We start from the raw sequence: 72,089 nt of genomic DNA on the forward strand, positions 1-72,089 counted from the left end.
TGGAAAATCATGCAAATACAAAAGAAGATTAAATCACATGCTAATTTGCATGTTAGCAAAATCATAAGAATAAGTACAAAAACATTTCAAGATCTCATAATACTGGCAGCAGTGGGTTTAAAGCATATGCTAATTTTGCATGTTAGCATAATTATAAGAATAAGATAAAAAGGTTTAAAAGAACTCATACTAGTGGCATTTGAACCCACAAGTCTGTTAAAATTTAGGTAAGTCTCTAAACTAAAGTCTAAAACTGTCTTTTCCAAAACAGAAATGCGCACAGTCATGGAAATACAAAATCCTCAGAATTAGATCAAAGGGTTCTCAAAATCTCATAATACTGGCAGCAGTGGGATTTGAACCCACGCCTCCGAAGAGACTGGAGCCTTAATCCAGCGCCTTAGAGCGCTCGGCCATGCTACCTAATGCATCATTAAAAGAGCTTCCTGAGAGTAAGTTTAGTGTATCTGACTACATTTTAAACTTGTGCATTGTGGAAAATGGATAGGTCTCTAAACAAAAAGGAAAAAGCAATGATTCTATCTTTTGTCTTTTCCAAAAAAGCAAAGCACGCACTCATACAAAAATATGCTAATTTTTCTATTAGCAAAATCATAAATATAAGCTGAAAAGGTTTTCAAAACCTCAATATGTTGGCAGCAGTGGGATTTGAACCCACGCCTCCAAAGAGACTGGAGCCTAAATCCAGTGCCTTAGACCACTCGGCCATGCTACCTTAAACAGCATGGTTAATTAAGCTTCCTTAGAGAAAGTGAAGTACATTTGACAACATTTAAAATTAGTACATTTTGGAAAATGGGCATGTCTCTAAACATTAGGCAAAAACAAAGATTCTATCAACGGTCTTTATCTTAACTGAAAACTGCTAAATCATACAAATACAAAAGAAGATTATATCACATGCTAATTTGCATGCTAGCAAAATCATAAGAATAAGTACAAAAACATTTCAAGATCTCATAATACTGGCAGCAGTGAGATTAAAGCATATGCTAATTTTGCATGTTAGCATAATTATAAGAATGAGATAAAAAGGTTTAAAAGAACTCATACTAGTGGCAGCAGTGGGATTTGAACTCACAAGTCTGTTGGAATATGGGTAAGTCTCTTAACAATAGGAAAAATCAATGATTCTTTCAACTGTCTTTTCCTAAACAGAAATTAACACACTCATGAAAATACAAAATCATAAGAATTAGATCAAAGGGTTCTCAAAACCTCATAATAATGGCAGCAGTGGGATTTGAATGGGCATGTCTCTAAACATTAGAAAAAAGCAAGGATTCTTTCAACAGTCTTTATCTGAACTGAAAACTGGAAAATCATGCAAATACAAAAGAAGATTAAATCACATGCTAATTTGCATGTTAGCAAAATCATAAGAATAAGTACAAAAACATTTCAAGATCTCATAATACTGGCAGCAGTGGGTTTAAAGCATATGCTAATTTTGCATGTTAGCATAATTATAAGAATAAGATAAAAAGGTTTAAAAGAACTCATACTAGTGGCATTTGAACCCACAAGTCTGTAAAAAATTTAGGTAAGTCTCTAAACTAAAGTCTAAAACTGTCTTTTCCAAAACAGAAATGCACACACTCATGGAAATACAAAATCCTCAGAATTAGATCAAAGGGTTCTCAAAACCTCATAATACTGGCAGCAGTGGGATTTGAACCCACGCCTCCGAAGAGACTGGAGCCTTAATCCAGCGCCTTAGAGCGCTCGGCCATGCTACCTAATGCATCATTAAAAGAGCTTCCTTAGAGTAAGTTTAGTGTATCTGACTACATTTTAAACTTGTGCATTGTGGAAAATGGATAGTCTCTAAACAAAAAGGAAAAAGCAATGATTCTATCTTTTGTCTTTTCCAAAAAAGCAAAGCACGCACTCATACAAAAATATGCTAATTTTTCTGTTAGCAAAATCATAAATATAAGCTGAAAAGGTTTTCAAAACCTCAATATGTTGGCAGCAGTGGGATTTGAACCCACGCCTCCAAAGAGACTGGAGCCTAAATCCAGCGCCTTAGACCACTCAGCCATGCTACCTTAAACAGCATGGATAATTAAGCTTCCTTAGAGAAAGTGAAGTACATTTGACAACATTTAAAATTAGTACATTTTGGAAAATGGGCATGTCTCTAAACATTAGGCAAAAACAAAGATTCTATCAACGGTCTTTATCTTAACTGAAAATTGCTAAATCATACAAATACAAAAGAAGATTATATCACATGCTAATTTGCATGCTAGCAAAATCATAAGAATAAGTACAAAAACATTTCAAGATCTCATAATACTGGCAGCAGTGAGATTAAAGCATATGCTAATTTTGCATGTTAGCATAATTATAAGAATGAGATAAAAAGGTTTAAAAGAACTCATACTAGTGGCAGCAGTGGGATTTGAACTCACAAGTCTGTTGGAATATGGGTAAGTCTCTTAACAATAGGAAAAATCAATGATTCTTTCAACTGTCTTTTCCTAAACAGAAATTAACACATTCATGAAAATACAAAATCATAAGAATTAGATCAAAGGGTTCTCAAAACCTCATAATAATGGCAGCAGTGGGATTTGAATGGGCATGTCTCTAAACATTAGAAAAAAGCAAGGATTCTTTCAACAGTCTTTATCTGAACTGAAAACTGGAAAATCATGCAAATACAAAAGAAGATTAAATCACATGCTAATTTGCATGTTAGCAAAATCATAAGAATAAGTACAAAAACATTTCAAGATCTCATAATACTGGCAGCAGTGGGTTTAAAGCATATGCTAATTTTGCATGTTAGCATAATTATAAGAATAAGATAAAAAGGTTTAAAAGAACTCATACTAGTGGCATTTGAACCCACAAGTCTGTAAAAAATTTAGGTAAGTCTCTAAACTAAAGTCTAAAACTGTCTTTTCCAAAACAGAAATGCACACACTCATGGAAATACAAAATCCTCAGAATTAGATCAAAGGGTTCTCAAAACCTCATAATACTGGCAGCAGTGGGATTTGAACCCACGCCTCCGAAGAGACTGGAGCCTTAATCCAGCGCCTTAGAGCGCTCGGCCATGCTACCTAATGCATCATTAAAAGAGCTTCCTTAGAGTAAGTTTAGTGTATCTGACTACATTTTAAACTTGTGCATTGTGGAAAATGGATAGTCTCTAAACAAAAAGGAAAAAGCAATGATTCTATCTTTTGTCTTTTCCAAAAAAGCAAAGCACGCACTCATACAAAAATATGCTAATTTTTCTGTTAGCAAAATCATAAATATAAGCTGAAAAGGTTTTCAAAACCTCAATATGTTGGCAGCAGTGGGATTTGAACCCACGCCTCCAAAGAGACTGGAGCCTAAATCCAGCGCCTTAGACCACTCAGCCATGCTACCTTAAACAGCATGGATAATTAAGCTTCCTTAGAGAAAGTGAAGTACATTTGACAACATTTAAAATTAGTACATTTTGGAAAATGGGCATGTCTCTAAACATTAGGCAAAAACAAAGATTCTATCAACGGTCTTTATCTTAACTGAAAATTGCTAAATCATACAAATACAAAAGAAGATTATATCACATGCTAATTTGCATGCTAGCAAAATCATAAGAATAAGTACAAAAACATTTCAAGATCTCATAATACTGGCAGCAGTGAGATTAAAGCATATGCTAATTTTGCATGTTAGCATAATTATAAGAATGAGATAAAAAGGTTTAAAAGAACTCATACTAGTGGCAGCAGTGGGATTTGAACTCACAAGTCTGTTGGAATATGGGTAAGTCTCTTAACAATAGGAAAAATCAATGATTCTTTCAACTGTCTTTTCCTAAACAGAAATTAACACACTCATGAAAATACAAAATCATAAGAATTAGATCAAAGGGTTCTCAAAACCTCATAATAATGGCAGCAGTGGGATTTGAATGGGCATGTCTCTAAACATTAGAAAAAAGCAAGGATTCTTTCAACAGTCTTTATCTGAACTGAAAACTGGAAAATCATGCAAATACAAAAGAAGATTAAATCACATGCTAATTTGCATGTTAGCAAAATCATAAGAATAAGTACAAAAACATTTCAAGATCTCATAATACTGGCAGCAGTGGGTTTAAAGCATATGCTAATTTTGCATGTTAGCATAATTATAAGAATAAGATAAAAAGGTTTAAAAGAACTCATACTAGTGGCATTTGAACCCACAAGTCTGTAAAAAATTTAGGTAAGTCTCTAAACTAAAGTCTAAAACTGTCTTTTCCAAAACAGAAATGCACACACTCATGGAAATACAAAATCCTCAGAATTAGATCAAAGGGTTCTCAAAACCTCATAATACTGGCAGCAGTGGGATTTGAACCCACGCCTCCGAAGAGACTGGAGCCTTAATCCAGCGCCTTAGAGCGCTCGGCCATGCTACCTAATGCATCATTAAAAGAGCTTCCTTAGAGTAAGTTTAGTGTATCTGACTACATTTTAAACTTGTGCATTGTGGAAAATGGATAGTCTCTAAACAAAAAGGAAAAAGCAATGATTCTATCTTTTGTCTTTTCCAAAAAAGCAAAGCACGCACTCATACAAAAATATGCTAATTTTTCTGTTAGCAAAATCATAAATATAAGCTGAAAAGGTTTTCAAAACCTCAATATGTTGGCAGCAGTGGGATTTGAACCCACGCCTCCAAAGAGACTGGAGCCTAAATCCAGCGCCTTAGACCACTCAGCCATGCTACCTTAAACAGCATGGATAATTAAGCTTCCTTAGAGAAAGTGAAGTACATTTGACAACATTTAAAATTAGTACATTTTGGAAAATGGGCATGTCTCTAAACATTAGGCAAAAAAAAAGATTCTATCAACGGTCTTTATCTTAACTGAAAATTGCTAAATCATACAAATACAAAAGAAGATTATATCACATGCTAATTTGCATGCTAGCAAAATCATAAGAATAAGTACAAAAACATTTCAAGATCTCATAATACTGGCAGCAGTGAGATTAAAGCATATGCTAATTTTGCATGTTAGCATAATTATAAGAATGAGATAAAAAGGTTTAAAAGAACTCATACTAGTGGCATTTGAACTCACAAGTCTGTTGGAATATGGGTAAGTCTCTTAACAATAGGAAAAATCAATGATTCTTTCAACTGTCTTTTCCTAAACAGAAATTAACACACTCATGAAAATACAAAATCATAAGAATTAGATCAAAGGGTTCTCAAAACCTCATAATAATGGCAGCAGTGGGATTTGAATGGGCATGTCTCTAAACATTAGAAAAAAGCAAGGATTCTTTCAACAGTCTTTATCTGAACTGAAAACTGGAAAATCATGCAAATACAAAAGAAGATTAAATCACATGCTAATTTGCATGTTAGCAAAATCATAAGAATAAGTACAAAAACATTTCAAGATCTCATAATACTGGCAGCAGTGGGTTTAAAGCATATGCTAATTTTGCATGTTAGCATAATTATAAGAATAAGATAAAAAGGTTTAAAAGAACTCATACTAGTGGCATTTGAACCCACAAGTCTGTAAAAAATTTAGGTAAGTCTCTAAACTAAAGTCTAAAACTGTCTTTTCCAAAACAGAAATGCACACACTCATGGAAATACAAAATCCTCAGAATTAGATCAAAGGGTTCTCAAAACCTCATAATACTGGCAGCAGTGGGATTTGAACCCACGCCTCCGAAGAGACTGGAGCCTTAATCCAGCGCCTTAGAGCGCTCGGCCATGCTACCTAATGCATCATTAAAAGAGCTTCCTTAGAGTAAGTTTAGTGTATCTGACTACATTTTAAACTTGTGCATTGTGGAAAATGGATAGTCTCTAAACAAAAAGGAAAAAGCAATGATTCTATCTTTTGTCTTTTCCAAAAAAGCAAAGCACGCACTCATACAAAAATATGCTAATTTTTCTATTAGCAAAATCATAAATATAAGCTGAAAAGGTTTTCAAAACCTCAATATGTTGGCAGCAGTGGGATTTGAACCCACGCCTCCAAAGAGACTGGAGCCTAAATCCAGCACCTTAGACCACTCGGCCATGCTACCTTAAACAGCATGGTTAATTAAGCTCCCTTAGAGAAAGTGAAGTACATTTGACAACATTTAAAATTAGTACATTTTGGAAAATGGGCATGTCTCTAAACATTAGGCAAAAACAAAGATTCTATCAACGGTCTTTATCTTAACTGAAAACTGCTAAATCATACAAATACAAAAGAAGATTATATCACATGCTAATTTGCATGCTAGCAAAATCATAAGAATAAGTACAAAAACATTTCAAGATCTCATAATACTGGCAGCAGTGAGATTAAAGCATATGCTAATTTTGCATGTTAGCATAATTATAAGAATGAGATAAAAAGGTTTAAAAGAACTCATACTAGTGGCAGCAGTGGGATTTGAACTCACAAGTCTGTTGGAATATGGGTAAGTCTCTTAACAATAGGAAAAATCAATGATTCTTTCAACTGTCTTTTCCTAAACAGAAATTAACACACTCATGAAAATACAAAATCATAAGAATTAGATCAAAGGGTTCTCAAAACCTCATAATAATGGCAGCAGTGGGATTTGAATGGGCATGTCTCTAAACATTAGAAAAAAGCAAGGATTCTTTCAACAGTCTTTATCTGAACTGAAAACTGGAAAATCATGCAAATACAAAAGAAGATTAAATCACATGCTAATTTGCATGTTAGCAAAATCATAAGAATAAGTACAAAAACATTTCAAGATCTCATAATACTGGCAGCAGTGGGTTTAAAGCATATGCTAATTTTGCATGTTAGCATAATTATAAGAATAAGATAAAAAGGTTTAAAAGAACTCATACTAGTGGCATTTGAACCCACAAGTCTGTAAAAAATTTAGGTAAGTCTCTAAACTAAAGTCTAAAACTGTCTTTTCCAAAACAGAAATGCACACACTCATGGAAATACAAAATCCTCAGAATTAGATCAAAGGGTTCTCAAAACCTCATAATACTGGCAGCAGTTGGATTTGAACCCACGCCTCCGAAGAGACTGGAGCCTTAATCCAGCGCCTTAGACCGCTCGGCCATGCTACCTAATGCATCATTAAAAGAGCTTCCTTAGAGTAAGTTTAGTGTATCTGACTACATTTTAAACTTGTGCATTGTGGAAAATGGATAGTCTCTAAACAAAAAGGAAAAAGCAATGATTCTATCTTTTGTCTTTTCCAAAAAAGCAAAGCACGCACTCATACAAAAATATGCTAATTTTTCTGTTAGCAAAATCATAAATATAAGCTGAAAAGGTTTTCAAAACCTCAATATGTTGGCAGCAGTGGGATTTGAACCCACGCCTCCAAAGAGACTGGAGCCTAAATCCAGCGCCTTAGACCACTCAGCCATGCTACCTTAAACAGCATAGATAATTAAGCTTCCTTAGAGAAAGTGAAGTACATTTGACAACATTTAAAATTAGTACATTTTGGAAAATGGGCATGTCTCTAAACATTAGGCAAAAACAAAGATTCTATCAACGGTCTTTATCTTAACTGAAAATTGCTAAATCATACAAATACAAAAGAAGATTATATCACATGCTAATTTGCATGCTAGCAAAATCATAAGAATAAGTACAAAAACATTTCAAGATCTCATAATACTGGCAGCAGTGAGATTAAAGCATATGCTAATTTTGCATGTTAGCATAATTATAAGAATGAGATAAAAAGGTTTAAAAGAACTCATACTAGTGGCAGCAGTGGGATTTGAACTCACAAGTCTGTTGGAATATGGGTAAGTCTCTTAACAATAGGAAAAATCAATGATTCTTTCAACTGTCTTTTCCTAAACAGAAATTAACACACTCATGAAAATACAAAATCATAAGAATTAGATCAAAGGGTTCTCAAAACCTCATAATAATGGCAGCAGTGGGATTTGAATGGGCATGTCTCTAAACATTAGAAAAAAGCAAGGATTCTTTCAACAGTCTTTATCTGAACTGAAAACTGGAAAATCATGCAAATACAAAAGAAGGTTAAATCACATGCTAATTTGCACGTTAGCAAAATCATAAGAATAAGTACAAAAACATTTCAAGATCTCATAATACTGGCAGCAGTGGGTTTAAAGCATATGCTAATTTTGCATGTTAGCATAATTATAAGAATAAGATAAAAAGGTTTAAAAGAACTCATACTAGTGGCATTTGAACCCACAAGTCTGTAAAAAATTTAGGTAAGTCTCTAAACTAAAGTCTAAAACTGTATTTTCCAAAACAGAAATGCACACACTCATGGAAATACAAAATCCTCAGAATTAGATCAAAGGGTTCTCAAAACCTCATAATACTGGCAGCAGTGGGATTTGAACCCACGCCTCCGAAGAGACTGGAGCCTTAATCCAGCGCCTTAGACCGCTCGGCCATGCTACCTAATGCATCATTAAAAGAGCTTCCTTAGAGTAAGTTTAGTGTATCTGACTACATTTTAAACTTGTGCATTGTGGAAAATGGATAGTCTCTAAACAAAAAGGAAAAAGCAATGATTCTATCTTTTGTCTTTTCCAAAAAAGCAAAGCACGCACTCATACAAAAATATGCTAATTTTTCTGTTAGCAAAATCATAAATATAAGCTGAAAAGGTTTTCAAAACCTCAATATGTTGGCAGCAGTGGGATTTGAACCCACGCCTCCAAAGAGACTGGAGCCTAAATCCAGCACCTTAGACCACTCAGCCATGCTACCTTAAACAGCATGGATAATTAAGCTTCCTTAGAGAAAGTGAAGTACATTTGACAACATTTAAAATTAGTACATTTTGGAAAATGGGCATGTCTCTAAACATTAGGCAAAAACAAAGATTCTATCAACGGTCTTTATCTTAACTGAAAACTGCTAAATCATACAAATACAAAAGAAGATTATATCACATGCTAATTTGCATGCTAGCAAAATCATAAGAATAAGTACAAAAACATTTCAAGATCTCATAATACTGGCAGCAGTGAGATTAAAGCATATGCTAATTTTGCATGTTAGCATAATTATAAGAATGAGATAAAAAGGTTTAAAAGAACTCATACTAGTGGCAGCAGTGGGATTTGAACTCACAAGTCTGTTGGAATATGGGTAAGTCTCTTAACAATAGGAAAAATCAATGATTCTTTCAACTGTCTTTTCCTAAACAGAAATTAACACACTCATGAAAATACAAAATCATAAGAATTAGATCAAAGGGTTCTCAAAACCTCATAATAATGGCAGCAGTGGGATTTGAATGGGCATGTCTCTAAACATTAGAAAAAAGCAAGGATTCTTTCAACAGTCTTTATCTGAACTGAAAACTGGAAAATCATGCAAATACAAAAGAAGATTAAATCACATGCTAATTTGCATGTTAGCAAAATCATAAGAATAAGTACAAAAACATTTCAAGATCTCATAATACTGGCAGCAGTGGGTTTAAAGCATATGCTAATTTTGCATGTTAGCATAATTATAAGAATAAGATAAAAAGGTTTAAAAGAACTCATACTAGTGGCATTTGAACCCACAAGTCTGTAAAAAATTTAGGTAAGTCTCTAAACTAAAGTCTAAAACTGTCTTTTCCAAAACAGAAATGCACACACTCATGGAAATACAAAATCCTCAGAATTAGATCAAAGGGTTCTCAAAACCTCATAATACTGGCAGCAGTGGGATTTGAACCCACGCCTCCGAAGAGACTGGAGCCTTAATCCATCGCCTTAGACCGCTCGGCCATGCTACCTAATGCATCATTAAAAGAGCTTCCTTAGAGTAAGTTTAGTGTATCTGACTACATTTTAAACTTGTGCATTGTGGAAAATGGATAGTCTCTAAACAAAAAGGAAAAAGCAATGATTCTATCTTTTGTCTTTTCCAAAAAAGCAAAGCACGCACTCATACAAAAATATGCTAATTTTTCTGTTAGCAAAATCATAAATATAAGCTGAAAAGGTTTTCAAAACCTCAATATGTTGGCAGCAGTGGGATTTGAACCCACGCCTCCAAAGAGACTGGAGCCTAAATCCAGCACCTTAGACCACTCAGCCATGCTACCTTAAACAGCATGGATAATTAAGCTTCCTTAGAGAAAGTGAAGTACATTTGACAACATTTAAAATTAGTACATTTTGGAAAATGGGCATGTCTCTAAACATTAGGCAAAAACAAAGATTCTATCAACGGTCTTTATCTTAACTGAAAACTGCTAAATCATACAAATACAAAAGAAGATTATATCACATGCTAATTTGCATGCTAGCAAAATCATAAGAATAAGTACAAAAACATTTCAAGATCTCATAATACTGGCAGCAGTGAGATTAAAGCATATGCTAATTTTGCATGTTAGCATAATTATAAGAATGAGATAAAAAGGTTTAAAAGAACTCATACTAGTGGCAGCAGTGGGATTTGAACTCACAAGTCTGTTGGAATATGGGTAAGTCTCTTAACAATAGGAAAAATCAATGATTCTTTCAACTGTCTTTTCCTAAACAGAAATTAACACACTCATGAAAATACAAAATCATAAGAATTAGATCAAAGGGTTCTCAAAACCTCATAATAATGGCAGCAGTGGGATTTGAATGGGCATGTCTCTAAACATTAGAAAAAAGCAAGGATTCTTTCAACAGTCTTTATCTGAACTGAAAACTGGAAAATCATGCAAATACAAAAGAAGATTAAATCACATGCTAATTTGCATGTTAGCAAAATCATAAGAATAAGTACAAAAACATTTCAAGATCTCATAATACTGGCAGCAGTGGGTTTAAAGCATATGCTAATTTTGCATGTTAGCATAATTATAAGAATAAGATAAAAAGGTTTAAAAGAACTCATACTAGTGGCATTTGAACCCACAAGTCTGTAAAAAATTTAGGTAAGTCTCTAAACTAAAGTCTAAAACTGTCTTTTCCAAAACAGAAATGCACACACTCATGGAAATACAAAATCCTCAGAATTAGATCAAAGGGTTCTCAAAACCTCATAATACTGGCAGCAGTGGGATTTGAACCCACGCCTCCGAAGAGACTGGAGCCTTAATCCATCGCCTTAGACCGCTCGGCCATGCTACCTAATGCATCATTAAAAGAGCTTCCTTAGAGTAAGTTTAGTGTATCTGACTACATTTTAAACTTGTGCATTGTGGAAAATGGATAGTCTCTAAACAAAAAGGAAAAAGCAATGATTCTATCTTTTGTCTTTTCCAAAAAAGCAAAGCACGCACTCATACAAAAATATGCTAATTTTTCTGTTAGCAAAATCATAAATATAAGCTGAAAAGGTTTTCAAAACCTCAATATGTTGGCAGCAGTGGGATTTGAACCCACGCCTCCAAAGAGACTGGAGCCTAAATCCAGCACCTTAGACCACTCAGCCATGCTACCTTAAACAGCATGGATAATTAAGCTTCCTTAGAGAAAGTGAAGTACATTTGACAACATTTAAAATTAGTACATTTTGGAAAATGGGCATGTCTCTAAACATTAGGCAAAAACAAAGATTCTATCAACGGTCTTTATCTTAACTGAAAACTGCTAAATCATACAAATACAAAAGAAGATTATATCACATGCTAATTTGCATGCTAGCAAAATCATAAGAATAAGTACAAAAACATTTCAAGATCTCATAATACTGGCAGCAGTGAGATTAAAGCATATGCTAATTTTGCATGTTAGCATAATTATAAGAATGAGATAAAAAGGTTTAAAAGAACTCATACTAGTGGCAGCAGTGGGATTTGAACTCACAAGTCTGTTGGAATATGGGTAAGTCTCTTAACAATAGGAAAAATCAATGATTCTTTCAACTGTCTTTTCCTAAACAGAAATTAACACACTCATGAAAATACAAAATCATAAGAATTAGATCAAAGGGTTCTCAAAACCTCATAATAATGGCAGCAGTGGGATTTGAATGGGCATGTCTCTAAACATTAGAAAAAAGCAAGGATTCTTTCAACAGTCTTTATCTGAACTGAAAACTGGAAAATCATGCAAATACAAAAGAAGATTAAATCACATGCTAATTTGCATGTTAGCAAAATCATAAGAATAAGTACAAAAACATTTCAAGATCTCATAATACTGGCAGCAGTGGGTTTAAAGCATATGCTAATTTTGCATGTTAGCATAATTATAAGAATAAGATAAAAAGGTTTAAAAGAACTCATACTAGTGGCATTTGAACCCACAAGTCTGTAAAAAATTTAGGTAAGTCTCTAAACTAAAGTCTAAAACTGTCTTTTCCAAAACAGAAATGCACACACTCATGGAAATACAAAATCCTCAGAATTAGATCAAAGGGTTCTCAAAACCTCATAATACTGGCAGCAGTGGGATTTGAACCCACGCCTCCGAAGAGACTGGAGCCTTAATCCATCGCCTTAGACCGCTCGGCCATGCTACCTAATGCATCATTAAAAGAGCTTCCTTAGAGTAAGTTTAGTGTATCTGACTACATTTTAAACTTGTGCATTGTGGAAAATGGATAGTCTCTAAACAAAAAGGAAAAAGCAATGATTCTATCTTTTGTCTTTTCCAAAAAAGCAAAGCACGCACTCATACAAAAATATGCTAATTTTTCTGTTAGCAAAAATCATAAATATAAGCTGAAAAGGTTTTCAAAACCTCAATATGTTGGCAGCAGTGGGATTTGAACCCACGCCTCCAAAGAGACTGGAGCCTAAATCCAGCGCCTTAGACCACTCAGCCATGCTACCTTAAACAGCATGGATAATTAAGCTTCCTTAGAGAAAGTGAAGTACATTTGACAACATTTAAAATTAGTACATTTTGGAAAATGGGCATGTCTCTAAACATTAGGCAAAAACAAAGATTCTATCAACGGTCTTTATCTTAACTGAAAACTGCTAAATCATACAAATACAAAAGAAGATTATATCACATGCTAATTTGCATGCTAGCAAAATCATAAGAATAAGTACAAAAACATTTCAAGATCTCATTATACTGGCAGCAGTGAGATTAAAGCATATGCTAATTTTGCATGTTAGCATAATTATAAGAATGAGATAAAAAGGTTTAAAAGAACTCATACTAGTGGCAGCAGTGGGATTTGAACTCACAAGTCTGTTGGAATATGGGTAAGTCTCTTAACAATAGGAAAAATCAAAGATTCTTTCAACTGTCTCTTCCTAAACAGAAATTAACACACTCATGAAAATACAAAATCATAAGAATTAGATCAAAGGGTTCTCAAAACCTCATAATAATGGCAGCAGTGGGATTTGAATGGGCATGTCTCTAAACATTAGAAAAAAGCAAGGATTCTTTCAACAGTCTTTATCTGAACTGAAAACTGGAAAATCATGCAAATACAAAAGAAGATTAAATCACATGCTAATTTGCATGTTAGCAAAATCATAAGAATAAGTACAAAAACATTTCAAGATCTCATAATACTGGCAGCAGTGGGTTTAAAGCATATGCTAATTTTGCATGTTAGCATTATTATAAGAATAAGATAAAAAGGTTTAAAAGAACTCATACTAGTGGCATTTGAACCCACAAGTCTGTTAAAATTTAGGTAAGTCTCTAAACAATAGGAACAATCAATGATTCTTTCAACTGTCTTTTCCAAAACAGAAATGCACACACTCATGGAAATACAAAATCCTCAGAATTAGATCAAAGGGTTCTCAAAACCTGATAATACTGGCAGCAGTGGGATTTGAACCCACGCCTCCGAAGAGACTGGAGCCTTAATCCAGCGCCTTAGACCGCTCGGCCATGCTACCTAATGCATCATTAAAAGAGCTTCCTTAGAGTAAGTTTAGTGTATCTGACTACATTTTAAACTTGTGCATTGTGGAAAATGGATAGGTCTCTAAACAAAAAGGAAAAAGCAATGATTCTATCTTTTGTCTTTTCCAAAAAAGCAAAGCACACACTCATACAAAAATATGCTAATTTTTCTATTAGCAAAATCATAAATATAAGCTGAAAAGGTTTTCAAAACCTCAACATGTTTGCAGCAGTGGGATTTGAACCCACGCCTCCAAAGAGACTGGAGCCTAAATCCAGCGCCTTAGACCACTCGGCCATGCTACCTTAAACAGTATGGTTAATTAAGCTTCCTTAGAGAAAGTGAAGTACATTTGACAACATTTAAAATTAGTACATTTTGGAAAATGGGCATGTCTCTAAACATTAGGCAAAAACAAAGATTCTATCAACGGTCTTTATCTTAACTGAAAACTGCTAAATCATACAAATACAAAAGAAGATTATATCACATGCTAATTTGCATGCTAGCAAAATCATAAGAATAAGTACAAAAACATTTCAAGATCTCATTATACTGGCAGCAGTGAGATTAAAGCATATGCTAATTTTGCATGTTAGCATAATTATAAGAATGAGATAAAAAGGTTTAAAAGAACTCATACTAGTGGCAGCAGTGGGATTTGAACTCACAAGTCTGTTGGAATATGGGTAAGTCTCTTAACAATAGGAAAAATCAATGATTCTTTCAACTGTCTCTTCCTAAACAGAAATTAACACACTCATGAAAATACAAAATCATAAGAATTAGATCAAAGGGTTCTCAAAACCTCATAATAATGGCAGCAGTGGGATTTGAATGGGCATGTCTCTAAACATTAGAAAAAAGCAAGGATTCTTTCAACAGTCTTTATCTGAACTGAAAACTGGAAAATCATGCAAATACAAAAGAAGATTAAATCACATGCTAATTTGCATGTTAGCAAAATCATAAGAATAAGTACAAAAACATTTCAAGATCTCATAATACTGGCAGCAGTGGGTTTAAAGCATACGCTAATTTTGCATGTTAGCATAATTATAAGAATAAGATAAAAAGGTTTAAAAGAACTCATACTAGTGGCATTTGAACCCACAAGTCTGTTAAAATTTAGGTAAGTCTCTAAACAATAGGAACAATCAATGATTCTTTCAACTGTCTTTTCCAAAACAGAAATGCACACACTCATGGAAATACAAAATACTCAGAATTAGATCAAAGGGTTCTCAAAACCTCATAATACTGGCAGCAGTGGGATTTGAACCCACGCCTCCGAAGAGACTGGAGCCTTAATCCAGCGCCTTAGACCGCTCGGCCATGCTACCTAATGCGTCATTAAAAGAGCTTCCTTAGAGTAAGTTTAGTGTATCTGACTACATTTTAAACTTGTGCATTGTGGAAAATGGATAGGTCTCTAAACAAAAAGGAAAAAGCAATGATTCTATCTTTTGTCTTTTCCAAAAAAGCAAAGCACGCACTCATACAAAAATATGCTAATTTTTCTATTAGCAAAATCATAAATATAAGCTGAAAAGGTTTTCAAAACCTCAATATGTTGGCAGCAGTGGGATTTGAAACCACGCCTCCAAAGAGACTGGAGCCTAAATCCAGCGCCTTAGACCACTCGGCCATGCTACCTTAAACAGTATGGTTAATTAAGCTTCCTTAGACAAAGTGAAGTACATTTGACAACATTTAAAATTAACAACAAAACTAGAATGCCCCAAAACTAAATAGGACATAAACTCAATAAGGCATATGTTCAATAATGCAGTATGTGAATAATAAATATGTGTGTATACAAAAGCGTAAATACATTACAACATATACAGATAAACATTAGAACAAACAACATAGCAGTGCGTTGATAGCAGTAACTGGTTCTTGAACTCCATATGTAGGTCTCTTTCCACTAATTCATTAATCAATTGGGACGTAAATGTGCTTCACCATAATATACATCAGTTGGCCAGAACTCTAAAATTTAAAACAATAATTAAAACCACAAATATATACAATCGAAACCCAAACCCCCCTAAAAAACGTGAATGATGTTAATTATAAAAAGGATCCGAACCCGAAATTTTCATTAAGACCAACCGGGGTAACCGTGTTAAGTCGGTAAATCCACCGGCTTTCAACCTTTGCAAGGGCTTTAAATAGATCACCGCCACGAGGACCCAATGAAACTTGATCAATAGCCCTAATTTTGAGCTTGTTTGCATTGCATTCATGATGTGTATAGAAATGCCGAGCAAGAGTTTTAAGAGTTTTGGGATCAACATCCTTTGCAGTCTTGGCCCGTTCAATATCCCGAACATGTTCCCTTGTTCTCAGTTTTAATTCGCGCGTTGTCATTCCAATATACACTTTGTCACAAGGACATTGTGCATGATAAATCACGCCTTTAGAGGCGCAAGTGAGCTGATGGCGAATTTTAAAAACACGGCCTTCCTGGGGATTGGAAAATTCCTTGCTTTTAATATGGTTCTGACAGCCTTTGCAAAAGGTACATGGAAAGAACCCGTTAATGGGTTCACTCATGGCCTTCTTTTTATCCTTAGGGGAATAATGGCTGTGAACAAGCAAGTCCCGAAGGTTATTAGACCTTTTGGCTGTAATCATGGGTCTATCTGGGAGGACCTTTTTTAGAATCGGGTCAGACTTCAATACAGCCCAATGTTTCTTAATTATTTGAGTAAATTCTTGCCATTGGCTGTTGAACGGGGTAATTAATCTCACCTGAGAGTCATCACTTTTCTTAGATGTAGTCTGATACAAAAGCTCATCACGAGAAGTTGAGCAGGCTCTCTTGTAGCCAGTACGGATCTGTCTGTGACTATATATATATATTGTGGTATCCAGTAGTGTTTTTAGCTTTATTATTGTATTTCTTATGTGTGCATGTTTACTTGCCTTCAATAAAATATTTACACAAGGATTATACTCTATGTGTGGTCTCTGTACCGCTTGTTGAAAACATTTAAAATTAGTACATTTTGGAAAATGGGCATGTCTCTAAACATTAGGCAAAAACAAAGATTCTATCAACGGTCTTTATCTTAACTGAAAACTGCTAAATCATACAAATACAAAAGAAGATTATATCACATGCTAATTTGCATGCTAGCAAAATCATAAGAATAAGTACAAAAACATTTCAAGATCTCATTATACTGGCAGCAGTGAGATTAAAGCATATGCTAATTTTGCATGTTAGCATAATTATAAGAATGAGATAAAAAGGTTTAAAAGAACTCATACTAGTGGCAGCAGTGGGATTTGAACTCACAAGTCTGTTGGAATATGGGTAAGTCTCTTAACAATAGGAAAAATCAAAGATTCTTTCAACTGTCTCTTCCTAAACAGAAATTAACACACTCATGAAAATACAAAATCATAAGAATTAGATCAAAGGGTTCTCAAAACCTCATAATAATGGCAGCAGTGGGATTTGAATGGGCATGTCTCTAAACATTAGAAAAAAGCAAGGATTCTTTCAACAGTCTTTATCTGAACTGAAAACTGGAAAATCATGCAAATACAAAAGAAGATTAAATCACATGCTAATTTGCATGTTAGCAAAATCATAAGAATAAGTACAAAAACATTTCAAGATCTCATAATACTGGCAGCAGTGGGTTTAACGCATATGCTAATTTTGCATGTTAGCATAATTATAAGAATAAGATAAAAAGGTTTAAAAGAACTCATACTAGTGGCATTTGAACCCACAAGTCTGTTAAAATTTAGGTAAGTCTCTAAACTAAAGTCGAAAACTGTCTTTTCCAAAACAGAAATGCACACACTCATGGAAATACAAAATCCTCAGAATTAGATCAAAGGGTTCTCAAAACCTCATAATACTGGCAGCAGTGGGATTTGAATGGGCATGTCTCTAAACATTAGAAAAAAGCAAGGATTCTATCAACAGTCTTTATCTGAACTGAAAACTGCAAAATCATGCAAATACAAAAGAAGATTAAATCACATGCTAATTTGCATGTTAGCAAAATCATAAGAATAAGTACAAAAACATTTCAAGATCTCATAATACTGGCAGCAGTGGGTTTAAAGCATATGCTAATTTTGCATGTTAGCATTATTATAAGAATAAGATAAAAAGGTTTAAAAGAACTCATACTAGTGGCATTTGAACCCACAAGTCTGTTAAAATTTAGGTAAGTCTCTAAACAATAGGAACAATCAATGATTCTTTCAACTGTCTTTTCCAAAACAGAAATGCACACACTCATGGAAATACAAAATCCTCAGAATTAGATCAAAGGGTTCTCAAAACCTCATAATACTGGCAGCAGTGGGATTTGAACCCACGCCTCCAAAGAGACTGGAGCCTTAATCCAGCGCCTTAGACCGCTCGGCCATGCTACCTAATGCATCATTAAAAGAGCTTCCTTAGAGTAAGTTTAGTGTATCTGACTACATTTTAAACTTGTGCATTGTGGAAAATGGATAGGTCTCTAAACAAAAAGGAAAAAGCAATGATTCTATCTTTTGTCTTTTCCAAAAAAGCAAAGCACACACTCATACAAAAATATGCTAATTTTTCTATTAGCAAAATCATAAATATAAGCTGAAAAGGTTTTCAAAACCTCAACATGTTGGCAGCAGTGGGATTTGAACCCACGCCTCCAAAGAGACTGGAGCCTAAATCCAGTGCCTTAGACCACTCGGCCATGCTACCTTAAACAGTATGGTTAATTAAGCTTCCTTAGAGAAAGTGAAGTACATTTGACAACATTTAAAATTAGTACATTTTGGAAAATGGGCATGTCTCTAAACATTAGGCAAAAACAAAGATTCTATCAACGGTCTTTATCTTAACTGAAAACTGCTAAATCATACAAATACAAAAGAAGATTATATCACATGCTAATTTGCATGCTAGCAAAATCATAAGAATAAGTACAAAAACATTTCAAGATCTCATTATACTGGCAGCAGTGAGATTAAAGCATATGCTAATTTTGCATGTTAGCATAATTATAAGAATGAGATAAAAAGGTTTAAAAGAACTCATACTAGTGGCAGCAGTGGGATTTGAACTCACAAGTCTGTTGGAATATGGGTAAGTCTCTTAACAATAGGAAAAATCAAAGATTCTTTCAACTGTCTCTTCCTAAACAGAAATTAACACACTCATGAAAATACAAAATCATAAGAATTAGATCAAAGGGTTCTCAAAACCTCATAATAATGGCAGCAGTGGGATTTGAATGGGCATGTCTCTAAACATTAGAAAAAAGCAAGGATTCTTTCAACAGTCTTTATCTGAACTGAAAACTGGAAAATCATGCAAATACAAAAGAAGATTAAATCACATGCTAATTTGCATGTTAGCAAAATCATAAGAATAAGTACAAAAACATTTCAAGATCTCATAATACTGGCAGCAGTGGGTTTAAAGCATATGCTAATTTTGCATGTTAGCATTATTATAAGAATAAGATAAAAAGGTTTAAAAGAACTCATACTAGTGGCATTTGAACCCACAAGTCTGTTAAAATTTAGGTAAGTCTCTAAACAATAGGAACAATCAATGATTCTTTCAACTGTCTTTTCCAAAACAGATATGCACACACTCATGGAAATACAAAATCCTCAGAATTAGATCAAAGGGTTCTCAAAACCTCATAATACTGGCAGCAGTGGGATTTGAACCCACGCCTCCGAAGAGACTGGAGCCTTAATCCAGCGCCTTAGACCGCTCGGCCATGCTACCTAATGCATCATTAAAAGAGCTTCCTGAGAGTAAGTTTAGTGTATCTGACTACATTTTAAATTTGTGCATTGTGGAAAATGGATAGGTCTCTAAACAAAAAGGAAAAAGCAATGATTCTATCTTTTGTCTTTTCCAAAAAAGCAAAGCACGCACTCATACAAAAATATGCTAATTTTTCTATTAGCAAAATCATAAATATAAGCTGAAAAGGTTTTCAAAACCTCAATATGTTGGCAGCAGTGGGATTTGAACCCACGCCTCCAAAGAGACTGGAGCCTAAATCCAGCGCCTTAGACCACTCGGCCATGCTACCTTAAACAGTATGGTTAATTAAGCTTCCTTAGACAAAGTGAAGTACATTTGACAACATTTAAAATTAACAACAAAACTAGAATGCCCCAAAACTAAATAGGACATAAACTCAATAAGGCATATGTTCAATAATGCAGTATGTGAATAATAAATATGTGTGTATACAAAAGCGTAAATACATTACAACATATACAGATAAACATTAGAACAAACAACATAGCAGTGCGTTGATAGCAGTAACTGGTTCTTGAACTCCATATGTAGGTCTCTTTCCACTAATTCATTAATCAATTGGGACGTAAATGTGCTTCACCATAATATACATCAGTTGGCCAGAACTCTAAAATTTAAAACAATAATTAAAACCACAAATATATACAATCGAAACCCAAACCCCCCTAAAAAACGTGAATGATGTTAATTATAAAAAGGATCCGAACCCGAAATTTTCATTAAGACCAACCGGGGTAACCGTGTTAAGTCGGTAAATCCACCGGCTTTCAACCTTTGCAAGGGCTTTAAATAGATCACCGCCACGAGGACCCAATGAAACTTGATCAATAGCCCTAATTTTGAGCTTGTTTGCATTGCATTCATGATGTGTATAGAAATGCCGAGCAAGAGTTTTAAGAGTTTTGGGATCAACATCCTTTGCAGTCTTGGCCCGTTCAATATCCCGAACATGTTCCCTTGTTCTCAGTTTTAATTCGCGCGTTGTCATTCCAATATACACTTTGTCACAAGGACATTGTGCATGATAAATCACGCCTTTAGAGGCGCAAGTGAGCTGATGGCGAATTTTAAAAACACGGCCTTCCTGGGGATTGGAAAATTCCTTGCTTTTAATATGGTTCTGACAGCCTTTGCAAAAGGTACATGGAAAGAACCCGTTAATGGGTTCACTCATGGCCTTCTTTTTATCCTTAGGGGAATAATGGCTGTGAACAAGCAAGTCCCGAAGGTTATTAGACCTTTTGGCTGTAATCATGGGTCTATCTGGGAGGACCTTTTTTAGAATCGGGTCAGACTTCAATACAGCCCAATGTTTCTTAATTATTTGAGTAAATTCTTGCCATTGGCTGTTGAACGGGGTAATTAATCTCACCTGAGAGTCATCACTTTTCTTAGATGTAGTCTGATACAAAAGCTCATCACGAGAAGTTGAGCAGGCTCTCTTGTAGCCAGTACGGATCTGTCTGTGACTATATATATATATTGTGGTATCCAGTAGTGTTTTTAGCTTTATTATTGTATTTCTTATGTGTGCATGTTTACTTGCCTTCAATAAAATATTTACACAAGGATTATACTCTATGTGTGGTCTCTGTACCGCTTGTTGAAAACATTTAAAATTAGTACATTTTGGAAAATGGGCATGTCTCTAAACATTAGGCAAAAACAAAGATTCTATCAACGGTCTTTATCTTAACTGAAAACTGCTAAATCATACAAATACAAAAGAAGATTATATCACATGCTAATTTGCATGCTAGCAAAATCATAAGAATAAGTACAAAAACATTTCAAGATCTCATTATACTGGCAGCAGTGAGATTAAAGCATATGCTAATTTTGCATGTTAGCATAATTATAAGAATGAGATAAAAAGGTTTAAAAGAACTCATACTAGTGGCAGCAGTGGGATTTGAACTCACAAGTCTGTTGGAATATGGGTAAGTCTCTTAACAATAGGAAAAATCAAAGATTCTTTCAACTGTCTCTTCCTAAACAGAAATTAACACACTCATGAAAATACAAAATCATAAGAATTAGATCAAAGGGTTCTCAAAACCTCATAATAATGGCAGCAGTGGGATTTGAATGGGCATGTCTCTAAACATTAGAAAAAAGCAAGGATTCTTTCAACAGTCTTTATCTGAACTGAAAACTGGAAAATCATGCAAATACAAAAGAAGATTAAATCACATGCTAATTTGCATGTTAGCAAAATCATAAGAATAAGTACAAAAACATTTCAAGATCTCATAATACTGGCAGCAGTGGGTTTAACGCATATGCTAATTTTGCATGTTAGCATAATTATAAGAATAAGATAAAAAGGTTTAAAAGAACTCATACTAGTGGCATTTGAACCCACAAGTCTGTTAAAATTTAGGTAAGTCTCTAAACTAAAGTCGAAAACTGTCTTTTCCAAAACAGAAATGCACACACTCATGGAAATACAAAATCCTCAGAATTAGATCAAAGGGTTCTCAAAACCTCATAATACTGGCAGCAGTGGGATTTGAATGGGCATGTCTCTAAACATTAGAAAAAAGCAAGGATTCTATCAACAGTCTTTATCTGAACTGAAAACTGCAAAATCATGCAAATACAAAAGAAGATTAAATCACATGCTAATTTGCATGTTAGCAAAATCATAAGAATAAGTACAAAAACATTTCAAGATCTCATAATACTGGCAGCAGTGGGTTTAAAGCATATGCTAATTTTGCATGTTAGCATTATTATAAGAATAAGATAAAAAGGTTTAAAAGAACTCATACTAGTGGCATTTGAACCCACAAGTCTGTTAAAATTTAGGTAAGTCTCTAAACAATAGGAACAATCAATGATTCTTTCAACTGTCTTTTCCAAAACAGAAATGCACACACTCATGGAAATACAAAATACTCAGAATTAGATCAAAGGGTTCTCAAAACCTCATAATACTGGCAGCAGTGGGATTTGAACCCACGCCTCCGAAGAGACTGGAGCCTTAATCCAGCGCCTTAGACCGCTCGGCCATGCTACCTAATGCATCATTAAAAGAGCTTCCTTAGAGTAAGTTTAGTGTATCTGACTACATTTTAAACTTGTGCATTGTGGAAAATGGATAGGTCTCTAAACAAAAAGGAAAAAGCAATGATTCTATCTTTTGTCTTTTCCAAAAAAGCAAAGCACGCACTCATACAAAAATATGCTAATCTTTCTATTAGCAAAATCATAAATATAAGCTGAAAAGGTTTTCAAAACCTCAATATGTTGGCAGCAGTGGGATTTGAACCCACAACTCCAAAGAGACTGGAGCCTAAATCCAGTGCCTTAGACCACTCGGCCATGCTACCTTAAACAGCATGGTTAATTAAGCTTCCTTAGAGAAAGTGAAGTACATTTGACAACATTTAAAATTAGTACATTTTGGAAAATGGGCATGTCTCTAAACATAAGGCAAAAACAAAGATTCTATCAACGGTCTTTATCTTAACTGAAAACTGCTAAATCATACAAATACAAAAGAAGATTATATCACATGCTAATTTGCATGCTAGCAAAATCATAAGAATAAGTACAAAAACATTTCAAGATCTCATAATACTGGCAGCAGTGAGATTAAAGCATATGCTAATTTTGCATGTTAGCATAATTATAAGAATGAGATAAAAAGGTTTAAAAGAACTCATACTAGTGGCAGCAGTGGGATTTGAACTCACAAGTCTGTTGGAATATGGGTAAGTCTCTTAACAATAGGAAAAATCAATGATTCTTTCAACTGTCTTTTCCTAACCAGAAATTAACACACTCATGAAAATACAAAATCATAAGAATTAGATCAAAGGGTTCTCAAAACCTCATAATAATGGCAGCAGTGGGATTTGAATGGGCATGTCTCTAAACATTAGAAAAAAGCAAGGATTCTTTCAACAGTCTTTATCTGAACTGAAAACTGGAAAATCATGCAAATACAAAAGAAGATTAAATCACATGCTAATTTGCATGTTAGCAAAATCATAAGAATAAGTACAAAAACATTTCAAGATCTCATAATACTGGCAGCAGTGGGTTTGAAGCATATGCTAATTTTGCATGTTAGCATAATTATAAGAATAAGATAAAAAGGTTTAAAAGAACTCATACTAGTGGCATTTGAACCCACAAGTCTGTAAAAAATTTAGGTAAGTCTCTAAACTAAAGTCTAAAACTGTCTTTTCCAAAACAGAAATGCACACACTCATGGAAATACAAAATACTTAGAATTAGATCAAAGGGTTCTCAAAACCTCATAATACTGGCAGCAGTGGGATTTGAACCCACGCCTCCGAAGAGACTGGAGCCTTAATCCAGCGCCTTAGACCGCTTGGCCATGCTACCTAAGGCATCATTAAAAGAGCTTCCTTAGAGTAAGTTTAGTGTATCTGACTACATTTTAAACTTGTGCATTGTGGAAAATGGATAGGTCTCTAAACAAAAAGGAAAAAGCAATGATTCTATCTTTTGTCTTTTCCAAAAAAGCAAAGCACGCACTCATACAAAAATATGCTAATTTTTCTATTAGCAAAATCATAAATATAAGCTGAAAAGGTTTTCAAAACCTCAATATGTTGGCAGCAGTGGGATTTGAACCCACGCCTCCAAAGAGAGTGGAGCCTAAATCCAGCACCTTAGACCACTCGGCCATGCTACCTTAAAAAGCATGGTTAATTAAGCTCCCTTAGAGAAAGTGAAGTACATTTGACAACATTTAAAATTAGTACATTTTGGAAAATGGGCATGTCTCTAAACATTAGGCAAAAACAAAGATTCTATCAACGGTCTTTATCTTAACTGAAAACTGCTAAATCATACAAATACAAAAGAAGATTATATCACATGCTAATTTGCATGCTAGCAAAATCATAAGAATAAGTACAAAAACATTTCAAGATCTCATAATACTGGCAGCAGTGAGATTAAAGCATATGCTAATTTTGCATGTTAGCATAATTATAAGAATGAGATAAAAAGGTTTAAAAGAACTCATACTAGTGGCAGCAGTGGGATTTGAACTCACAAGTCTGTTGGAATATGGGTAAGTCTCTTAACAATAGGAAAAATCAATGATTCTTTCAACTGTCTTTTCCTAAACAGAAATTAACACACTCATGAAAATACAAAATCATAAGAATTAGATCAAAGGGTTCTCAAAACCTCATAATAATGGCAGCAGTGGGATTTGAATGGGCATGTCTCTAAACATTAGAAAAAAGCAAGGATTCTTTCAACAGTCTTTATCTGAACTGAAAACTGGAAAATCATGCAAATACAAAAGAAGATTAAATCACATGCTAATTTGCATGTTAGCAAAATCATAAGAATAAGTACAAAAACAATTCAAGATCTCATAATACTGGCAGCAGTGGGTTTAAAGCATATGCTAATTTTGCATGTTAGCATAATTATAAGAATAAGATAAAAAGGTTTAAAAGAACTCATACTAGTGGCATTTGAACCCACAAGTCTGTTAAAATTTAGGTAAGTCTCTAAACAATAGGAACAATCAATGATTCTTTCAACTGTCTTTTCCAAAACAGAAATGCACACACTCATGGAAATACAAAATACTCAGAATTAGATCAAAGGGTTCTCAAAACCTCATAATACTGACAGCAGTGGGATTTGAACCCACGCCTCCGAAGAGACTGGAGCCTTAATCCAGCGCCTTAGACCGCTCGGCCATGCTACCTAATGCATCATTAAAAGAGCTTCCTTAGAGTAAGTTTAGTGTATCTGACTACATTTTAAACTTGTGCATTGTGGAAAATGGATAGGTCTCTAAACAAAAAGGAAAAAGCAATGATTCTATCTTTTGTCTTTTCCAAAAAAGCAAAGCACGCACTCATACAAAAATATGCTAATCTTTCTATTAGCAAAATCATAAATATAAGCTGAAAAGGTTTTCAAAACCTCAACATGTTGGCAGCAGTGGGATTTGAACCCACGCCTCCAAAGAGACTGGAGCCTAAATCCAGCACCTTAGACCACTCAGCCATGCTACCTTAAACAGCATGGTTAATTAAGCTTCCTTAGAGAAAGTGAAGTACATTTGACAACATTTAAAATTAGTACATTTTGGAAAATGGGCATGTCTCTAAACATTAGGCAAAAACAAAGATTCTATCAACGGTCTTTATCTTAACTGAAAACTGCTAAATCATACAAATACAAAAGAAGATTATATCACATGCTAATTTGCATGCTAGCAAAATCATAAGAATAAGTACAAAAACATTTCAAGATCTCATAATACTGGCAGCAGTGAGATTAAAGCATATGCTAATTTTGCATGTTAGCATAATTATAAGAATGAGATAAAAAGGTTTAAAAGAACTCATACTAGTGGCAGCAGTGGGATTTGAACTCACAAGTCTGTTGGAATATGGGTAAGTCTCTTAACAATAGGAAAAATCAATGATTCTTTCAACTGTCTTTTCCTAAACAGAAATTAACACACTCATGAAAATACAAAATCATAAGAATTAGATCAAAGGGTTCTCAAAACCTCATAATAATGGCAGCAGTGGGATTTGAATGGGCATGTCTCTAAACATTAGAAAAAAGCAAGGATTCTTTCAACAGTCTTTATCTGAACTGAAAACTGGAAAATCATGCAAATACAAAAGAAGATTAAATCACATGCTAATTTGCATGTTAGCAAAATCATAAGAATAAGTACAAAAACATTTCAAGATCTCATAATACTGGCAGCAGTGGGTTTAAAGCATATGCTAATTTTGCATGTTAGCATAATTATAAGAATAAGATAAAAAGGTTTAAAAGAACTCATACTAGTGGCATTTGAACCCACAAGTCTGTAAAAAATTTAGGTAAGTCTCTAAACTAAAGTCTAAAACTGTCTTTTCCAAAACAGAAATGCACACACTCATGGAAATACAAAATACTTAGAATTAGATCAAAGGGTTCTCAAAACCTCATAATACAGCAGTGGGATTTGAACCCACGCCTCCGAAGAGACTGGAGCCGTAATCCAGCGCCTTAGACCGCTTGGCCATGATACCTAAGGCATCATTAAAAGAGCTTCCTTAGAGTAAGTTTAGTGTATCTGACTACATTTTAAACTTGTGCATTGTGGAAAATGGATAGGTCTCTAAACAAAAAGGAAAAAGCAATGATTCTATCTTTTGTCTTTTCCAAAAGAGCAAAGCACGCACTCATACAAAAATATGCTAATTTTTCTATTAGCAAAATCATAAATATAAGCTGAAAAGGTTTTCAAAACCTCAAAATGTTGGCAGCAGTGGGATTTGAACCCACGCCTCCAAAGAGACTGGAGCCTAAATCCAGCACCTTAGACCACTCGGCCATGCTACCTTAAAAAGCATGGTTAATTAAGCTCCCTTAGAGAAAGTGAAGTACATTTGACAACATTTAAAATTAGTACATTTTGGAAAATGGGCATGTCTCTAAACATTAGGCAAAAACAAAGATTCTATTAACGGTCTTTATCTTAACTGAAAACTGCTAAATCATACAAATACAAAAGAAGATTATATCACATGCTAATTTGCATGCTAGCAAAATCATAAGAATAAGTACAAAAACATTTCAAGATCTCATAATACTGGCAGCAGTGAGATTAAAGCATATGCTAATTTTGCATGTTAGCATAATTATAAGAATGAGATAAAAAGGTTTAAAAGAACTCATACTAGTGGCAGCAGTGGGATTTGAACTCACAAGTCTGTTGGAATATGGGTAAGTCTCTTAACAATAGGAAAAATCAATGATTCTTTCAACTGTCTTTTCCTAAACAGAAATTAACACACTCATGAAAATACAAAATCATAAGAATTAGATCAAAGGGTTCTCAAAACCTCATAATAATGGCAGCAGTGGGATTTGAATGGGCATGTCTCTAAACATTAGAAAAAAGCAAGGATTCTTTCAACAGTCTTTATCTGAACTGAAAACTGGAAAATCATGCAAATACAAAAGAAGATTAAATCACATGCTAATTTGCATGTTAGCAAAATCATAAGAATAAGTACAAAAACATTTCAAGATCTCATAATACTGGCAGCAGTGGGTTTAAAGCATATGCTAATTTTGCATGTTAGCATAATTATAAGAATAAGATAAAAAGGTTTAAAAGAACTCATACTAGTGGCATTTGAACCCACAAGTCTGTAAAAAATTTAGGTAAGTCTCTAAACTAAAGTCTAAAACTGTCTTTTCCAAAACAGAAATGCACACACTCATGGAAATACAAAATCCTCAGAATTAGATCAAAGGGTTCTCAAAACCTCATAATACTGGCAGCAGTGGGATTTGAACCCACGCCTCCGAAGAGACTGGAGCCTTAATCCAGCACCTTAGACCGCTCGGCCATGCTACCTAATGCATCATTAAAAGAGCTTCCTTAGAGTAAGTTTAGTGTATCTGACTACATTTTAAACTTGTGCATTGTGGAAAATGGATAGTCTCTAAACAAAAAGGAAAAAGCAATGATTCTATCTTTTGTCTTTTCCAAAAAAGCAAAGCACGCACTCATACAAAAATATGCTAATTTTTCTGTTAGCAAAATCATAAATATAAGCTGAAAAGGTTTTCAAAACCTCAATATGTTGGCAGCAGTGGGATTTGAACCCACGCCTCCAAAGAGACTGGAGCCTAAATCCAGCACCTTAGACCACTCAGCCATGCTACCTTAAACAGCATGGATAATTAAGCTTCCTTAGAGAAAGTGAAGTACATTTGACAACATTTAAAATTAGTACATTTTGGAAAATGGGCATGTCTCTAAACATTAGGCAAAAACAAAGATTCTATCAACGGTCTTTATCTTAACTGAAAACTGCTAAATCATACAAATACAAAAGAAGATTATATCACATGCTAATTTGCATGCTAGCAAAATCATAAGAATAAGTACAAAAACATTTCAAGATCTCATAATACTGGCAGCAGTGGGTTTAAAGCATATGCTAATTTTGCATGTTAGCATAATTATAAGAATAAGATAAAAAGGTTTAAAAGAACTCATACTAGTGGCATTTGAACCCACAAGTCTGTTAAAATTTAGGTAAGTCTCTAAACAATAGGAACAATCAATGATTCTTTCAACTGTCTTTTCCAAAACAGAAATGCACACACTCATGGAAATACAAAATACTTAGAATTAGATCAAAGGGTTCTCAAAACCTCATAATACTGGCAGCAGTGGGAGTTGAACCCACGCCTCCGAAGAGACTGGAGCCTTAATCCAGCGCCTTAGACCGCTTGGCCATGCTACCTAAGGAATCATTAAAAGAGCTTCCTTAGAGTAAGTTTAGTGTATCTGACTACATTTTAAACTTGTGCATTGTGGAAAATGGATAGGTCTCTAAACAAAAAGGAAAAAGCAATGATTCTATCTTTTGTCTTTTCCAAAAAAGCAAAGCACGCACTCATACAAAAATATGCTAATTTTTCTATTAGCAAAATCATAAATATAAGCTGAAAAGGTTTTCAAAACCTCAATATGTTGGCAGCAGTGGGATTTGAACCCACGCCTCCAAAGAGACTGGAGCCTAAATCCAGCACCTTAGACCACTCGGCCATGCTACCTTAAAAAGCATGGTTAATTAAGCTCCCTTAGAGAAAGTGAAGTACATTTGACAACATTTAAAATTAGTACATTTTGGAAAATGGGCATGTCTCTAAACATTAGGCAAAAACAAAGATTCTATCAACGGTCTTTATCTTAACTGAAAACTGCTAAATCATACAAATACAAAAGAAGATTATATCACATGCTAATTTGCATGCTAGCAAAATCATAAGAATAAGTACAAAAACATTTCAAGATCTCATAATACTGGCAGCAGTGAGATTACAGCATATGCTAATTTTGCATGTTAGCATAATTATAAGAATGAGATAAAAAGGTTTAAAAGAACTCATACTAGTGGCAGCAGTGGGATTTGAACTCACAAGTCTGTTGGAATATGGGTAAGTCTCTTAACAATAGGAAAAATCAATGATTCTTTCAACTGTCTTTTCCTAAACAGAAATTAACACACTCATGAAAATACAAAATCATAAGAATTAGATCAAAGGGTTCTCAAAACCTCATAGTAATGGCAGCAGTGGGATTTGAATGGGCATGTCTCTAAACATTAGAAAAAAGCAAGGATTCTTTCAACAGTCTTTATCTGAACTGAAAACTGGAAAATCATGCAAATACAAAAGAAGATTAAATCACATGCTAATTTGCATGTTAGCAAAATCATAAGAATAAGTACAAAAACATTTCAAGATCTCATAATACTGGCAGCAGTGGGTTTAAAGCATATGCTAATTTTGCATGTTAGCATAATTATAAGAATAAGATAAAAAGGTTTAAAAGAACTCATACTAGTGGCATTTGAACCCACAAGTCTGTTAAAATTTAGGTAAGTCTCTAAACTAAAGTCTAAAACTGTCTTTTCCAAAACAGAAATGCACACACTCATGGAAATACAAAATCCTCAGAATTAGATCAAAGGGTTCTCAAAACCTCATAATACTGGCAGCAGTGGGATTTGAACCCACGCCTCCCAAGAGACTGGAGCCTTAATCCAGCGCCTTAGACCGCTCGGCCATGCTACCTAATGCATCATTAAAAGAGCTTCCTTAGAGTAAGTTTAGTGTATCTGACTACATTTTAAACTTGTGCATTGTGGAAAATGGATAGTCTCTAAACAAAAAGGAAAAAGCAATGATTCTATCTTTTGTCTTTTCCAAAAAAGCAAAGCACGCACTCATACAAAAATATGCTAATTTTTCTGTTAGCAAAATCATAAATATAAGCTGAAAAGGTTTTCAAAACCTCAATATGTTGGCAGCAGTGGGATTTGAACCCACGCCTCCAAAGAGACTGGAGCCTAAATCCAGCGCCTTAGACCACTCAGCCATGCTACCTTAAACAGCATGGATAATTAAGCTTCCTTAGAGAAAGTGAAGTACATTTGACAACATTTAAAATTAGTACATTTTGGAAAATGGGCATGTCTCTAAACATTAGGCAAAAACAAAGATTCTATCAACGGTCTTTATCTTAACTGAAAACTGCTAAATCATACAAATACAAAAGAAGATTATATCACATGCTAATTTGCATGCTAGCAAAATCATAAGAATAAGTACAAAAACATTTCAAGATCTCATAATACTGGCAGCAGTGAGATTAAAGCATATGCTAATTTTGCATGTTAGCATAATTATAAGAATAAGATAAAAAGGTTTAAAAGAACTCATACTAGTGGCATTTGAACCCACAAGTCTGTTAAAATTTAGGTAAGTCTCTAAACAATACGAACAATCAATGATTCTTTCAACTGTCTTTTCCAAAACAGAAATGCACACACTCATGGAAATACAAAATCCTCAGAATTAGATCAAAGGGTTCTCAAAACCTCATAATACTGGCAGCAGTGGGATTTGAACCCACGCCTCCAAAGAGACTGGAGCCTTAATCCAGCGCCTTAGACCGCTTGGCCATGCTACCTAATGCGTCATTAAAAGAGCTTCCTTAGAGTAAGTTTAGTGTATCTGACTACATTTTAAACTTGTGCATTGTGGAAAATGGATAGGTCTCTAAACAAAAAGGAAAAAGCAATGATTCTATCTTTTGTCTTTTCCAAAAAAGCAAAGCACGCACTCATACAAAAATATGCTAATTTTTCTATTAGCAAAATCATAAATATAAGCTGAAAAGGTTTTCAAAACCTCAATATGTTGGCAGCAGTGGGATTTGAACCCACGCCTCCAAAGAGACTGGAGCCTAAATCCAGCACCTTAGACCACTCGGCCATGCTACCTTAAACAGCATGGTTAATTAAGCTCCCTTAGAGAAAGTGAAGTACATTTGACAACATTTAAAATTAGTACATTTTGGAAAATGGGCATGTCTCTAAACATTAGGCAAAAACAAAGATTCTATCAACGGTCTTTATCTTAACTGAAAACTGCTAAATCATACAAATACAAAAGAAGATTATATCACATGCTAATTTGCATGCTAGCAAAATCATAAGAATAAGTACAAAAACATTTCAAGATCTCATAATACTGGCAGCAGTGAGATTAAAGCATATGCTAATTTTGCATGTTAGCATAATTATAAGAATGAGATAAAAAGGTTTAAAAGAACTCATACTAGTGGCAGCAGTGGGATTTGAACTCACAAGTCTGTTGGAATATGGGTAAGTCTCTTAACAATAGGAAAAATCAATGATTCTTTCAACTGTCTTTTCCTAAACAGAAATTAACACACTCATGAAAATACAAAATCATAAGAATTAGATCAAAGGGCTCTCAAAACCTCATAATAATGGCAGCAGTGGGATTTGAATGGGCATGTCTCTAAACATTAGAAAAAAGCAAGGATTCTTTCAACAGTCTTTATCTGAACTGAAAACTGGAAAATCATGCAAATACAAAAGAAGATTAAATCACATGCTAATTTGCATGTTAGCAAAATCATAAGAATAAGTACAAAAACATTTCAAGATCTCATAATACTGGCAGCAGTGGGTTTAAAGCATATGCTAATTTTGCATGTTAGCATAATTATAAGAATAAGATAAAAAGGTTTAAAAGAACTCATACTAGTGGCATTTGAACCCACAAGTCTGTAAAAAATTTAGGTAAGTCTCTAAACTAAAGTCTAAAACTGTCTTTTCCAAAACAGAAATGCACACACTCATGGAAATACAAAATCCTCAGAATTAGATCAAAGGGTTCTCAAAACCTCATAATACTGGCAGCAGTGGGATTTGAACCCACGCCTCCATAGAGACTGGAGCCTTAATCCAGCACCTTAGACCGCTTTGCCATGCTACCTAATGCATCATTAAAAGAGCTTCCTTAGAGTAAGTTTAGTGTATCTGACTACATTTTAAACTTGTGCATTGTGGAAAATGGATAGGTCTCTAAACAAAAAGGAAAAAGCAATGATTCTATCTTTTGTCTTTTCCAAAAAAGCAAAGCACGCACTCATACAAAAATATGCTAATTTTTCTATTAGCAAAATCATAAATATAAGCTGAAAAGGTTTTCAAAACCTCAATATGTTGGCAGCAGTGGGATTTGAACCCACGCCTCCAAAGAGACTGGAGCCTAAATCCAGCACCTTAGACCACTCGGCCATGCTACCTTAAACAGCATGGTTAATTAAGCTCCCTTAGAGAAAGTGAAGTACATTTGACAACATTTAAAATTAGTACATTTTGGAAAATGGGCATGTCTCTAAACATTAGGCAAAAACAAAGATTCTATCAACGGTCTTTATCTTAACTGAAAACTGCTAAATCATACAAATACAAAAGAAGATTATATCACATGCTAATTTGCATGCTAGCAAAATCATAAGAATAAGTACAAAAACATTTCAAGATCTCATAATACTGGCAGCAGTGAGATTAAAGCATATGCTAATTTTGCATGTTAGCATAATTATAAGAATGAGATAAAAAGGTTTAAAAGAACTCATACTAGTGGCAGCAGTGGGATTTGAACTCACAAGTCTGTTGGAATATGGGTAAGTCTCTTAACAATAGGAAAAATCAATGATTCTTTCAACTGTCTTTTCCTAAACAGAAATTAACACACTCATGAAAATACAAAATCATAAGAATTAGATCAAAGGGCTCTCAAAACCTCATAATAATGGCAGCAGTGGGATTTGAATGGGCATGTCTCTAAACATTAGAAAAAAGCAAGGATTCTTTCAACAGTCTTTATCTGAACTGAAAACTGGAAAATCATGCAAATACAAAAGAAGATTAAATCACATGCTAATTTGCATGTTAGCAAAATCATAAGAATAAGTACAAAAACATTTCAAGATCTCATAATACTGGCAGCAGTGGGTTTAAAGCATATGCTAATTTTGCATGTTAGCATAATTATAAGAATAAGATAAAAAGGTTTAAAAGAACTCATACTAGTGGCATTTGAACCCACAAGTCTGTAAAAAATTTAGGTAAGTCTCTAAACTAAAGTCTAAAACTGTCTTTTCCAAAACAGAAATGCACACACTCATGGAAATACAAAATCCTCAGAATTAGATCAAAGGGTTCTCAAAACCTCATAATACTGGCAGCAGTGGGATTTGAACCCACGCCTCCAAAGAGACTGGAGCCTTAATCCAGCACCTTAGACCGCTTGGCCATGCTACCTAATGCATCATTAAAAGAGCTTCCTTAGAGTAAGTTTAGTGTATCTGACTACATTTTAAACTTGTGCATTGTGGAAAATGGATAGGTCTCTAAACAAAAAGGAAAAAGCAATGATTCTATCTTTTGTCTTTTCCAAAAAAGCAAAGCACGCACTCATACAAAAATATGCTAATTTTTCTATTAGCAAAATCATAAATATAAGCTGAAAAGGTTTTCAAAACCTCAATATGTTGGCAGCAGTGGAATTTGAACCCACGCCTCCAAAGAGACTGGAGCCTAAATCCAGCACCTTAGACCACTCGGCCATGCTACCTTAAACAGCATGGTTAATTAAGCTCCCTTAGAGAAAGTGAAGTACATTTGACAACATTTAAAATTAGTACATTTTGGAAAATGGGCATGTCTCTAAACATTAGGCAAAAACAAAGATTCTATCAACGGTCTTTATCTTAACTGAAAACTGCTAAATCATACAAATACAAAAGAAGATTATATCACATGCTAATTTGCATGCTAGCAAAATCATAAGAATAAGTACAAAAACATTTCAATATCTCATAATACTGGCAGCAGTGAGATTAAAGCATATGCTAATTTTGCATGTTAGCACAATTATAAGAATGAGATAAAAAGGTTTAAAAGAACTCATACTAGTGGCAGCAGTGGGATTTGAACTCACAAGTCTGTTGGAATATGGGTAAGTCTCTTAACAATAGGAAAAATCAATGATTCTTTCAACTGTCTTTTCCTAAACAGAAATTAACACACTCATGAAAATACAAAATCATAAGAATTAGATCAAAGGGCTCTCAAAACCTCATAATAATGGCAGCAGTGGGATTTGAATGGGCATGTCTCTAAACATTAGAAAAAAGCAAGGATTCTTTCAACAGTCTTTATCTGAACTGAAAACTGGAAAATCATGCAAATACAAAAGAAGATTAAATCACATGCTAATTTGCATGTTAGCAAAATCATAAGAATAAGTACAAAAACATTTCAAGATCTCATAATACTGGCAGCAGTGGGTTTAAAGCATATGCTAATTTTGCATGTTAGCATAATTATAAGAATAAGATAAAAAGGTTTAAAAGAACTCATACTAGTGGCATTTGAACCCACAAGTCTGTAAAAAATTTAGGTAAGTCTCTAAACTAAAGTCTAAAACTGTCTTTTCCAAAACAGAAATGCACACACTCATGGAAATACAAAATCCTCAGAATTAGATCAAAGGGTTCTCAAAACCTCATAATACTGGCAGCAGTGGGATTTGAACCCACGCCTCCAAAGAGACTGGAGCCTTAATCCAGCGCCTTAGACCGCTTTGCCATGCTACCTAATGCATCATTAAAAGAGCTTCCTTAGAGTAAGTTTAGTGTATCTGACTACATTTTAAACTTGTGCATTGTGGAAAATGGATAGGTCTCTAAACAAAAAGGAAAAAGCAATGATTCTATCTTTTGTCTTTTCCAAAAAAGCAAAGCACGCACTCATACAAAAATATGCTAATTTTTCTATTAGCAAAATCATAAATATAAGCTGAAAAGGTTTTCAAAACCTCAATATGTTGGCAGCAGTGGGATTTGAACCCACGCCTCCAAAGAGACTGGAGCCTAAATCCAGCACCTTAGACCACTCGGCCATGCTACCTTAAACAGCATGGTTAATTAAGCTCCCTTAGAGAAAGTGAAGTACATTTGACAACATTTAAAATTAGTACATTTTGGAAAATGGGCATGTCTCTAAACATTAGGCAAAAACAAAGATTCTATCAACGGTCTTTATCTTAACTGAAAACTGCTAAATCATACAAATACAAAAGAAGATTATATCACATGCTAATTTGCATGCTAGCAAAATCATAAGAATAAGTACAAAAACATTTCAAGATCTCATAATACTGGCAGCAGTGAGATTAAAGCATATGCTAATTTTGCATGTTAGCATAATTATAAGAATGAGATAAAAAGGTTTAAAAGAACTCATACTAGTGGCAGCAGTGGGATTTGAACTCACAAGTCTGTTGGAATATGGGTAAGTCTCTTAACAATAGGAAAAATCAATGATTCTTTCAACTGTCTTTTCCTAAACAGAAATTAACACACTGATGAAAATAAAAAATCATAAGAATTAGATCAAAGGGTTCTCAAAACCTCATAATAATGGCAGCAGTGGGATTTGAATGGGCATGTCTCTAAACATTAGAAAAAAGCAAGGATTCTTTCAACAGTCTTTATCTGAACTGAAAACTGGAAAATCATGCAAATACAAAAGAAGATTAAATCACATGCTAATTTGCATGTTAGCAAAATCATAAGAATAAGTACAAAAACATTTCAAGATCTCATAATACTGGCAGCAGTGGGTTTAAAGCATATGCTAATTTTGCATGTTAGCATAATTATAAGAATAAGATAAAAAGGTTTAAAAGAACTCATACTAGTGGCATTTGAACCCACAAGTCTGTAAAAAATTTAGGTAAGTCTCTAAACTAAAGTCTAAAACTGTCTTTTCCAAAACAGAAATGCACACACTCATGGAAATACAAAATCCTCAGAATTAGATCAAAGGGTTCTCAAAACCTCATAATACTGGCAGCAGTGGGATTTGAACCCACGCCTCCAAAGAGACTGGAGCTTTAATCCAGCGCCTTAGACCGCTTGGCCATGCTACCTAATGCATCATTAAAAGAGCTTCCTTAGAGTAAGTTTAGTGTATCTGACTACATTTTAAACTTGTGCATTGTGGAAAATGGATAGGTCTCTAAACAAAAAGGAAAAAGCAATGATTCTATCTTTTGTCTTTTCCAAAAAAGCAAAGCACGCACTCATACAAAAATATGCTAATTTTTCTATTAGCAAAATCATAAATATAAGCTGAAAAGGTTTTCAAAACCTCAATATGTTGGCAGCAGTGGGATTTGAACCCACGCCTCCAAAGAGACTGGAGCCTAAATCCAGCACCTTAGACCACTCGGCCATGCTACCTTAAACAGCATGGTTAATTAAGCTCCCTTAGAGAAAGTGAAGTACATTTGACAACATTTAAAATTAGTACATTTTGGAAAATGGGCATGTCTCTAAACATTAGGCAAAAACAAAGATTCTATCAACGGTCTTTATCTTAACTGAAAACTGCTAAATCATACAAATACAAAAGAAGATTATATCACATGCTAATTTGCATGCTAGCAAAATCATAAGAATAAGTACAAAAACATTTCAAGATCTCATAATACTGGCAGCAGTGAGATTAAAGCATATGCTAATTTTGCATGTTAGCATAATTATAAGAATGAGATAAAAAGGTTTAAAAGAACTCATACTAGTGGCAGCAGTGGGATTTGAACTCACAAGTCTGTTGGAATATGGGTAAGTCTCTTAACAATAGGAAAAATCAATGATTCTTTCAACTGTCTTTTCCTAAACAGAAATTAACACACTCATGAAAATACAAAATCATAAGAATTAGATCAAAGGGCTCTCAAAACCTCATAATAATGGCAGCAGTGGGATTTGAATGGGCATGTCTCTAAACATTAGAAAAAAGCAAGGATTCTTTCAACAGTCTTTATCTGAACTGAAAACTGGAAAATCATGCAAATACAAAAGAAGATTAAATCACATGCTAATTTGCATGTTAGCAAAATCATAAGAATAAGTACAAAAACATTTCAAGATCTCATAATACTGGCAGCAGTGGGTTTAAAGCATATGCTAATTTTGCATGTTAGCATAATTATAAGAATAAGATAAAAAGGTTTAAAAGAACTCATACTAGTGGCATTTGAACCCACAAGTCTGTAAAAAATTTAGGTAAGTCTCTAAACTAAAGTCTAAAACTGTCTTTTCCAAAACAGAAATGCACACACTCATGGAAATACAAAATCCTCAGAATTAGATCAAAGGGTTCTCAAAACCTCATAATACTGGCAGCAGTGGGATTTGAACCCACGCCTCCAAAGAGACTGGAGCCTTAATCCAGCACCTTAGACCGCTTGGCCATGCTACCTAATGCATCATTAAAAGAGCTTCCTTAGAGTAAGTTTAGTGTATCTGACTACATTTTAAACTTGTGCATTGTGGAAAATGGATAGGTCTCTAAACAAAAAGGAAAAAGCAATGATTCTATCTTTTGTCTTTTCCAAAAAAGCAAAGCACGCACTCATACAAAAATATGCTAATTTTTCTATTAGCAAAATCATAAATATAAGCTGAAAAGGTTTTCAAAACCTCAATATGTTGGCAGCAGTGGAATTTGAACCCACGCCTCCAAAGAGACTGGAGCCTAAATCCAGCACCTTAGACCACTCGGCCATGCTACCTTAAACAGCATGGTTAATTAAGCTCCCTTAGAGAAAGTGAAGTACATTTGACAACATTTAAAATTAGTACATTTTGGAAAATGGGCATGTCTCTAAACATTAGGCAAAAACAAAGATTCTATCAACGGTCTTTATCTTAACTGAAAACTGCTAAATCATACAAATACAAAAGAAGATTATATCACATGCTAATTTGCATGCTAGCAAAATCATAAGAATAAGTACAAAAACATTTCAATATCTCATAATACTGGCAGCAGTGAGATTAAAGCATATGCTAATTTTGCATGTTAGCACAATTATAAGAATGAGATAAAAAGGTTTAAAAGAACTCATACTAGTGGCAGCAGTGGGATTTGAACTCACAAGTCTGTTGGAATATGGGTAAGTCTCTTAACAATAGGAAAAATCAATGATTCTTTCAACTGTCTTTTCCTAAACAGAAATTAACACACTCATGAAAATACAAAATCATAAGAATTAGATCAAAGGGCTCTCAAAACCTCATAATAATGGCAGCAGTGGGATTTGAATGGGCATGTCTCTAAACATTAGAAAAAAGCAAGGATTCTTTCAACAGTCTTTATCTGAACTGAAAACTGGAAAATCATGCAAATACAAAAGAAGATTAAATCACATGCTAATTTGCATGTTAGCAAAATCATAAGAATAAGTACAAAAACATTTCAAGATCTCATAATACTGGCAGCAGTGGGTTTAAAGCATATGCTAATTTTGCATGTTAGCATAATTATAAGAATAAGATAAAAAGGTTTAAAAGAACTCATACTAGTGGCATTTGAACCCACAAGTCTGTAAAAAATTTAGGTAAGTCTCTAAACTAAAGTCTAAAACTGTCTTTTCCAAAACAGAAATGCACACACTCATGGAAATACAAAATCCTCAGAATTAGATCAAAGGGTTCTCAAAACCTCATAATACTGGCAGCAGTGGGATTTGAACCCACGCCTCCAAAGAGACTGGAGCCTTAATCCAGCGCCTTAGACCGCTTTGCCATGCTACCTAATGCATCATTAAAAGAGCTTCCTTAGAGTAAGTTTAGTGTATCTGACTACATTTTAAACTTGTGCATTGTGGAAAATGGATAGGTCTCTAAACAAAAAGGAAAAAGCAATGATTCTATCTTTTGTCTTTTCCAAAAAAGCAAAGCACGCACTCATACAAAAATATGCTAATTTTTCTATTAGCAAAATCATAAATATAAGCTGAAAAGGTTTTCAAAACCTCAATATGTTGGCAGCAGTGGGATTTGAACCCACGCCTCCAAAGAGACTGGAGCCTAAATCCAGCACCTTAGACCACTCGGCCATGCTACCTTAAACAGCATGGTTAATTAAGCTCCCTTAGAGAAAGTGAAGTACATTTGACAACATTTAAAATTAGTACATTTTGGAAAATGGGCATGTCTCTAAACATTAGGCAAAAACAAAGATTCTATCAACGGTCTTTATCTTAACTGAAAACTGCTAAATCATACAAATACAAAAGAAGATTATATCACATGCTAATTTGCATGCTAGCAAAATCATAAGAATAAGTACAAAAACATTTCAAGATCTCATAATACTGGCAGCAGTGAGATTAAAGCATATGCTAATTTTGCATGTTAGCATAATTATAAGAATGAGATAAAAAGGTTTAAAAGAACTCATACTAGTGGCAGCAGTGGGATTTGAACTCACAAGTCTGTTGGAATATGGGTAAGTCTCTTAACAATAGGAAAAATCAATGATTCTTTCAACTGTCTTTTCCTAAACAGAAATTAACACACTGATGAAAATAAAAAATCATAAGAATTAGATCAAAGGGTTCTCAAAACCTCATAATAATGGCAGCAGTGGGATTTGAATGGGCATGTCTCTAAACATTAGAAAAAAGCAAGGATTCTTTCAACAGTCTTTATCTGAACTGAAAACTGGAAAATCATGCAAATACAAAAGAAGATTAAATCACATGCTAATTTGCATGTTAGCAAAATCATAAGAATAAGTACAAAAACATTTCAAGATCTCATAATACTGGCAGCAGTGGGTTTAAAGCATATGCTAATTTTGCATGTTAGCATAATTATAAGAATAAGATAAAAAGGTTTAAAAGAACTCATACTAGTGGCATTTGAACCCACAAGTCTGTAAAAAATTTAGGTAAGTCTCTAAACTAAAGTCTAAAACTGTCTTTTCCAAAACAGAAATGCACACACTCATGGAAATACAAAATCCTCAGAATTAGATCAAAGGGTTCTCAAAACCTCATAATACTGGCAGCAGTGGGATTTGAACCCACGCCTCCAAAGAGACTGGAGCTTTAATCCAGCGCCTTAGACCGCTTGGCCATGCTACCTAATGCATCATTAAAAGAGCTTCCTTAGAGTAAGTTTAGTGTATCTGACTACATTTTAAACTTGTGCATTGTGGAAAATGGATAGGTCTCTAAACAAAAAGGAAAAAGCAATGATTCTATCTTTTGTCTTTTCCAAAAAAGCAAAGCACGCACTCATACAAAAATATGCTAATTTTTCTATTAGCAAAATCATAAATATAAGCTGAAAAGGTTTTCAAAACCTCAATATGTTGGCAGCAGTGGGATTTGAACCCACGCCTCCAAAGAGACTGGAGCCTAAATCCAGCACCTTAGACCACTCGGCCATGCTACCTTAAACAGCATGGTTAATTAAGCTCCCTTAGAGAAAGTGAAGTACATTTGACAACATTTAAAATTAGTACATTTTGGAAAATGGGCATGTCTCTAAACATTAGGCAAAAACAAAGATTCTATCAACGGTCTTTATCTTAACTGAAAACTGCTAAATCATACAAATACAAAAGAAGATTATATCACATGCTAATTTGCATGCTAGCAAAATCATAAGAATAAGTACAAAAACATTTCAAGATCTCATAATACTGGCAGCAGTGAGATTAAAGCATATGCTAATTTTGCATGTTAGCATAATTATAAGAATGAGATAAAAAGGTTTAAAAGAACTCATGCTAGTGGCAGCAGTGGGATTTGAACTCACAAGTCTGTTGGAATATGGGTAAGTCTCTTAACAATAGGAAAAATCAATGATTCTTTCAACTGTCTTTTCCTAAACAGAAATTAACACACTCATGAAAATACAAAATCATAAGAATTAGATCAAAGGGCTCTCAAAACCTCATAATAATGGCAGCAGTGGGATTTGAATGGGCATGTCTCTAAACATTAGAAAAAAGCAAGGATTCTTTCAACAGTCTTTATCTGAACTGAAAACTGGAAAATCATGCAAATACAAAAGAAGATTAAATCACATGCTAATTTGCATGTTAGCAAAATCATAAGAATAAGTACAAAAACATTTCAAGATCTCATAATACTGGCAGCAGTGGGTTTAAAGCATATGCTAATTTTGCATGTTAGCATAATTATAAGAATAAGATAAAAAGGTTTAAAAGAACTCATACTAGTGGCATTTGAACCCACAAGTCTATAAAAAATTTAGGTAAGTCTCTAAACTAAAGTCTAAAACTGTCTTTTCCAAAACAGAAATGCACACACTCATGGAAATACAAAATCCTCAGAATTAGATCAAAGGGTTCTCAAAACCTCATAATACTGGCAGCAGTGGGATTTGAACCCACGCCTCCAAAGAGACTGGAGCCTTAATCCAGCGCCTTAGACCGCTTGGCCATGCTACCTAATGCATCATTAAAAGAGCTTCCTTAGAGTAAGTTTAGTGTATCTGACTACATTTTAAACTTGTGCATTGTGGAAAATGGATAGGTCTCTAAACAAAAAGGAAAAAGCAATGATTCTATCTTTTGTCTTTTCCAAAAAAGCAAAGCACGCACTCATACAAAAATATGCTAATTTTTCTATTAGCAAAATCATAAATATAAGCTGAAAAGGTTTTCAAAACCTCAATATGTTGGCAGCAGTGGGATTTGAACCCACGACTCCAAAGAGACTGGAGCCTAAATCCAGCACCTTAGACCACTCGGCCATGCTACCTTAAACAGCATGGTTAATTAAGCTCCCTTAGAGAAAGTGAAGTACATTTGACAACATTTAAAATTAGTACATTTTGGAAAATGGGCATGTCTCTAAACATTAGGCAAAAACAAAGATTCTATCAACGGTCTTTATCTTAACTGAAAACTGCTAAATCATACAAATACAAAAGAAGATTATATCACATGCTAATTTGCATGCTAGCAAAATCATAAGAATAAGTACAAAAACATTTCAAGATCTCATAATACTGGCAGCAGTGAGATTAAAGCATATGCTAATTTTGCATGTTAGCATAATTATAAGAATGAGATAAAAAGGTTTAAAAGAACTCATACTAGTGGCAGCAGTGGGATTTGAACTCACAAGTCTGTTGGAATATGGGTAAGTCTCTTAACAATAGGAAAAATCAATGATTCTTTCAACTGTCTTTTCCTAAACAGAAATTAACACACTCATGAAAATAAAAAATCATAAGAATTAGATCAAAGGGTTCTCAAAACCTCATAATAATGGCAGCAGTGGGATTTGAATGGGCATGTCTCTAAACATTAGAAAAAAGCAAGGATTCTTTCAACAGTCTTTATCTGAACTGAAAACTGGAAAATCATGCAAATACAAAAGAAGATTAAATCACATGCTAATTTGCATGTTAGCAAAATCATAAGAATAAGTACAAAAACATTTCAAGATCTCATAATACTGGCAGCAGTGGGTTTAAAGCATATGCTAATTTTGCATGTTAGCATAATTAAAAGAATAAGATAAAAAGGTTTAAAAGAACTCATACTAGTGGCATTTGAACCCACAAGTCTGTAAAAAATTTAGGTAAGTCTCTAAACTAAAGTCTAAAACTGTCTTTTCCAAAACAGAAATGCACACACTCATGGAAATACAAAATCCTCAGAATTAGATCAAAGGGTTCTCAAAACCTCATAATACTGGCAGCAGTGGGATTTGAACCCACGCCTCCGAAGAGACTGGAGCCTTAATCCAGCGCCTTAGACCGCTCGGCCATGCTACCTAATGCATCATTAAAAGAGCTTCCTTAGAGTAAGTTTAGTGTATCTGACTACATTTTAAACTTGTGCATTGTGGAAAATGGATAGTCTCTAAACAAAAAGGAAAAAGCAATGATTCTATCTTTTGTCTTTTCCAAAAAAGCAAAGCACGCACTCATACAAAAATATGCAAATTTTTCTGTTAGCAAAATCATAAATATAAGCTGAAAAGGTTTTCAAAACCTCAATATGTTGGCAGCAGTGGGATTTGAACCCACGCCTCCAAAGAGACTGGAGCCTAAATCCAGCGCCTTAGACCACTCAGCCATGCTACCTTAAACAGCATGGATAATTAAGCTTCCTTAGAGAAAGTGAAGTACATTTGACAACATTTAAAATTAGTACATTTTGGAAAATGGGCATGTCTCTAAACATTAGGCAAAAACAAAGATTCTATCAACGGTCTTTATCTTAACTGAAAACTGCTAAATCATACAAATACAAAAGAAGATTATATCACATGCTAATTTGCATGCTAGCAAAATCATAAGAATAAGTACAAAAACATTTCAAGATCTCATAATACTGGCAGCAGTGAGATTAAAGCATATGCTAATTTTGCATGTTAGCATAATTATAAGAATGAGATAAAAAGGTTTAAAAGAACTCATACTAGTGGCAGCAGTGGGATTTGAACTCACAAGTCTGTTGGAATATGGGTAAGTCTCTTAACAATAGGAAAAATCAATGATTCTTTCAACTGTCTTTTCCTAAACAGAAATTAACACACTCATGAAAATACAAAATCATAAGAATTAGATCAAAGGGTTCTCAAAACCTCATAATAATGGCAGCAGTGGGATTTGAATGGGCATGTCTCTAAACATTAGAAAAAAGCAAGGATTCTTTCAATAGTCTTTATCTGAACTGAAAACTGGAAAATCATGTAAATACAAAAGAAGATTAAATCACATGCTAAATTGCATGTTAGCAAAATCATAAGAATAAGTACAAAAACATTTCAAGATCTCATAATACTGGCAGCAGTGGGTTTAAAGCATATGCTAATTTTGCATGTTAGCATAATTATAAGAATAAGATAAAAAGGTTTAAAAGAACTCATACTAGTGGCATTTGAACCCACAAGTCTGTAAAAAGTTTAGGTAAGTCTCTAAACTAAAGTCTAAAACTGTCTTTTCCAAAACAGAAATGCACACACTCATGGAAATACAAAATCCTCAGAATTAGATCAAAGGGTTCTCAAAACCTCATAATACTGGCAGCAGTGGGATTTGAACCCACGCCTCCGAAGAGACTGGAGCCTTAATCCAGTGCCTTAGACCGCTCGGCCATGCTACCTAATGCATCATTAAAAGAGCTTCCTTAGAGTAAGTTTAGTGTATCTGACTACATTTTAAACTTGTGCATTGTGGAAAATGGATAGTCTCTAAACAAAAAGGAAAAAGCAATGATTCTATCTTTTGTCTTTTCCAAAAAAGCAAAGCACGCACTCATACAAAAATATGCTAATTTTTCTGTTAGCAAAATCATAAATATAAGCTGAAAAGGTTTTCAAAACCTCAATATGTTGGCAGCAGTGGGATTTGAACCCACGCCTCTAAAGAGACTGGAGCCTAAATCCAGCGCCTTAGACCACTCAGCCATGCTACCTTAAACAGCATAGATAATTAAGCTTCCTTAGAGAAAGTGAAGTACATTTGACAACTTTTAAAATTAGTACATTTTGGAAAATGGGCATGTCTCTAAACATTAGGCAAAAACAAAGATTCTATCAACGGTCTTTATCTTAACTGAAAACTGCTAAATCATACAAATACAAAAGAAGATTACACACATGCTAATTTGCATGCTAGCAAAATCATAAGAATAAGTACAAAAACATTTCAAGATCTCATAATACTGGCAGCAGTGGGTTTAAAGCATATGCTAATTTTGCATGTTAGCATAATTATAAGAATAAGATAAAAAGGTTTAAAAGAACTCATACTAGTGGCATTTGAACCCACAAGTCTGTTAAAATTTAGGTAAGTCTCTAAACAATAGGAACAATCAATGATTCTTTCAACTGTCTTTTCCAAAACAGAAATGCACACACTCATGGAAATACAAAATCCTCAGAATTAGATCAAAGGGTTCTCAAAACCTCATAATACTGGCAGCAGTGGGATTTGAACCCACGCCTCCGAAGAGACTGGAGCCTTAATCCAGCACCTTAGACCGCTTGGCCATGCTACCTAATGCATCATTAAAAGAGCTTCCTTAGAGTAAGTTTAGTGTATCTGACTACATTTTAAACTTGTGCATTGTGGAAAATGGATAGGTCTCTAAACAAAAAGGAAAAAGCAATGATTCTATCTTTTGTCTTTTCCAAAAAAGCAAAGCACGCACTCATACAAAAATATGCTAATTTTTCTATTAGCAAAATCATAAATATAAGCTGAAAAGGTTTTCAAAACCTCAATATGTTGGCAGCAGTGGGATTTGAACCCACGCCTCCAAAGAGACTGGAGCCTAAATCCAGCGCCTTAGACCACTCGGCCATGCTACCTTAAACAGCATGGTTAATTAAGCTCCCTTAGAGAAAGTGAAGTACATTTGACAACATTTAAAATTAGTACATTTTGGAAAATGGGCATGTCTCTAAACATTAGGCAAAAACAAAGATTCTATCAACGGTCTTTATCTTAACTGAAAACTGCTAAATCATACAAATACAAAAGAAGATTATATCACATGCTAATTTGCATGCTAGCAAAATCATAAGAATAAGTACAAAAACATTTCAAGATCTCATAATACTGGCAGCAGTGAGATTAAAGCATATGCTAATTTTGCATGTTAGCATAATTATAAGAATGAGATAAAAAGGTTTAAAAGAACTCATGCTAGTGGCAGCAGTGGGATTTGAACTCACAAGTCTGTTGGAATATGGGTAAGTCTCTTAACAATAGGAAAAATCAATGATTCTTTCAACTGTCTTTTCCTAAACAGAAATTAACACACTCATGAAAATACAAAATCATAAGAATTAGATCAAAGGGCTCTCAAAACCTCATAATAATGGCAGCAGTGGGATTTGAATGGGCATGTCTCTAAACATTAGAAAAAAGCAAGGATTCTTTCAACAGTCTTTATCTGAACTGAAAACTGGAAAATCATGCAAATACAAAAGAAGATTAAATCACATGCTAATTTGCATGTTAGCAAAATCATAAGAATAAGTACAAAAACATTTCAAGATCTCATAATACTGGCAGCAGTGGGTTTAAAGCATATGCTAATTTTGCATGTTAGCATAATTATAAGAATAAGATAAAAAGGTTTAAAAGAACTCATACTAGTGGCATTTGAACCCACAAGTCTGTAAAAAATTTAGGTAAGTCTCTAAACTAAAGTCTAAAACTGTCTTTTCCAAAACAGAAATGCACACACTCATGGAAATACAAAATCCTCAGAATTAGATCAAAGGGTTCTCAAAACCTCATAATACTGGCAGCAGTGGGATTTGAACCCACGCCTCCAAAGAGACTGGAGCCTTAATCCAGCGCCTTAGACCGCTTGGCCATGCTACCTAATGCATCATTAAAAGAGCTTCCTTAGAGTAAGTTTAGTGTATCTGACTACATTTTAAACTTGTGCATTGTGGAAAATGGATAGGTCTCTAAACAAAAAGGAAAAAGCAATGATTCTATCTTTTGTCTTTTCCAAAAAAGCAAAGCACGCACTCATACAAAAATATGCTAATTTTTCTATTAGCAAAATCATAAATATAAGCTGAAAAGGTTTTCAAAACCTCAATATGTTGGCAGCAGTGGGATTTGAACCCACGCCTCCAAAGAGACTGGAGCCTAAATCCAGCACCTTAGACCACTCGGCCATGCTACCTTAAACAGCATGGTTAATTAAGCTCCCTTAGAGAAAGTGAAGTACATTTGACAACATTTAAAATTAGTACATTTTGGAAAATGGGCAAGTCTCTAAACATTAGGCAAAAACAAAGATTCTATCAACGGTCTTTATCTTAACTGAAAACTGCTAAATCATACAAATACAAAAGAAGATTATATCACATGCTAATTTGCATGCTAGCAAAATCATAAGAATAAGTACAAAAACATTTCAAGATCTCATAATACTGGCAGCAGTGAGATTAAAGCATATGCTAATTTTGCATGTTAGCATAATTATAAGAATGAGATAAAAAGGTTTAAAAGAACTCATACTAGTGGCAGCAGTGGGATTTGAACTCACAAGTCTGTTGGAATATGGGTAAGTCTCTTAACAATAGGAAAAATCAATGATTCTTTCAACTGTCTTTTCCTAAACAGAAATTAACACACTCATGAAAATAAAAAATCATAAGAATTAGATCAAAGGGTTCTCAAAACCTCATAATAATGGCAGCAGTGGGATTTGAATGGGCATGTCTCTAAACATTAGAAAAAAGCAAGGATTCTTTCAACAGTCTTTATCTGAACTGAAAACTGGAAAATCATGCAAATACAAAAGAAGATTAAATCACATGCTAATTTGCATGTTAGCAAAATCATAAGAATAAGTACAAAAACATTTCAAGATCTCATAATACTGGCAGCAGTGGGTTTAAAGCATATGCTAATTTTGCATGTTAGCATAATTAAAAGAATAAGATAAAAAGGTTTAAAAGAACTCATACTAGTGGCATTTGAACCCACAAGTCTGTAAAAAATTTAGGTAAGTCTCTAAACTAAAGTCTAAAACTGTCTTTTCCAAAACAGAAATGCACACACTCATGGAAATACAAAATCCTCAGAATTAGATCAAAGGGTTCTCAAAACCTCATAATACTGGCAGCAGTGGGATTTGAACCCACGCCTCCGAAGAGACTGGAGCCTTAATCCAGCGCCTTAGACCGCTCGGCCATGCTACCTAATGCATCATTAAAAGAGCTTCCTTAGAGTAAGTTTAGTGTATCTGACTACATTTTAAACTTGTGCATTGTGGAAAATGGATAGTCTCTAAACAAAAAGGAAAAAGCAATGATTCTATCTTTTGTCTTTTCCAAAAAAGCAAAGCACGCACTCATACAAAAATATGCTAATTTTTCTGTTAGCAAAATCATAAATATAAGCTGAAAAGGTTTTCAAAACCTCAATATGTTGGCAGCAGTGGGATTTGAACCCACGCCTCCAAAGAGACTGGAGCCTAAATCCAGCACCTTAGACCACTCGGCCATGCTACCTTAAACAGCATGGTTAATTAAGCTCCCTTAGAGAAAGTGAAGTACATTTGACAACATTTAAAATTAGTACATTTTGGAAAATGGGCATGTCTCTAAACATTAGGCAAAAACAAAGATTCTATCAACGGTCTTTATCTTAACTGAAAACTGCTAAATCATACAAATACAAAAGAAGATTATATCACATGCTAATTTGCATGCTAGCAAAATCATAAGAATAAGTACAAAAACATTTCAAGATCTCATAATACTGGCAGCAGTGAGATTAAAGCATATGCTAATTTTGCATGTTAGCATAATTATAAGAATGAGATAAAAAGGTTTAAAAGAACTCATACTAGTGGCAGCAGTGGGATTTGAACTCACAAGTCTGTTGGAATATGGGTAAGTCTCTTAACAATAGGAAAAATCAATGATTCTTTCAACTGTCTTTTCCTAAACAGAAATTAACACACTGATGAAAATAAAAAATCATAAGAATTAGATCAAAGGGTTCTCAAAACCTCATAATAATGGCAGCAGTGGGATTTGAATGGGCATGTCTCTAAACATTAGAAAAAAGCAAGGATTCTTTCAACAGTCTTTATCTGAACTGAAAACTGGAAAATCATGCAAATACAAAAGAAGATTAAATCACATGCTAATTTGCATGTTAGCAAAATCATAAGAATAAGTACAAAAACATTTCAAGATCTCATAATACTGGCAGCAGTGGGTTTAAAGCATATGCTAATTTTGCATGTTAGCATAATTATAAGAATAAGATAAAAAGGTTTAAAAGAACTCATACTAGTGGCATTTGAACCCACAAGTCTGTAAAAAATTTAGGTAAGTCTCTAAACTAAAGTCTAAAACTGTCTTTTCCAAAACAGAAATGCACACACTCATGGAAATACAAAATCCTCAGAATTAGATCAAAGGGTTCTCAAAACCTCATAATACTGGCAGCAGTGGGATTTGAACCCACGCCTCCAAAGAGACTGGAGCTTTAATCCAGCGCCTTAGACCGCTTGGCCATGCTACCTAATGCATCATTAAAAGAGCTTCCTTAGAGTAAGTTTAGTGTATCTGACTACATTTTAAACTTGTGCATTGTGGAAAATGGATAGGTCTCTAAACAAAAAGGAAAAAGCAATGATTCTATCTTTTGTCTTTTCCAAAAAAGCAAAGCACGCACTCATACAAAAATATGCTAATTTTTCTATTAGCAAAATCATAAATATAAGCTGAAAAGGTTTTCAAAACCTCAATATGTTGGCAGCAGTGGGATTTGAACCCACGCCTCCAAAGAGACTGGAGCCTAAATCCAGCACCTTAGACCACTCGGCCATGCTACCTTAAACAGCATGGTTAATTAAGCTCCCTTAGAGAAAGTGAAGTACATTTGACAACATTTAAAATTAGTACATTTTGGAAAATGGGCATGTCTCTAAACATTAGGCAAAAACAAAGATTCTATCAACGGTCTTTATCTTAACTGAAAACTGCTAAATCATACAAATACAAAAGAAGATTATATCACATGCTAATTTGCATGCTAGCAAAATCATAAGAATAAGTACAAAAACATTTCAAGATCTCATAATACTGGCAGCAGTGAGATTAAAGCATATGCTAATTTTGCATGTTAGCATAATTATAAGAATGAGATAAAAAGGTTTAAAAGAACTCATGCTAGTGGCAGCAGTGGGATTTGAACTCACAAGTCTGTTGGAATATGGGTAAGTCTCTTAACAATAGGAAAAATCAATGATTCTTTCAACTGTCTTTTCCTAAACAGAAATTAACACACTCATGAAAATACAAAATCATAAGAATTAGATCAAAGGGCTCTCAAAACCTCATAATAATGGCAGCAGTGGGATTTGAATGGGCATGTCTCTAAACATTAGAAAAAAGCAAGGATTCTTTCAACAGTCTTTATCTGAACTGAAAACTGGAAAATCATGCAAATACAAAAGAAGATTAAATCACATGCTAATTTGCATGTTAGCAAAATCATAAGAATAAGTACAAAAACATTTCAAGATCTCATAATACTGGCAGCAGTGGGTTTAAAGCATATGCTAATTTTGCATGTTAGCATAATTATAAGAATAAGATAAAAAGGTTTAAAAGAACTCATACTAGTGGCATTTGAACCCACAAGTCTGTAAAAAATTTAGGTAAGTCTCTAAACTAAAGTCTAAAACTGTCTTTTCCAAAACAGAAATGCACACACTCATGGAAATACAAAATCCTCAGAATTAGATCAAAGGGTTCTCAAAACCTCATAATACTGGCAGCAGTGGGATTTGAACCCACGCCTCCAAAGAGACTGGAGCCTTAATCCAGCGCCTTAGACCGCTTGGCCATGCTACCTAATGCATCATTAAAAGAGCTTCCTTAGAGTAAGTTTAGTGTATCTGACTACATTTTAAACTTGTGCATTGTGGAAAATGGATAGGTCTCTAAACAAAAAGGAAAAAGCAATGATTCTATCTTTTGTCTTTTCCAAAAAAGCAAAGCACGCACTCATACAAAAATATGCTAATTTTTCTATTAGCAAAATCATAAATATAAGCTGAAAAGGTTTTCAAAACCTCAATATGTTGGCAGCAGTGGGATTTGAACCCACGCCTCCAAAGAGACTGGAGCCTAAATCCAGCACCTTAGACCACTCGGCCATGCTACCTTAAACAGCATGGTTAATTAAGCTCCCTTAGAGAAAGTGAAGTACATTTGACAACATTTAAAATTAGTACATTTTGGAAAATGGGCATGTCTCTAAACATTAGGCAAAAACAAAGATTCTATCAACGGTCTTTATCTTAACTGAAAACTGCTAAATCATACAAATACAAAAGAAGATTATATCACATGCTAATTTGCATGCTAGCAAAATCATAAGAATAAGTACAAAAACATTTCAAGATCTCATAATACTGGCAGCAGTGAGATTAAAGCATATGCTAATTTTGCATGTTAGCATAATTATAAGAATGAGATAAAAAGGTTTAAAAGAACTCATACTAGTGGCAGCAGTGGGATTTGAACTCACAAGTCTGTTGGAATATGGGTAAGTCTCTTAACAATAGGAAAAATCAATGATTCTTTCAACTGTCTTTTCCTAAACAGAAATTAACACACTCATGAAAATACAAAATCATAAGAATTAGATCAAAGGGTTCTCAAAACCTCATAATAATGGCAGCAGTGGGATTTGAATGGGCATGTCTCTAAACATTAGAAAAAAGCAAGGATTCTTTCAATAGTCTTTATCTGAACTGAAAACTGGAAAATCATGTAAATACAAAAGAAGATTAAATCACATGCTAAATTGCATGTTAGCAAAATCATAAGAATAAGTACAAAAACATTTCAAGATCTCATAATACTGGCAGCAGTGGGTTTAAAGCATATGCTAATTTTGCATGTTAGCATAATTATAAGAATAAGATAAAAAGGTTTAAAAGAACTCATACTAGTGGCATTTGAACCCACAAGTCTGTAAAAAGTTTAGGTAAGTCTCTAAACTAAAGTCTAAAACTGTCTTTTCCAAAACAGAAATGCACACACTCATGGAAATACAAAATCCTCAGAATTAGATCAAAGGGTTCTCAAAACCTCATAATACTGGCAGCAGTGGGATTTGAACCCACGCCTCCGAAGAGACTGGAGCCTTAATCCAGTGCCTTAGACCGCTCGGCCATGCTACCTAATGCATCATTAAAAGAGCTTCCTTAGAGTAAGTTTAGTGTATCTGACTACATTTTAAACTTGTGCATTGTGGAAAATGGATAGTCTCTAAACAAAAAGGAAAAAGCAATGATTCTATCTTTTGTCTTTTCCAAAAAAGCAAAGCACGCACTCATACAAAAATATGCTAATTTTTCTGTTAGCAAAATCATAAATATAAGCTGAAAAGGTTTTCAAAACCTCAATATGTTGGCAGCAGTGGGATTTGAACCCACGCCTCTAAAGAGACTGGAGCCTAAATCCAGCGCCTTAGACCACTCAGCCATGCTACCTTAAACAGCATAGATAATTAAGCTTCCTTAGAGAAAGTGAAGTACATTTGACAACTTTTAAAATTAGTACATTTTGGAAAATGGGCATGTCTCTAAACATTAGGCAAAAACAAAGATTCTATCAACGGTCTTTATCTTAACTGAAAACTGCTAAATCATACAAATACAAAAGAAGATTACACACATGCTAATTTGCATGCTAGCAAAATCATAAGAATAAGTACAAAAACATTTCAAGATCTCATAATACTGGCAGCAGTGGGTTTAAAGCATATGCTAATTTTGCATGTTAGCATAATTATAAGAATAAGATAAAAAGGTTTAAAAGAACTCATACTAGTGGCATTTGAACCCACAAGTCTGTTAAAATTTAGGTAAGTCTCTAAACAATAGGAACAATCAATGATTCTTTCAACTGTCTTTTCCAAAACAGAAATGCACACACTCATGGAAATACAAAATCCTCAGAATTAGATCAAAGGGTTCTCAAAACCTCATAATACTGGCAGCAGTGGGATTTGAACCCACGCCTCCGAAGAGACTGGAGCCTTAATCCAGCACCTTAGACCGCTTGGCCATGCTACCTAATGCATCATTAAAAGAGCTTCCTTAGAGTAAGTTTAGTGTATCTGACTACATTTTAAACTTGTGCATTGTGGAAAATGGATAGGTCTCTAAACAAAAAGGAAAAAGCAATGATTCTATCTTTTGTCTTTTCCAAAAAAGCAAAGCACGCACTCATACAAAAATATGCTAATTTTTCTATTAGCAAAATCATAAATATAAGCTGAAAAGGTTTTCAAAACCTCAATATGTTGGCAGCAGTGGGATTTGAACCCACGCCTCCAAAGAGACTGGAGCCTAAATCCAGCGCCTTAGACCACTCGGCCATGCTACCTTAAACAGCATGGTTAATTAAGCTCCCTTAGAGAAAGTGAAGTACATTTGACAACATTTAAAATTAGTACATTTTGGAAAATGGGCATGTCTCTAAACATTAGGCAAAAACAAAGATTCTATCAACGGTCTTTATCTTAACTGAAAACTGCTAAATCATACAAATACAAAAGAAGATTATATCACATGCTAATTTGCATGCTAGCAAAATCATAAGAATAAGTACAAAAACATTTCAAGATCTCATAATACTGGCAGCAGTGAGATTAAAGCATATGCTAATTTTGCATGTTAGCATAATTATAAGAATGAGATAAAAAGGTTTAAAAGAACTCATGCTAGTGGCAGCAGTGGGATTTGAACTCACAAGTCTGTTGGAATATGGGTAAGTCTCTTAACAATAGGAAAAATCAATGATTCTTTCAACTGTCTTTTCCTAAACAGAAATTAACACACTCATGAAAATACAAAATCATAAGAATTAGATCAAAGGGCTCTCAAAACCTCATAATAATGGCAGCAGTGGGATTTGAATGGGCATGTCTCTAAACATTAGAAAAAAGCAAGGATTCTTTCAACAGTCTTTATCTGAACTGAAAACTGGAAAATCATGCAAATACAAAAGAAGATTAAATCACATGCTAATTTGCATGTTAGCAAAATCATAAGAATAAGTACAAAAACATTTCAAGATCTCATAATACTGGCAGCAGTGGGTTTAAAGCATATGCTAATTTTGCATGTTAGCATAATTATAAGAATAAGATAAAAAGGTTTAAAAGAACTCATACTAGTGGCATTTGAACCCACAAGTCTGTAAAAAATTTAGGTAAGTCTCTAAACTAAAGTCTAAAACTGTCTTTTCCAAAACAGAAATGCACACACTCATGGAAATACAAAATCCTCAGAATTAGATCAAAGGGTTCTCAAAACCTCATAATACTGGCAGCAGTGGGATTTGAACCCACGCCTCCAAAGAGACTGGAGCCTTAATCCAGCGCCTTAGACCGCTTGGCCATGCTACCTAATGCATCATTAAAAGAGCTTCCTTAGAGTAAGTTTAGTGTATCTGACTACATTTTAAACTTGTGCATTGTGGAAAATGGATAGGTCTCTAAACAAAAAGGAAAAAGCAATGATTCTATCTTTTGTCTTTTCCAAAAAAGCAAAGCACGCACTCATACAAAAATATGCTAATTTTTCTATTAGCAAAATCATAAATATAAGCTGAAAAGGTTTTCAAAACCTCAATATGTTGGCAGCAGTGGGATTTGAACCCACGCCTCCAAAGAGACTGGAGCCTAAATCCAGCACCTTAGACCACTCGGCCATGCTACCTTAAACAGCATGGTTAATTAAGCTCCCTTAGAGAAAGTGAAGTACATTTGACAACATTTAAAATTAGTACATTTTGGAAAATGGGCAAGTCTCTAAACATTAGGCAAAAACAAAGATTCTATCAACGGTCTTTATCTTAACTGAAAACTGCTAAATCATACAAATACAAAAGAAGATTATATCACATGCTAATTTGCATGCTAGCAAAATCATAAGAATAAGTACAAAAACATTTCAAGATCTCATAATACTGGCAGCAGTGAGATTAAAGCATATGCTAATTTTGCATGTTAGCATAATTATAAGAATGAGATAAAAAGGTTTAAAAGAACTCATACTAGTGGCAGCAGTGGGATTTGAACTCACAAGTCTGTTGGAATATGGGTAAGTCTCTTAACAATAGGAAAAATCAATGATTCTTTCAACTGTCTTTTCCTAAACAGAAATTAACACACTCATGAAAATAAAAAATCATAAGAATTAGATCAAAGGGTTCTCAAAACCTCATAATAATGGCAGCAGTGGGATTTGAATGGGCATGTCTCTAAACATTAGAAAAAAGCAAGGATTCTTTCAACAGTCTTTATCTGAACTGAAAACTGGAAAATCATGCAAATACAAAAGAAGATTAAATCACATGCTAATTTGCATGTTAGCAAAATCATAAGAATAAGTACAAAAACATTTCAAGATCTCATAATACTGGCAGCAGTGGGTTTAAAGCATATGCTAATTTTGCATGTTAGCATAATTAAAAGAATAAGATAAAAAGGTTTAAAAGAACTCATACTAGTGGCATTTGAACCCACAAGTCTGTAAAAAATTTAGGTAAGTCTCTAAACTAAAGTCTAAAACTGTCTTTTCCAAAACAGAAATGCACACACTCATGGAAATACAAAATCCTCAGAATTGGATCAAAGGGTTCTCAAAACCTCATAATACTGGCAGCAGTGGGATTTGAACCCACGCCTCCGAAGAGACTGGAGCCTTAATCCAGCGCCTTAGACCGCTCGGCCATGCTACCTAATGCATCATTAAAAGAGCTTCCTTAGAGTAAGTTTAGTGTATCTGACTACATTTTAAACTTGTGCATTGTGGAAAATGGATAGTCTCTAAACAAAAAGGAAAAAGCAATGATTCTATCTTTTGTCTTTTCCAAAAAAGCAAAGCACGCACTCATACAAAAATATGCTAATTTTTCTGTTAGCAAAATCATAAATATAAGCTGAAAAGGTTTTCAAAACCTCAATATGTTGGCAGCAGTGGGATTTGAACCCACGCCTCCAAAGAGACTGGAGCCTAAATCCAGCGCCTTAGACCACTCAGCCATGCTACCTTAAACAGCATGGATAATTAAGCTTCCTTAGAGAAAGTGAAGTACATTTGACAACATTTAAAATTAGTACATTTTGGAAAATGGGCATGTCTCTAAACATTAGGCAAAAACAAAGATTCTATCAACGGTCTTTATCTTAACTGAAAACTGCTAAATCATACAAATACAAAAGAAGATTATATCACATGCTAATTTGCATGCTAGCAAAATCATAAGAATAAGTACAAAAACATTTCAAGATCTCATAATACTGGCAGCAGTGAGATTAAAGCATATGCTAATTTTGCATGTTAGCATAATTATAAGAATGAGATAAAAAGGTTTAAAAGAACTCATACTAGTGGCAGCAGTGGGATTTGAACTCACAAGTCTGTTGGAATATGGGTAAGTCTCTTAACAATAGGAAAAATCAATGATTCTTTCAACTGTCTTTTCCTAAACAGAAATTAACACACTCATGAAAATACAAAATCATAAGAATTAGATCAAAGGGTTCTCAAAACCTCATAATAATGGCAGCAGTGGGATTTGAATGGGCATGTCTCTAAACATTAGAAAAAAGCAAGGATTCTTTCAATAGTCTTTATCTGAACTGAAAACTGGAAAATCATGTAAATACAAAAGAAGATTAAATCACATGCTAAATTGCATGTTAGCAAAATCATAAGAATAAGTACAAAAACATTTCAAGATCTCATAATACTGGCAGCAGTGGGTTTAAAGCATATGCTAATTTTGCATGTTAGCATAATTATAAGAATAAGATAAAAAGGTTTAAAAGAACTCATACTAGTGGCATTTGAACCCACAAGTCTGTAAAAAGTTTAGGTAAGTCTCTAAACTAAAGTCTAAAACTGTCTTTTCCAAAACAGAAATGCACACACTCATGGAAATACAAAATCCTCAGAATTAGATCAAAGGGTTCTCAAAACCTCATAATACTGGCAGCAGTGGGATTTGAACCCACGCCTCCGAAGAGACTGGAGCCTTAATCCAGTGCCTTAGACCGCTCGGCCATGCTACCTAATGCATCATTAAAAGAGCTTCCTTAGAGTAAGTTTAGTGTATCTGACTACATTTTAAACTTGTGCATTGTGGAAAATGGATAGTCTCTAAACAAAAAGGAAAAAGCAATGATTCTATCTTTTGTCTTTTCCAAAAAAGCAAAGCACGCACTCATACAAAAATATGCTATTTTTTCTGTTAGCAAAATCATAAATATAAGCTGAAAAGGTTTTCAAAACCTCAATATGTTGGCAGCAGTGGGATTTGAACCCACGCCTCTAAAGAGACTGGAGCCTAAATCCAGCGCCTTAGACCACTCAGCCATGCTACCTTAAACAGCATAGATAATTAAGCTTCCTTAGAGAAAGTGAAGTACATTTGACAACTTTTAAAATTAGTACATTTTGGAAAATGGGCATGTCTCTAAACATTAGGCAAAAACAAAGATTCTATCAACGGTCTTTATCTTAACTGAAAACTGCTAAATCATACAAATACAAAAGAAGATTACACACATGCTAATTTGCATGCTAGCAAAATCATAAGAATAAGTACAAAAACATTTCAAGATCTCATAATACTGGCAGCAGTGGGTTTAAAGCATATGCTAATTTTGCATGTTAGCATAATTATAAGAATAAGATAAAAAGGTTTAAAAGAACTCATACTAGTGGCATTTGAACCCACAAGTCTGTTAAAATTTAGGTAAGTCTCTAAACAATAGGAACAATCAATGATTCTTTCAACTGTCTTTTCCAAAACAGAAATGCACACACTCATGGAAATACAAAATCCTCAGAATTAGATCAAAGGGTTCTCAAAACCTCATAATACTGGCAGCAGTGGGATTTGAACCCACGCCTCCGAAGAGACTGGAGCCTTAATCCAGCACCTTAGACCGCTTGGCCATGCTACCTAATGCATCATTAAAAGAGCTTCCTTAGAGTAAGTTTAGTGTATCTGACTACATTTTAAACTTGTGCATTGTGGAAAATGGATAGGTCTCTAAACAAAAAGGAAAAAGCAATGATTCTATCTTTTGTCTTTTCCAAAAAAGCAAAGCACGCACTCATACAAAAATATGCTAATTTTTCTATTAGCAAAATCATAAATATAAGCTGAAAAGGTTTTCAAAACATCAATATGTTGGCAGCAGTGGGATTTGAACCCACGCCTCCAAAGAGACTGGAGCCTAAATCCAGCACCTTAGACCACTCGGCCATGCTACCTTAAACAGCATGGTTAATTAAGCTCCCTTAGAGAAAGTGAAGTACATTTGACAACATTTAAAATTAGTACATTTTGGAAAATGGGCATGTCTCTAAACATTAGGCAAAAACAAAGATTCTATCAACGGTCTTTATCTTAACTGAAAACTGCTAAATCATACAAATACAAAAGAAGATTATATCACATGCTAATTTGCATGCTAGCAAAATCATAAGAATAAGTACAAAAACATTTCAAGATCTCATAATACTGGCAGCAGTGAGATTAAAGCATATGCTAATTTTGCATGTTAGCATAATTATAAGAATGAGATAAAAAGGTTTAAAAGAGCTCATACTAGTGGCAGCAGTGGGATTTGAACTCACAAGTCTGTTGGAATATGGGTAAGTCTCTTAACAATAGGAAAAATCAATGATTCTTTCAACTGTCTTTTCCTAAACAGAAATTAACACACTCATGAAAATACAAAATCATAAGAATTAGATCAAAGGGTTCTCAAAACCTCATAATAATGGCAGCAGTGGGATTTGAATGGCCATGTCTCTAAACATTAGAAAAAAGCAAGGATTCTTTCAACAGTCTTTATCTGAACTGAAAACTGGAAAATCATGCAAATACAAAAGAAGATTAAATCACATGCTAATTTGCATGTTAGCAAAATCATGAGAATAAGTACAAAAACATTTCAAGATCTCATAATACTGGCAGCAGTGGGTTTAAAGCATATGCTAATTTTGCATGTTAGCATAATTATAAGAATAAGATAAAAAGGTTTAAAAGAACTCATACTAGTGGCATTTGAACCCACAAGTCTGTAAAAAATTTAGGTAAGTCTCTAAACTAAAGTCTAAAACTGTCTTTTCCAAAACAGAAATGCACACACTCATGGAAATACAAAATCCTCAGAATTAGATTAAAGGGTTCTCAAAACCTCATAATACTGGCAGCAGTGGGATTTGAACCCTCGCCTCCGAAGAGACTGGAGCCTTAATCCAGCGCCTTAGACCGCTCGGCCATGCTACCTAATGCATCATTAAAAGAGCTTCCTTAGAGTAAGTTTAGTGTATCTGACTACATTTTAAACTTGTGCATTGTGGAAAATGGATAGTCTCTAAACAAAAAGGAAAAAGCAATGATTCTATCTTTTGTCTTTTCCAAAAAAGCAAAGCACGCACTCATACAAAAATATGCTAATTTTTCTGTTAGCAAAAATCATAAATATAAGCTGAAAAGGTTTTCAAAACCTCAATATGTTGGCAGCAGTGGGATTTGAACCCACGCCTCCAAAGAGACTGGAGCCTAAATCCAGCGCCTTAGACCACTCAGCCATGCTACCTTAAACAGCATAGATAATTAAGCTTCCTTAGAGAAAGTGAAGTACATTTGACAACTTTTAAAATTAGTACATTTTGGAAAATGGGCATGTCTCTAAACATTAGGCAAAAACAAAGATTCTATCAACGGTCTTTATCTTAACTGAAAACTGCTAAATCATACAAATACAAAAGAAGATTACACACATGCTAATTTGCATGCTAGCAAAATCATAAGAATAAGTACAAAAACATTTCAAGATCTCATAATACTGGCAGCAGTGGGTTTAAAGCATATGCTAATTTTGCATGTTAGCATAATTATAAGAATAAGATAAAAAGGTTTAAAAGAACTCATACTAGTGGCATTTGAACCCACAAGTCTGTTAAAATTTAGGTAAGTCTCTAAACAATAGGAACAATCAATGATTCTTTCAACTGTCTTTTCCAAAACAGAAATGCACACACTCATGGAAATACAAAATCCTCAGAATTAGATCAAAGGGTTCTCAAAACCTCATAATACTGGCAGCAGTGGGATTTGAACCCACGCCTCCGAAGAGACTGGAGCCTTAATCCAGCGCCTTAGACCGCTTGGCCATGCTACCTAATGCATCATTAAAAGAGCTTCCTTAGAGTAAGTTTAGTGTATCTGACTACATTTTAAACTTGTGCATTGTGGAAAATGGATAGGTCTCTAAACAAAAAGGAAAAAGCAATGATTCTATCTTTTGTCTTTTCCAAAAAAGCAAAGCACGCACTCATACAAAAATATGCTAATTTTTCTATTAGCAAAATCATAAATATAAGCTGAAAAGGTTTTCAAAACCTCAATATGTTGGCAGCAGTGGGATTTGAACCCACGCCTCCAAAGAGACTGGAGCCTAAATCCAGCACCTTAGACCACTCGGCCATGCTACCTTAAACAGCATGGTTAATTAAGCTCCCTTAGAGAAAGTGAAGTACATTTGACAACATTTAAAATTAGTACATTTTGGAAAATGGGCATGTCTCTAAACATTAGGCAAAAACAAAGATTCTATCAACGGTCTTTATCTTAACTGAAAACTGCTAAATCATACAAATACAAAAGAAGATTACACACATGCTAATTTGCATGCTAGCAAAATCATAAGAATAAGTACAAAAACATTTCAAGATCTCATAATACTGGCAGCAGTGGGTTTAAAGCATATGCTAATTTTGCATGTTAGCATAATTATAAGAATAAGATAAAAAGGTTTAAAAGAACTCATACTAGTGGCATTTGAACCCACAAGTCTGTTAAAATTTAGGTAAGTCTCTAAACAATAGGAACAATCAATGATTCTTTCAACTGTCTTTTCCAAAACAGAAATGCACACACTCATGGAAATACAAAATACTCAGAATTAGATCAAAGGGTTCTCAAAACCTCATAATACTGGCAGCAGTGGGATTTGAACCCACGCCTCCGAAGAGACTGGAGCCTTAATCCAGCACCTTAGACCGCTTGGCCATGCTACCTAATGCATCATTAAAAGAGCTTCCTTAGAGTAAGTTTAGTGTATCTGACTACATTTTAAACTTGTGCATTGTGGAAAATGGATAGGTCTCTAAACAAAAAGGAAAAAGCAATGATTCTATCTTTTGTCTTTTCCAAAAAAGCAAAGCACGCACTCATACAAAAATATGCTAATTTTTCTATTAGCAAAATCATAAATATAAGCTGAAAAGGTTTTCAAAACATCAATATGTTGGCAGCAGTGGGATTTGAACCCACGCCTCCAAAGAGACTGGAGCCTAAATCCAGCACCTTAGACCACTCGGCCATGCTACCTTAAACAGCATGGTTAATTAAGCTCCCTTAGAGAAAGTGAAGTACATTTGACAACATTTAAAATTAGTACATTTTGGAAAATGGGCATGTCTCTAAACATTAGGCAAAAACAAAGATTCTATCAACGGTCTTTATCTTAACTGAAAACTGCTAAATCATACAAATACAAAAGAAGATTATATCACATGCTAATTTGCATGCTAGCAAAATCATAAGAATAAGTACAAAAACATTTCAAGATCTCATAATACTGGCAGCAGTGAGATTAAAGCATATGCTAATTTTGCATGTTAGCATAATTATAAGAATGAGATAAAAAGGTTTAAAAGAGCTCATACTAGTGGCAGCAGTGGGATTTGAACTCACAAGTCTGTTGGAATATGGGTAAGTCTCTTAACAATAGGAAAAATCAATGATTCTTTCAACTGTCTTTTCCTAAACAGAAATTAACACACTCATGAAAATACAAAATCATAAGAATTAGATCAAAGGGTTCTCAAAACCTCATAATAATGGCAGCAGTGGGATTTGAATGGCCATGTCTCTAAACATTAGAAAAAAGCAAGGATTCTTTCAACAGTCTTTATCTGAACTGAAAACTGGAAAATCATGCAAATACAAAAGAAGATTAAATCACATGCTAATTTGCATGTTAGCAAAATCATGAGAATAAGTACAAAAACATTTCAAGATCTCATAATACTGGCAGCAGTGGGTTTAAAGCATATGCTAATTTTGCATGTTAGCATAATTATAAGAATAAGATAAAAAGGTTTAAAAGAACTCATACTAGTGGCATTTGAACCCACAAGTCTGTAAAAAATTTAGGTAAGTCTCTAAACTAAAGTCTAAAACTGTCTTTTCCAAAACAGAAATGCACACACTCATGGAAATACAAAATCCTCAGAATTAGATTAAAGGGTTCTCAAAACCTCATAATACTGGCAGCAGTGGGATTTGAACCCACGCCTCCGAAGAGACTGGAGCCTTAATCCAGCGCCTTAGACCGCTCAGCCATGCTACCTAATGCATCATTAAAAGAGCTTCCTTAGAGTAAGTTTAGTGTATCTGACTACATTTTAAACTTGTGCATTGTGGAAAATGGATAGTCTCTAAACAAAAAGGAAAAAGCAATGATTCTATCTTTTGTCTTTTCCAAAAAAGCAAAGCACGCACTCATACAAAAATATGCTAATTTTTCTGTTAGCAAAAATCATAAATATAAGCTGAAAAGGTTTTCAAAACCTCAATATGTTGGCAGCAGTGGGATTTGAACCCACGCCTCCAAAGAGACTGGAGCCTAAATCCAGCGCCTTAGACCACTCAGCCATGCTACCTTAAACAGCATGGATAATTAAGCTTCCTTAGAGAAAGTGAAGTACATTTGACAACATTTAAAATTAGTACATTTTGGAAAATGGGCATGTCTCTAAACATTAGGCAAAAACAAAGATTCTATCAACGGTCTTTATCTTAACTGAAAACTGCTAAATCATACAAATACAAAAGAAGATTACACACATGCTAATTTGCATGCTAGCAAAATCATAAGAATAAGTACAAAAACATTTCAAGATCTCATAATACTGGCAGCAGTGGGTTTAAAGCATATGCTAATTTTGCATGTTAGCATAATTATAAGAATAAGATAAAAAGGTTTAAAAGAACTCATACTAGTGGCATTTGAACCCACAAGTCTGTTAAAATTTAGGTAAGTCTCTAAACAATAGGAACAATCAATGATTCTTTCAACTGTCTTTTCCAAAACAGAAATGCACACACTCATGGAAATACAAAATCCTCAGAATTAGATCAAAGGGTTCTCAAAACCTCATAATACTGGCAGCAGTGGGATTTGAACCCACGCCTCCGAAGAGACTGGAGCCTTAATCCAGCACCTTAGACCGCTTGGCCATGCTACCTAATGCATCATTAAAAGAGCTTCCTTAGAGTAAGTTTAGTGTATCTGACTACATTTTAAACTTGTGCATTGTGGAAAATGGATAGGTCTCTAAACAAAAAGGAAAAAGCAATGATTCTATCTTTTGTCTTTTCCAAAAAAGCAAAGCACGCACTCATACAAAAATATGCTAATTTTTCTATTAGCAAAATCATAAATATAAGCTGAAAAGGTTTTCAAAACATCAATATGTTGGCAGCAGTGGGATTTGAACCCACGCCTCCAAAGAGACTGGAGCCTAAATCCAGCACCTTAGACCACTCGGCCATGCTACCTTAAACAGCATGGTTAATTAAGCTCCCTTAGAGAAAGTGAAGTACATTTGACAACATTTAAAATTAGTACATTTTGGAAAATGGGCATGTCTCTAAACATTAGGCAAAAACAAAGATTCTATCAACGGTCTTTATCTTAACTGAAAACTGCTAAATCATACAAATACAAAAGAAGATTATATCACATGCTAATTTGCATGCTAGCAAAATCATAAGAATAAGTACAAAAACATTTCAAGATCTCATAATACTGGCAGCAGTGAGATTAAAGCATATGCTAATTTTGCATGTTAGCATAATTATAAGAATGAGATAAAAAGGTTTAAAAGAGCTCATACTAGTGGCAGCAGTGGGATTTGAACTCACAAGTCTGTTGGAATATGGGTAAGTCTCTTAACAATAGGAAAAATCAATGATTCTTTCAACTGTCTTTTCCTAAACAGAAATTAACACACTCATGAAAATACAAAATCATAAGAATTAGATCAAAGGGTTCTCAAAACCTCATAATAATGGCAGCAGTGGGATTTGAATGGCCATGTCTCTAAACATTAGAAAAAAGCAAGGATTCTTTCAACAGTCTTTATCTGAACTGAAAACTGGAAAATCATGCAAATACAAAAGAAGATTAAATCACATGCTAATTTGCATGTTAGCAAAATCATGAGAATAAGTACAAAAACATTTCAAGATCTCATAATACTGGCAGCAGTGGGTTTAAAGCATATGCTAATTTTGCATGTTAGCATAATTATAAGAATAAGATAAAAAGGTTTAAAAGAACTCATACTAGTGGCATTTGAACCCACAAGTCTGTAAAAAATTTAGGTAAGTCTCTAAACTAAAGTCTAAAACTGTCTTTTCCAAAACAGAAATGCACACACTCATGGAAATACAAAATCCTCAGAATTAGATTAAAGGGTTCTCAAAACCTCATAATACTGGCAGCAGTGGGATTTGAACCCTCGCCTCCGAAGAGACTGGAGCCTTAATCCAGCGCCTTAGACCGCTCGGCCATGCTACCTAATGCATCATTAAAAGAGCTTCCTTAGAGTAAGTTTAGTGTATCTGACTACATTTTAAACTTGTGCATTGTGGAAAATGGATAGTCTCTAAACAAAAAGGAAAAAGCAATGATTCTATCTTTTGTCTTTTCCAAAAAAGCAAAGCACGCACTCATACAAAAATATGCTAATTTTTCTGTTAGCAAAAATCATAAATATAAGCTGAAAAGGTTTTCAAAACCTCAATATGTTGGCAGCAGTGGGATTTGAACCCACGCCTCCAAAGAGACTGGAGCCTAAATCCAGCGCCTTAGACCACTCAGCCATGCTACCTTAAACAGCATAGATAATTAAGCTTCCTTAGAGAAAGTGAAGTACATTTGACAACTTTTAAAATTAGTACATTTTGGAAAATGGGCATGTCTCTAAACATTAGGCAAAAACAAAGATTCTATCAACGGTCTTTATCTTAACTGAAAACTGCTAAATCATACAAATACAAAAGAAGATTACACACATGCTAATTTGCATGCTAGCAAAATCATAAGAATAAGTACAAAAACATTTCAAGATCTCATAATACTGGCAGCAGTGGGTTTAAAGCATATGCTAATTTTGCATGTTAGCATAATTATAAGAATAAGATAAAAAGGTTTAAAAGAACTCATACTAGTGGCATTTGAACCCACAAGTCTGTTAAAATTTAGGTAAGTCTCTAAACAATAGGAACAATCAATGATTCTTTCAACTGTCTTTTCCAAAACAGAAATGCACACACTCATGGAAATACAAAATCCTCAGAATTAGATCAAAGGGTTCTCAAAACCTCATAATACTGGCAGCAGTGGGATTTGAACCCACGCCTCCGAAGAGACTGGAGCCTTAATCCAGCGCCTTAGACCGCTTGGCCATGCTACCTAATGCATCATTAAAAGAGCTTCCTTAGAGTAAGTTTAGTGTATCTGACTACATTTTAAACTTGTGCATTGTGGAAAATGGATAGGTCTCTAAACAAAAAGGAAAAAGCAATGATTCTATCTTTTGTCTTTTCCAAAAAAGCAAAGCACGCACTCATACAAAAATATGCTAATTTTTCTATTAGCAAAATCATAAATATAAGCTGAAAAGGTTTTCAAAACCTCAATATGTTGGCAGCAGTGGGATTTGAACCCACGCCTCCAAAGAGACTGGAGCCTAAATCCAGCACCTTAGACCACTCGGCCATGCTACCTTAAACAGCATGGTTAATTAAGCTCCCTTAGAGAAAGTGAAGTACATTTGACAACATTTAAAATTAGTACATTTTGGAAAATGGGCATGTCTCTAAACATTAGGCAAAAACAAAGATTCTATCAACGGTCTTTATCTTAACTGAAAACTGCTAAATCATACAAATACAAAAGAAGATTACACACATGCTAATTTGCATGCTAGCAAAATCATAAGAATAAGTACAAAAACATTTCAAGATCTCATAATACTGGCAGCAGTGGGTTTAAAGCATATGCTAATTTTGCATGTTAGCATAATTATAAGAATAAGATAAAAAGGTTTAAAAGAACTCATACTAGTGGCATTTGAACCCACAAGTCTGTTAAAATTTAGGTAAGTCTCTAAACAATAGGAACAATCAATGATTCTTTCAACTGTCTTTTCCAAAACAGAAATGCACACACTCATGGAAATACAAAATACTCAGAATTAGATCAAAGGGTTCTCAAAACCTCATAATACTGGCAGCAGTGGGATTTGAACCCACGCCTCCGAAGAGACTGGAGCCTTAATCCAGCACCTTAGACCGCTTGGCCATGCTACCTAATGCATCATTAAAAGAGCTTCCTTAGAGTAAGTTTAGTGTATCTGACTACATTTTAAACTTGTGCATTGTGGAAAATGGATAGGTCTCTAAACAAAAAGGAAAAAGCAATGATTCTATCTTTTGTCTTTTCCAAAAAAGCAAAGCACGCACTCATACAAAAATATGCTAATTTTTCTATTAGCAAAATCATAAATATAAGCTGAAAAGGTTTTCAAAACATCAATATGTTGGCAGCAGTGGGATTTGAACCCACGCCTCCAAAGAGACTGGAGCCTAAATCCAGCACCTTAGACCACTCGGCCATGCTACCTTAAACAGCATGGTTAATTAAGCTCCCTTAGAGAAAGTGAAGTACATTTGACAACATTTAAAATTAGTACATTTTGGAAAATGGGCATGTCTCTAAACATTAGGCAAAAACAAAGATTCTATCAACGGTCTTTATCTTAACTGAAAACTGCTAAATCATACAAATACAAAAGAAGATTATATCACATGCTAATTTGCATGCTAGCAAAATCATAAGAATAAGTACAAAAACATTTCAAGATCTCATAATACTGGCAGCAGTGAGATTAAAGCATATGCTAATTTTGCATGTTAGCATAATTATAAGAATGAGATAAAAAGGTTTAAAAGAGCTCATACTAGTGGCAGCAGTGGGATTTGAACTCACAAGTCTGTTGGAATATGGGTAAGTCTCTTAACAATAGGAAAAATCAATGATTCTTTCAACTGTCTTTTCCTAAACAGAAATTAACACACTCATGAAAATACAAAATCATAAGAATTAGATCAAAGGGTTCTCAAAACCTCATAATAATGGCAGCAGTGGGATTTGAATGGCCATGTCTCTAAACATTAGAAAAAAGCAAGGATTCTTTCAACAGTCTTTATCTGAACTGAAAACTGGAAAATCATGCAAATACAAAAGAAGATTAAATCACATGCTAATTTGCATGTTAGCAAAATCATGAGAATAAGTACAAAAACATTTCAAGATCTCATAATACTGGCAGCAGTGGGTTTAAAGCATATGCTAATTTTGCATGTTAGCATAATTATAAGAATAAGATAAAAAGGTTTAAAAGAACTCATACTAGTGGCATTTGAACCCACAAGTCTGTAAAAAATTTAGGTAAGTCTCTAAACTAAAGTCTAAAACTGTCTTTTCCAAAACAGAAATGCACACACTCATGGAAATACAAAATCCTCAGAATTAGATTAAAGGGTTCTCAAAACCTCATAATACTGGCAGCAGTGGGATTTGAACCCACGCCTCCGAAGAGACTGGAGCCTTAATCCAGCGCCTTAGACCGCTCAGCCATGCTACCTAATGCATCATTAAAAGAGCTTCCTTAGAGTAAGTTTAGTGTATCTGACTACATTTTAAACTTGTGCATTGTGGAAAATGGATAGTCTCTAAACAAAAAGGAAAAAGCAATGATTCTATCTTTTGTCTTTTCCAAAAAAGCAAAGCACGCACTCATACAAAAATATGCTAATTTTTCTGTTAGCAAAAATCATAAATATAAGCTGAAAAGGTTTTCAAAACCTCAATATGTTGGCAGCAGTGGGATTTGAACCCACGCCTCCAAAGAGACTGGAGCCTAAATCCAGCGCCTTAGACCACTCAGCCATGCTACCTTAAACAGCATGGATAATTAAGCTTCCTTAGAGAAAGTGAAGTACATTTGACAACATTTAAAATTAGTACATTTTGGAAAATGGGCATGTCTCTAAACATTAGGCAAAAACAAAGATTCTATCAACGGTCTTTATCTTAACTGAAAACTGCTAAATCATACAAATACAAAAGAAGATTACACACATGCTAATTTGCATGCTAGCAAAATCATAAGAATAAGTACAAAAACATTTCAAGATCTCATAATACTGGCAGCAGTGGGTTTAAAGCATATGCTAATTTTGCATGTTAGCATAATTATAAGAATAAGATAAAAAGGTTTAAAAGAACTCATACTAGTGGCATTTGAACCCACAAGTCTGTTAAAATTTAGGTAAGTCTCTAAACAATAGGAACAATCAATGATTCTTTCAACTGTCTTTTCCAAAACAGAAATGCACACACTCATGGAAATACAAAATCCTCAGAATTAGATCAAAGGGTTCTCAAAACCTCATAATACTGGCAGCAGTGGGATTTGAACCCACGCCTCCGAAGAGACTGGAGCCTTAATCCAGCGCCTTAGACCGCTTGGCCATGCTACCTAATGCATCATTAAAAGAGCTTCCTTAGAGTAAGTTTAGTGTATCTGACTACATTTTAAACTTGTGCATTGTGGAAAATGGATAGGTCTCTAAACAAAAAGGAAAAAGCAATGATTCTATCTTTTGTCTTTTCCAAAAAAGCAAAGCACGCACTCATACAAAAATATGCTAATTTTTCTATTAGCAAAATCATAAATATAAGCTGAAAAGGTTTTCAAAACCTCAATATGTTGGCAGCAGTGGGATTTGAACCCACGCCTCCAAAGAGACTGGAGCCTAAATCCAGCACCTTAGACCACTCGGCCATGCTACCTTAAACAGCATGGTTAATTAAGCTCCCTTAGAGAAAGTGAAGTACATTTGACAACATTTAAAATTAGTACATTTTGGAAAATGGGCATGTCTCTAAACATTAGGCAAAAACAAAGATTCTATCAACGGTCTTTATCTTAACTGAAAACTGCTAAATCATACAAATACAAAAGAAGATTATATCACATGCTAATTTGCATGCTAGCAAAATCATAAGAATAAGTACAAAAACATTTCAAGATCTCATAATACTGGCAGCAGTGAGATTAAAGCATATGCTAATTTTGCATGTTAGCATAATTATAAGAATGAGATAAAAAGGTTTAAAAGAGCTCATACTAGTGGCAGCAGTGGGATTTGAACTCACAAGTCTGTTGGAATATGGGTAAGTCTCTTAACAATAGGAAAAATCAATGATTCTTTCTACTGTCTTTTCCTAAACAGAAATTAACACACTCATGAAAATACAAAATCATAAGAATTAGATCAAAGGGTTCTCAAAACCTCATAATAATGGCAGCAGTGGGATTTGAATGGCCATGTCTCTAAACATTAGAAAAAAGCAAGGATTCTTTCAACAGTCTTTATCTGAACTGAAAACTGGAAAATCATGCAAATACAAAAGAAGATTAAATCACATGCTAATTTGCATGTTAGCAAAATCATGAGAATAAGTACAAAAACATTTCAAGATCTCATAATACTGGCAGCAGTGGGTTTAAAGCATATGCTAATTTTGCATGTTAGCATAATTATAAGAATAAGATAAAAAGGTTTAAAAGAACTCATACTAGTGGCATTTGAACCCACAAGTCTGTAAAAAATTTAGGTAAGTCTCTAAACTAAAGTCTAAAACTGTCTTTTCCAAAACAGAAATGCACACACTCATGGAAATACAAAATCCTCAGAATTAGATTAAAGGGTTCTCAAAACCTCATAATACTGGCAGCAGTGGGATTTGAACCCACGCCTCCGAAGAGACTGGAGCCTTAATCCAGCGCCTTAGACCGCTCGGCCATGCTACCTAATGCATCATTAAAAGAGCTTCCTTAGAGTAAGTTTAGTGTATCTGACTACATTTTAAACTTGTGCATTGTGGAAAATGGATAGTCTCTAAACAAAAAGGAAAAAGCAATGATTCTATCTTTTGTCTTTTCCAAAAAAGCAAAGCACGCACTCATACAAAAATATGCTAATTTTTCTGTTAGCAAAAATCATAAATATAAGCTGAAAAGGTTTTCAAAACCTCAATATGTTGGCAGCAGTGGGATTTGAACCCACGCCTCCAAAGAGACTGGAACCTAAATCCAGCGCCTTAGACCACTCAGCCATGCTACCTTAAACAGCATGGATAATTAAGCTTCCTTAGAGAAAGTGAAGTACATTTGACAACATTTAAAATTAGTACATTTTGGAAAATGGGCATGTCTCTAAACATTAGGCAAAAACAAAGATTCTATCAACGGTCTTTATCTTAACTGAAAACTGCTAAATCATACAAATACAAAAGAAGATTATATCACATGCTAATTTGCATGCTAGCAAAATCATAAGAATAAGTACAAAAACATTTCAAGATCTCATTATACTGGCAGCAGTGAGATTAAAGCATCTGCTAATTTTGCATGTTAGCATAATTATAAGAATGAGATAAAAAGGTTTAAAAGAACTCATACTAGTGGCAGCAGTGGGATTTGAACTCACAAGTCTGTTGGAATATGGGTAAGTCTCTTAACAATAGGAAAAATCAAAGATTCTTTCAACTGTCTCTTCCTAAACAGAAATTAACACACTCATGAAAATACAAAATCATAAGAATTATATCAAAGGGTTCTCAAAACCTCATAATAATGGCAGCAGTGGGATTTGAATGGGCATGTATCTAAACATTAGATAAAAGCAAGGATTCTTTCAACAGTCTTTATCTGAACTGAAAACTGGAAAATCATGCAAATACAAAAGAAGATTAAATCACATGCTAATTTGCATGTTAGCAAAATCATGAGAATAAGTACAAAAACATTTCAAGATCTCATAATACTGGCAGCAGTGGGTTTAAAGCATATGCTAATTTTGCATGTTAGCATAATTATAAGAATAAGATAAAAAGGTTTAAAAGAACTCATACTAGTGGCATTTGAACCCACAAGTCTGTTAAAATTTAGGTAAGTCTCTAAACAATAGGAACAATCAATGATTCTTTCAACTGTCTTTTCCAAAACAGAAATGCACACACTCATGGAAATACAAAATACTCAGAATTAGATCAAAGGGTTCTCAAACCTCATAATACTGGCAGCAGTGGGATTTGAACCCACGCCTCCGAAGAGACTGGAGCCTTAATCCAGCGCCTTAGACTGCTTGGCCATGCTACCTAATGCGTCATTAAAAGAGCTTCCTTAGAGTAAGTTTAGTGTATCTGACTACATTTTAAACTTGTGCATTGTAGAAAATGGATAGGTCTCTAAACAAAAAGGAAAAAGCAATGATTCTATCTTTTGTCTTTTCCAAAAAAGCAAAGCACGCACTCATACAAAAATATGCTAATTTTTCTATTAGCAAAATCATAAATATAAGCTGAAAAGGTTTTCAAAACCTCAATATGTTGACAGCAGTGGGATTTGAACCCACGCCTCCAAAGAGACTGGAGCCTAAATCCAGCACCTTAGACCACTCGGCCATGCTACCTTAAAAAGCATGGTTAATTAAGCTCCCTTAGAGAAAGTGAAGTACATTTGACAACATTTAAAATTAGTACATTTTGGAAAATGGGCATGTCTCTAAACATTAGGCAAAAACAAAGATTCTATCAACGGTCTTTATCTTAACTGAAAACTGCTAAATCATACAAATACAAAAGAAGATTATATCACATGCTAATTTGCATGCTAGCAAAATCATAAGAATAAGTACAAAAACATTTCAAGATCTCATAATACTGGCAGCAGTGAGATTAAAGCATATGCTAATTTTGCATGTTAGCATAATTATAAGAATGAGATAAAAAGGTTTAAAAGAACTCATACTAGTGGCAGCAGTGGGATTTGAACTCACAAGTCTGTTGGAATATGGGTAAGTCTCTTAACAATAGGAAAAATCAAAGATTCTTTCAACTGTCTCTTCCTAAACAGAAATTAACACACTCATGAAAATACAAAATCATAAGAATTA

General features: G+C 34.2%; 22 non-coding genes across 22 annotated transcripts; all 22 read right to left on the reverse strand.

Moving 5' to 3' along the window:
* Positions 1-654: 654 nt before the first annotated feature.
* On the reverse strand, positions 655-736 carry TRNAL-UAG (transfer RNA leucine (anticodon UAG)). The gene has a single exon. It is a non-coding gene; the product is annotated as a tRNA-Leu (tRNA).
* A 7,613-nt stretch (positions 737-8,349) lies between these two features.
* On the reverse strand, positions 8,350-8,431 carry TRNAL-AAG (transfer RNA leucine (anticodon AAG)). The gene has a single exon. It is a non-coding gene; the product is annotated as a tRNA-Leu (tRNA).
* A 5,277-nt stretch (positions 8,432-13,708) lies between these two features.
* Positions 13,709-13,790, reverse strand: TRNAL-AAG (transfer RNA leucine (anticodon AAG)). The gene has a single exon. It is a non-coding gene; the product is annotated as a tRNA-Leu (tRNA).
* Positions 13,791-15,059: 1,269 nt separating this feature from the next.
* Positions 15,060-15,141, reverse strand: TRNAL-AAG (transfer RNA leucine (anticodon AAG)). Its single transcript has one exon. It is a non-coding gene; the product is annotated as a tRNA-Leu (tRNA).
* A 2,985-nt stretch (positions 15,142-18,126) lies between these two features.
* On the reverse strand, positions 18,127-18,208 carry TRNAL-AAG (transfer RNA leucine (anticodon AAG)). The gene has a single exon. It is a non-coding gene; the product is annotated as a tRNA-Leu (tRNA).
* A 231-nt stretch (positions 18,209-18,439) lies between these two features.
* Positions 18,440-18,521, reverse strand: TRNAL-UAG (transfer RNA leucine (anticodon UAG)). The gene has a single exon. It is a non-coding gene; the product is annotated as a tRNA-Leu (tRNA).
* Positions 18,522-19,477: 956 nt separating this feature from the next.
* Positions 19,478-19,559, reverse strand: TRNAL-AAG (transfer RNA leucine (anticodon AAG)). The gene has a single exon. It is a non-coding gene; the product is annotated as a tRNA-Leu (tRNA).
* Positions 19,560-19,790: 231 nt separating this feature from the next.
* TRNAL-UAG (transfer RNA leucine (anticodon UAG)) lies at positions 19,791-19,872 on the reverse strand. Its single transcript has one exon. It is a non-coding gene; the product is annotated as a tRNA-Leu (tRNA).
* A 2,672-nt stretch (positions 19,873-22,544) lies between these two features.
* Positions 22,545-22,626, reverse strand: TRNAL-AAG (transfer RNA leucine (anticodon AAG)). The gene has a single exon. It is a non-coding gene; the product is annotated as a tRNA-Leu (tRNA).
* A 7,510-nt stretch (positions 22,627-30,136) lies between these two features.
* TRNAL-AAG (transfer RNA leucine (anticodon AAG)) lies at positions 30,137-30,218 on the reverse strand. Its single transcript has one exon. It is a non-coding gene; the product is annotated as a tRNA-Leu (tRNA).
* Positions 30,219-36,382: 6,164 nt separating this feature from the next.
* TRNAF-AAA (transfer RNA phenylalanine (anticodon AAA)) lies at positions 36,383-36,464 on the reverse strand. Its single transcript has one exon. It is a non-coding gene; the product is annotated as a tRNA-Phe (tRNA).
* Positions 36,465-40,393: 3,929 nt separating this feature from the next.
* On the reverse strand, positions 40,394-40,475 carry TRNAF-AAA (transfer RNA phenylalanine (anticodon AAA)). The gene has a single exon. It is a non-coding gene; the product is annotated as a tRNA-Phe (tRNA).
* Positions 40,476-43,067: 2,592 nt separating this feature from the next.
* On the reverse strand, positions 43,068-43,149 carry TRNAL-AAG (transfer RNA leucine (anticodon AAG)). Its single transcript has one exon. It is a non-coding gene; the product is annotated as a tRNA-Leu (tRNA).
* Positions 43,150-44,715: 1,566 nt separating this feature from the next.
* On the reverse strand, positions 44,716-44,797 carry TRNAL-UAG (transfer RNA leucine (anticodon UAG)). The gene has a single exon. It is a non-coding gene; the product is annotated as a tRNA-Leu (tRNA).
* Positions 44,798-45,613: 816 nt separating this feature from the next.
* On the reverse strand, positions 45,614-45,695 carry TRNAL-UAG (transfer RNA leucine (anticodon UAG)). The gene has a single exon. It is a non-coding gene; the product is annotated as a tRNA-Leu (tRNA).
* A 2,279-nt stretch (positions 45,696-47,974) lies between these two features.
* Positions 47,975-48,056, reverse strand: TRNAL-AAG (transfer RNA leucine (anticodon AAG)). Its single transcript has one exon. It is a non-coding gene; the product is annotated as a tRNA-Leu (tRNA).
* A 1,254-nt stretch (positions 48,057-49,310) lies between these two features.
* On the reverse strand, positions 49,311-49,392 carry TRNAF-AAA (transfer RNA phenylalanine (anticodon AAA)). Its single transcript has one exon. It is a non-coding gene; the product is annotated as a tRNA-Phe (tRNA).
* Positions 49,393-52,296: 2,904 nt separating this feature from the next.
* TRNAL-UAG (transfer RNA leucine (anticodon UAG)) lies at positions 52,297-52,378 on the reverse strand. The gene has a single exon. It is a non-coding gene; the product is annotated as a tRNA-Leu (tRNA).
* An 816-nt stretch (positions 52,379-53,194) lies between these two features.
* Positions 53,195-53,276, reverse strand: TRNAL-UAG (transfer RNA leucine (anticodon UAG)). Its single transcript has one exon. It is a non-coding gene; the product is annotated as a tRNA-Leu (tRNA).
* A 2,279-nt stretch (positions 53,277-55,555) lies between these two features.
* On the reverse strand, positions 55,556-55,637 carry TRNAL-AAG (transfer RNA leucine (anticodon AAG)). The gene has a single exon. It is a non-coding gene; the product is annotated as a tRNA-Leu (tRNA).
* A 1,566-nt stretch (positions 55,638-57,203) lies between these two features.
* TRNAL-UAG (transfer RNA leucine (anticodon UAG)) lies at positions 57,204-57,285 on the reverse strand. The gene has a single exon. It is a non-coding gene; the product is annotated as a tRNA-Leu (tRNA).
* A 12,576-nt stretch (positions 57,286-69,861) lies between these two features.
* TRNAL-AAG (transfer RNA leucine (anticodon AAG)) lies at positions 69,862-69,943 on the reverse strand. Its single transcript has one exon. It is a non-coding gene; the product is annotated as a tRNA-Leu (tRNA).
* Between the last annotated feature and the right edge of the window lie 2,146 nt (positions 69,944-72,089).

Source organism: Ranitomeya variabilis, chromosome 5, assembly GCF_051348905.1.
Source record: "Ranitomeya variabilis isolate aRanVar5 chromosome 5, aRanVar5.hap1, whole genome shotgun sequence".
In the NCBI taxonomy this organism is placed as follows: Eukaryota; Metazoa; Chordata; class Amphibia; order Anura; family Dendrobatidae; genus Ranitomeya; species Ranitomeya variabilis.